Below are 71388 nucleotides of genomic sequence, written 5' to 3'. Positions count from 1 at the left end.
TAGTGCTTTTTAAACATGTTAATGGGGTCCCTTCAATAAAATTTAATATTAAAATGATTTGTGCTCATCGCAGGACAGATCCAGGTGTATAACAAAATTAGTCGTCATTCAACAAAAAGCATATCAAGGATTAAATCGCGCGACTTCAGACTTGCTTTGCTATGCCAGTTAGATAGCCTTTCAAAACTCCAATACGTTTAATAAAAAGAGCTTGTGTTGATTCTGATCGACGAAAAGCCAGTCCGCCTGTGCCCTGAACCGGGCGCATTGTTTTAGGCCTTGAATAACCACCGCAGCCCCCCTCCCCACTACTTGAACAAGGCCAATTAAAAGCACCCAGCGGCGTTTTCAAGTTCACTCAATCGGGTACTCCAAGGTGTCCGAGCCGACCCGAAGCACAAAGTACACACACCGCAACGCGAACGTAGAACCCCGTCTGTAAAACAACTCGGTCATGACTTGGTATCAACAAAATTCGTTTGTTTTCGAAAGAGTTGATTTCACTTAAAAAAGAACTTTCAGCAAAGCCAAGTAAGCTTGAATAGGCGCCAGAAAGTTCAAGAACCGTTTTGTACAGATATCTAAATTTATTTCGGTTTTTGACAGTTGAAAGACAGTAGACTTTTAGTTTGAAAGACAGTAGACTTTTAGGGATTAAACGTTAAGTCATCGCCCTCCGTGGATTTTATTTGAAACTTGTTATTTGTGCTCTAGGTCGTAGAAGCATGAGATATATTTGATTGTTCTCGTTGTACGTACAGTAGATATACTTTACACATCAGCCAATCGGTGTCTGCATAGCTTAAACGATTTCCAAATCACGGGGCTGTGAAAGGACTATACTTTTACTTTGAAGCAGTGTGAAGCCCACGCGAAAATCAATTCTGCTTGTTTGAACTTGATAAACATATCTTTTATTCGTTATCAACATGCTGAAAGGAGAACAGGCGCGTTCATAATCCAAATAAACAAAGGCTATAATCCATTATTTGGCCTCAGTGTTAGATTTTTGAATGTTGTCAGTTCGGCAAACTGTGATGACTATACAGTATAATTTGGTATTAGCGTAATTAAAATGTGCTAGAAATACACTACAGGTTTTAATTTACGGGTAAAACTACAGAATACAATGTACGTAAGCTGTCTTAGTCTTGATGTATTCTGAATCAGGGCAGCAAAGCATCACCAGGTTTCGGGATCCTGTTATAGTTACTTTTCATATTCCCAATGCAGAGTGCAAACAGTGCACGCTTTCTTTAACAATAAAAATCGCCCGGCGCTATGATTGCTTTGCCGATTTACGATCCAATTCGGTCGTAAAAATCCGTCAGAAGTCAAAGTCAAACGCTGCCGCTCACGTTTGTGCACGCCCAGCTCCCTTATACGCCACAGCAATGCCTTTGCGTCGATTGAAAGCCCCGGTCTGACCGTAAATATTTAACAACCGATTCAGCCGATTGATGGATTTGGCCTTTAAAGCGAACGTCGCCGACTGCGAGCTCATTAAAAGCCTTTCGGTTTAAGTGCGGCGCGGAGTTTGAACGATACAGTTCACATCACACGAGCTATTTGCTGGGTGGTCTTATAGCGTAGTGGCAGAGCACTTTTGGCTTATTCGGTTCTCGTTTTTTTTTTTTTTTTAGTAAAGGGGACTAGGGTAATATTTATAGGATGTCGTCATATATTTTTTTAGTCTTTATTAACCATTGTTAGTAATTCTTTAAAGAAGAGGTCAATAGCATAGAAATCGACTGCATATCGATTTATTACTTATTAATATTTATGTATACTACTGTAGCAAGATTAGTACAAGTTTGCTCTGTGTGCACCTTTGTGCTACGTTTTACTAGTTTAGAGTTTTTTAAGGCTGTAGTAGAACTCAAAAGTCATTAAAAGTACATAGCGTTATGCGAAGAAATGACTTGTGGTGTGTTGCTCATTGCTTCTCAAAGCAGGGATTCCAACTTTTTCCAAAATGGGGAATATATTGTGGTAGTATCTTCCCTGAAGAACAGGGATTAATTAAAGTTCATTTTCAAGAGGTAGCATTTATATTTCAATAGACAAACTTGTCGGGAAGATTATTCAGACATTTTCAAACTACGTTTCGGTTTATTGACGCTTGAAAACGATAAGGATCGCTGTATAGCCAATATTGCTCTCGAGAAGCGGGATAACAAATCGCTTACTATTGTTGCGCCTGGCATTGAGGACTTTTATGCCCGAAAAGTTATGTAGAATTGCGTCTGGTGACGATGTATGTTCGCGTCAGACTTAGAGTGCACCAGATAAACAATGCAGGGCGAGAAATATGGTTCTGTTTTTTTCTTGATATATACTTTGTCCACCTGTTTTCAAAGTTGTTTTTGTTTTGTTTAGCCAACTCATCACACTAATAATCTGGAGGATAAATATTTGCAAGTGTAGCCTGCTGTCATCATCTTAAAGGCCATACGAACTTTATAATGCTTAATTTATTTCGCATCTCTTTTCTTCCATACAGCTAAACGCGGATGTTTCCAAAGTGAAAAAAAGTGTCACATTTAATCTTTCATTCAGCCTTCGAGACCCCAACGTGGTTCTTTATCCCTCCCTTTTTACCACACATTGCCCCTGAAATCGCGGCCCAAAAGCCTATTTACCCAGCTTTGCTTCACCATGCTCTTTTAGAGTGTGATCGACAGCGGGCATTGTAACATCGAGCTTGGTGCTTAAGCCGTGTATACTGTAGCGCAGAAACGGCCAATTAACATGGCCTTAACAAAATCGGCCTATTCCGGATATTCTTACGCTGTTACTTCCCCTTTTGAAAGCACAAAAAGTCAACTGAGCCTTATAAAGCGGCCGAGTCGGCCTACTAATCTTTACTAGAAACTACGAAAATTATACCATGGGATTTAAAAAATAACTGTTCAAAAGATTAGAATAAGAACTTTACGGGCTGGCCTTGTTAACTGGTCTTTACACAAGTGTCGGATACTTCAGGAATGACCCAAGGTCCGCGTCGGCCATTGTACAGAGCGCCGGTCGGGGGTCGTCTTGTTTGTTTTGTAAAGCGATGCCCCTTTCTGTTATTGTTACTCGTCGTTTGGCAATCAAACGCTCGCGGTAGTTCGGATGCCGATTTGCGAAATTGTGGATCGTTTTTATCGAGCAGCTGATAATAATGAGTTTTGAACAGTTTCTGCAGACAAAGCCTTGAATAAAAACAAATCGACAGAAAATTGCTTTTGAATTTTTTAAGATGCCAACGTCACAACTTTTATTGAAAATCGCGTTTTGTTCCTATAAACAAAAGGTTAAGAAGCACAGGATAAAATTGTTAATGTAAAATAAGGGTTATAAATGAGGTTGAAAATGACATTTCATAAATAGATGCACAAAACGTAAGGTTTGGTCATTTTTAATTTTGCGTATAGTTTAACCAGATGACTGCAATAGGGCAAGGATTAGTAAACAGACACATTACTTTAAATATATATGCATATTTTAAGATTCGCGGCTATTAACTATGGTTTAAGATAAATCAGGCAGAAAAGAAAGGCCTCCATTGATATCAAATGTTCGGCGTGATATTTGCTTTCGAGGCGGCGCGGTATTTACTTAATCTTGTGTCAGTCACTTTGTATCAGAAAAGTTGTAGCACTAACTGTCGGCGGGTTGTATTGCAGCAAGATAAGGGGCCAATGGCCGGAAGAAGCAAGTGCCCTGACCATTGTCCGCTAATTGTCAGTCACCGTTAATTGGCGGTCAAGCACTATTCCCCATTGCTTGTGGGTTAACATTCCTGTTCGTTTCCTTGGTCAGCTAAGTGTTTGTGGATTTCTTAGTTACTACAAGTGGTCCAAAAGTGTTAATGCTGTTTATTGGTATATCTGGGTCTATCAACGTATTTTGATCGAACGTGATAAACTAGCAAGGTTAGTTTTAAAACTGCGTTAGGTAAAATATTTGTGGATGGTTTTGGATTTAAGGATAAATGTTTGTACATATCTCCAATTTAGCTGACATTTAATTAGATTCGCTGAGTAAGATTTAATAATTGTTCTCAGATTAATTCGCCAAAAGTGGCTTAACTTTAAGAAAATTTAGTTACCTCCAGTTGTTAACTTACTGTTTCAAAAAAGAAACTTTAGAATCCCTACTTTCTGTTTAATGTTTTGTCTGAGTCTATCAGCGTATTTCACACAAACGTTTTTGCAAGGTTATTTTTAAAATTACGTTAGGTAAAATATTTGTGAATTGTTTTGGATTTTAGTAGTGCAATTTTCTAGTTAGTTGAAACGGCGACGAAATGCAAAGCCATGTTGTTACTTGTACTGATTCTGCTCAATCAAATGTCGTTAAGTAGTTGGTTGCAGCTATCATAATATTTACTGTCCCGACCGAGGTATAGAAAATCTGTGGATAAATGTTTATACATATCTCTATTTTAGCTGAATGTTTATATATATATAACTAATTGAATAAATTTAGTTGAAATTTAATTTTCGCGCTTTTCTAAGAGCTAGAGTGCGTTACGCTGTGAATAAATCTTATTACATATCTCTATTTAGCTGACATTTCATTTGATTTGCCGATTTAAAGGGAAAATTCGCGCATCTTTTTTACATAGCAAAGTATAAAGCGGGTTTGAAAATACTTTAAAAGTGAAGCTGATTTATGCTTAAAATATACTTTTAAACCGTAAACTAGGCAAAGGTAATATTGTTATTCGTTGCCCAGTGATCGCCGGTCGCCACTTACAACTTTTAACGCCCAAGCCTTTGAGAAATCCCTCAATATTTTTTAGCCGAGCTTTGGCCTTGATGTGCTTGGAATCGCAGTAACTTATCGTGGGTTGAAGTGCGATTTGCGGTCCTCGAATAAACCACCGAGTGGTCGAAATCCTACGTCTTGCAGACGGTGAATTTCTCGCCCGAAGAAACTGTTAGTTTTCCGCGCAAACGTCCACTTCAGGCCTGTGTCATAGCCCTTGCGCGAAGTAACGGCTCTTTTGCTGTTTAACCCACGATTTTGTGCCTTCATTCAACCCCTACCGTACTTAAAACGAATTAAAATTACTCGGCTTTGAGTTTTCTTGTTTTTGAAAGCAATAAAGGCTACCGATTGGTTTTAACATTCAAAGCAAACTGCCCTTTTCAGTTGACGCTTTTCGGCCAACATCTGCCATTGCCAGGGGATTTGTAGGCTTTTGGGAACACCTTTGAACTATAAAAGAGCAAATATTCTCCGACTGTGCTGGGCTGTACCTTGTGTCACCTGCGTTTGAATAAACACTTGTGTGCGTAAGTAGCCGTAGATTGATTTGTAAAGTTCCCTTGGTCAGCCTATTACGGTAAACGACAAGAGTACTTGTGATATAAAGCAGCTATAAGCAATGCTAAAGAGTTTGAGAAAAATTAAACCACTTGTGACTACCGAATATGCGTGATATACTGATTTGTCGAGGTGCATATATTTAGTTTGACAAGCTAGATATTATCTGCATAATTTACGTCAATCGAGTTATTTTTGCCAGGTTACCGTAATGGGGCTAGAATATGGAACCAGACATGTCATAACTTGATCTAGTTTAACCGTATATCCGAATTAAACGAATTTTCCATGCCGTGTTATGTCGATGCTGAGCTATGTGGATTTTTTTCACTGTTTAGGAAGAATGTTTTTTCCGTTTAAGGGACTATTGTAACTGACCAGTACTTTAGAGTTAAAGTTTTTGGTGAAGTAAAGTTACCAATATTTTGTTGCGATGTGAAGAGACGACACAACATGGATAGAATCTTCCGTTTGCCCTCCGTCCACCATTCCCAGGCAAACCTGCACGAACCTACCGCCTCAAACAACATTGTCGACATTTGCGTGGGTCAGGCAGTCACCAAACCACAGCCCCCGAGACCACTTACCCTAAAGCGGGACAACTTCACGAAAAAGGGTCATGTCGTCAAGAGAAAGTATCCCGAACGCGACCCTTTCAAGCGGCAAAATCTTGCCGAGCGAAATTCTGTTTTCGGTCGAAAGGGTTTCGGAAAACCCGTGTTAAAAGAAAGCGACGACGTTCTTTCCTCTTTAAAACAGCTGAATCTCATCGAACCGTTCTTGGGCAAATATGGCCAATCCAGAGCGGCAAGAACGGCGTTAAGTTTATCCAGGCCTGTGCAGTTTAGCGTTCACGGTACCCGAGAGAATACCATTACGGAAGATGTGACCGACATCACGCCCAACAGCGACAGCGGAATTGGTCTTGAATTTTCACCGACGCTGCGTTTCACCGACGAAAAGCTCCGTGATAAATCTCACGCATCACATGAAAGCTCAAATGTCGCTCAAAACAGTAAAAATCAGCAGCCTCACTCAGTTCGTGACCTGCCTTCACGAAAGCGCGCTCATGATCACGCGCGAAACGTGAGCGATACAACTCACAAGCTCACGTACTCATCTCGTGATGCGGCCAACTCGCAGCGGACTGGCTTTCATATGACAGCACCGCCCACCGCCACCCTGGTCGACATCAGCACCGGTGGAATCGTAGAACTGACGTCGGGCTGTCATGACGATGACGTCATTGTTGGTGACGTAATGTGCCCGGTGGGTGGCGCTGGAGTTCCGCCTTCGTTCTACTTCAGGCGAAACAAGAGAAAGGCTCGTAATCGCGAGGCTCGTGAGCTCAAGAATTTCAGAAGAGGAAGAAGAGACTTTGTCTTAGAAGAAAATTTGTCATCAGAGGACGAGAGCACTTCAAATTTGGCGATAGAAAGAAACAGCCTGCAGACAGTTGATGTGATCGAGGACAAGGTATCGTTCGTTACTCCAACGTTGGAGATTCCACACAAACATGACTCACCTCAGTTGAACGACTTTATTGCAAAGTCGCCTACCTCGTCTTTTTCGCGAGCGACCTCCGCTCTCTCCAGCTACTCCCTGTCCTCCTCCTGCAAGAGCCAGCCTCGCGCTCCCAACCCGACTCCGCATCTGGAGGACAACCGCTTCCAAATCTTCCCAACTTCCGTCTCCAACACCTACCACGTCTTCTCGGGATCCCAGAACCAACCGACTGTGATCACACTGGAGGACACGTCAGAGGAGGCTCTTCTCCGGTCCTCCGACTCTCGTGCTCACACCAAGACCTTCGGGAGCAGAAAAAACGCATCCGGAGGATTTCGCATCCTGGTGACAAGAGACAGGAAACAAAGGAAGCCCGCTGAGCAGATGGACTCGCTCGTTCAGGGATCGTCGTTCAAAGTGACGTCACAAAAGAAGCCTCAGGTAACGTTCAAGATCGATGATGACGTGAATCGTGACGTCACGTCGTCGAGCAACGAAGAAGAGTCTTCCTCCAAAGAGTCATCATCAAAAGAGTCCTCCTCCATAGATTCCAAGGTTGAACCAAGGGTCGAAGCAAAGTCCGACAACGGAAAGTTGACATCGGTTCAGTCGCTCGTCGTGCAATCGATCCGCTCCAGATCGCCAATCGTTGTCGTTTCGAACGAACTTGCGGACGCGTTCGCATCGGAGGCGCTGCCCTGCAGGAAACAGTCCCTTCCGGGATACCTGAGTCCGTTGAAAGGCGTCAGACTTCTACGGCGCAAAATAACCATCAAACAGCACGCGCCCGAGAATTTGCCTCAGACTGTCGACAAGAATCCCGACGCCGAAGACCAGAACGTGATGCTTGTGGTGAAAACTTTCCCGCGAGCCTCGAAATCGGCTGAGAAGCTTCTGCGGAAGATCAACTACGGTTCGGACGCCGAAAACGGGCTAATGCCGCGCAAGGAAAACCAAAGCAGCCTCTTTCGCGCCAGGAACAACCCGCGTTTGCGTCTGGCGACTGCGCAAGGCCTGAAACCAAACGCTCGCGACTCGTCGGGCGCAAGCGATGACGACATCACAGCTGTGACGTCAGCAATCAACGTGGAGCGCCTCTGTTTGGAGGGCGATCCCTGTTTCCTGCTTAAGGAGGGCAACTCCCAGTCGCTCAACTTCATCGACTCGAGACTTCGCGCAAGTGCTATGTCCAAGAGTCGCGCAGCCACTCGGCTACTCGCCAGCCGCGAGGGCAAGCGCGCCACTCGTCGCAAGCAACTCGGCGCCGTCAGTTTGAACTCGCTGGACGACCGAGTTCACGTTAAGATCGCGGCCGGCGGTGGATTCCGATCCAACGTGGCTCACTACAGTCTCCTGCTGCGACAGAGGCAGGGCGGCTTGTCCAAGCAGCTGTCCGCTTTCCCGTCCAGACGTGGCTCGTCAGATGAAGTCACTGACGGTGATGACGTCAAGGTGACGCGCGATGCAGACGAGGGTCGCGCCACTACCTTTGATGATATTCTGCGCCACGGTGACAACGGCATCAGCTCGCCCGGCAAGGAATACGGCGAAAATGTTCTGACTCCTGGGAATACTCTAGAAGCAAGTTGTCTCGAGGAAGCTCAGCTTGGGTCGGTTGCGCTTTGCTAGTGTTTACGTTACGAAGCGATTTGTACCCTAACTTAACAAAGCTGAATTAGTTTTGTACACAAACTTTTAGCAGTACATTGTGGGTCTAACGCGTACATCACGAACTCGCGATAATTGCTGACCGTTATATACGTCTACTTTTATTTGTTAAATTTTACAAATTACAAGTGACATAAACATTACGCAACAAACATAATTTAATTGATGAAATAATAATAATATTATTACTATTTTTGTTAATTTTGGGATCTAAGCCTGCTCCAACATTGCTAGTTGTTGATCTCTTCTCCATATCGTAAGATTCAAGCAAAACCACAAAGGTTGTAAAAGAGATCCAAAAACAACTTTATAAAGTTGTAAAAAAAAAGTTGTTTTTGGATCTCTTTTACAACCTTTGTGGTTTTGCTTGAATCAAACATAATTTAGTTTTCCATGGAGAACAAAGGTGTTCGTTTACCCGAAGGCCATTGTCTGACTATCGCAGCAAAATGACGAATTTACGCCAAAAGTTTTCCGAACACCAATTTGCAACACGCATAACAACATAGCACTGTTGTAATGACCTAAGTTAAAGACTGGACTTGATTAACTTTAATCACAGACTTAACGTATGTCATTTGGGCAAAATGACTCTTGATTTAACTTAAGGCTGTGGGACAAATAATTTGACTTGTACTTGAGTCATTAACGCAAAATACTTGACGTAAAATCAATAAGTGTTACATAATTTTTGGTAAACTTTGGTTAGTTTTTTAGCCTAATTTTTCCTTGTAAAATAGAGCTCGCGAACCTTATGTTTTTCTTGTTAATTTAACATGTAGCATTTTATTTAGATGCATTATACTTGACTTGTCCTTACTGTAACAATGACTTGGATTGGGACTAGACTTAATGAGGGGATAAGTCATTTTACAATTAAATTAATTGGGACCTAAGTAATTTCAAAATGAATTGTTTACAACAGTGCTCCGCAACTGGTGTGCCTGCCGCGAGACCATACCAGGTGTGCCGCGACGTTTCTGGAGGTGTTTCGTATTTTTAAGGGTACTTCGCATTGAGTCATAAATCAATCAATTTTCTCCAGGTAGCATATAGGATATTTTTTTGTTGTCTATCGTCAGAAATCACGTAAGTGTGCCGCCGAATAGATTTTTCTCTGTTGGGGTGCCGCAAGTGAAAAAAGGTTGCCAAGCACTGGTTTACCACACTACAATACTGTTTCACTTCTAATTCTAACCTTGCCTAATTTCAGCGCCGCTTCAATGCTGCCCGACCCAAACTCGTCGTTCCGGATGACTAACGACGTTTCATTCGACGAAGGCAGTCGCTACCATGGCGGGGGAAATCCCTCAATGGAGATTCGTAAAAGCGCAGGTACTTTTAAAGATTTGTTTTCTGTAAGTCAAATCAAACAGAGTGCGATACAAATCGATAAGATATTTGTTCCATTTATTTCTCTAGGATATATATAATCGCCTTTTTGTATTTCAAGTGATCGTCACTGATTCCTAGTGCATTTTTGTATGTGCACTCTCTTTAATCTTTCAAGAAAAGAAATAAATCTTACGTGTATAATTTACACATTTAAGTCATTATATGTAACGCAACGTCCTTTAAAATTAGAAATACATATAGATTAAGTGATTACTGTAATTCTTTGTTTTTGTTAAGATACTTCACAACGACTAAAACACAGCGCTACAAACCCAACCGACTGGTAAGTTAAACGTACGATTTAAAAGTTTTCTTGTATTTTCTGAAGAGAATATAGCAATGTGATGCCAAACCCTTTTTTTGCCATAACAGTTTTTGTTAGAAAAATATGTATTTATAATATAGATACAGTATTAATAATGCATTTTTACTCGTATGACAACCAACAAACAAAAAAAAGTTGTTTTATTGGCATAAATGAATACAAAAGGCTCAATTACGTATTCTTGTTTTCCGTGCAGTTCACCTTACTCCGGTCACGGTCGACTTGACAAGACTGCGGACTCGCCCAGCCGTGACCGACATAATCACGTGACTTCGAGCGGGTATAAGGAGACAATGCCGATGTCACTGGTCCGCATTGAAGAGAGATGTGAGTATATTTTAACCATCTGCTGACAATTCTAAACAATATTTTCGAAAAATACCCTTTGAGGTTAAAATGAAAGCCGTCATACTTAGGCTAACAGACGTGATTTTCATGTTTTTAATGTACAAGTCTCAAGCATACTGGTGGTTAGTTACCTAATGTTTCTTTTGATTAATAGACAGAAACAATTCATGGGAATACTGACAGTATACTCCTCAAAAATCGTTTCGAATATTGTGCTTTGTAAAACAAGCTGCTTTAATCATTGGCTGAGCATCGACGTTGTGCTTTTTTGGTCAACCTAATAAACTTATAAACTGCAGAATGACGATATTTCCTGTTCGTCAGTGCTTTAAATTTTGGGAACATTATTAACATTTTATTCCTGTTTAAAAAACATTGTCCTGGTCATTAACGTTGTGTCTTTTGCAAGGAGACGTACAGATTTGTTAACTGGGGGTCAGCCTTTAAAATTACCTTCTATGGACGTTATAACCGACAGTGCCCAATTTTTGCCGACGGTGTTTGCCTAATTGCCCCACTATGACGTTGGTTCGTAACCTTTAAGTGACGACACCCTATTTACTGCTGTTAAAAAGTTATTTTCTACAATAAACAAAACTAGAATGAAATAAAAAGTTGCATTGATATAAACAATAAAGAAATTAAGCCGCCGGCAAGCGGAAACTATACTTTTATAATTGAGCATTCAAAAGTAGCATATCACATTATTTTTCGTTGAATTCTTAATTTATTTTTTGTTTGAATTCTATTTTTTCTTTTGAATTCTTAATAGATCATTGCCTTATAGTTGGTGTAATCTCAGGCCGTCCGGTTTGCCTTGAATGAATAATTCAAAACAGCGTGTAATAAAATCACGTTCGATTTCAGTGAACTTCGACTCAGCTCTTGGGCGCCACCCACCGAATTACCCGGGTTCGCGGGGCCACTCGGCGCAAGGCCGGAACCACTCGGCGAGCTCCTGCGTCCTGGCCACACCCCCCGCCCCCACCCTAACCACGTTCCGACTGCATAAGGGTCGACAGAACTGGAATTACAAAATGGGAGGCAAGTGTTAAGATTAACAATGAGTTCGCTAAAGCGCATTTTGATGTAAGTGCTTTATGACCTATTTAATTGTGTAAGCATTCTATTACTTGTGGTCAAATGGTTCAAGGTCACTGAGCACATGGTGCCTTGACATTGTAGATGTCCTTACGGCGGTTGGTGTTATACCTTGTCGCGGTAGGAGTTCGCCTTGTTAATTACAAGTGTTTGGCAACAATGTTCAACTTACACTGATGCTGTTTCTGTTTCAATAACATTGTTTTGTAACTCAAACAAATTAAGATATGAATCCACTTGTGTAAGCCTTTATGATAACAATAACATTGATAAAGACTTCAGCATCGGATCTAATCCATTAGTTTTCAGTAAGAATGATCAGCATGTTTATGCTTGCTTTGGACAGACATTGTTCTATGACGTTGTTTAATACCGGTGTAGAACGTTGTTAAATACAGGTGTGGAAATAAACTCGGGTACCGAACTAAAAACACATTTACTATGAACAACTGAACATATTACACCGACAATGCATGTAGCGTAATCTTATAAAAGTTGTTGCTTGTAAAAATTTAGGTTACGTCGGTTGGAATCTTGTGGACCTTCGACTAAACTTTTTATCTTGGTTATTCTACAAAATGTAGCTTTATATAGTTTTACATATATCGATATAGTGACAGACACTTTATATTCATATGAAAGCGTAAAATTCAGTCCGGTTTCATTAATTCATGATACTAGACTCGTGCGTAAGTATGACGCACAATGGTTCGACGAGCACTCGTTACACTGCAATGACGCCATTTGTCAACTTTCATGTTTTAAAATAATAAAAACGAAATTGTTATTATACAATTTGAATGATTATAACACTGACAAACAAACCACCAATACTATAATAGAATCATAAACTTCCTTTGGTCACACCACGTTCACCAATTGACCGAAATTAACCTTTTGGGTTCATCGCAGACCTGTCGGTCAACGGCGGGGGTTACTACGGGTCATCTCCCCTGCAGCCGGGAGCCCGGATCGAATCTTCTGGACTTGGATCGCTCAGCATCAACTCGGCTTCAAACCTTTCGCCCAAACTCGGAAGCCAGGCGAGGGAACGAAACGGAATTACGATAAAGTAAGTTAAGGTTTGCTTTTGACTGAAATGCTGGGTAAACCTCTTGGGAAGTCCGAGTTAGATACATCGATACCGCCCTATAGAATCGAATTATTAATTATAACTTAATATAAGTTCCAACACACGGATTTAATCTCCCCTGGCTAGCATCCCAATTAATACAAATAAAAAAACAAAAACAAATGAGAAAACTGAAATTCAAATTCAGGAAATAATTTAATGTTGATATATCAGACTTTAAATTCCCGTTCGCCAATTCGTTATATGAAAGCGCAATAAAGGCAAACAGAACAGAACGTTTCGTTTTACTTGATTTATCGATGTTATTTAACCCAAATGTTAACCCCCTGTTGTTTTTTTAAGGCTTGGGTTGATTAAAACACAGCTGTTATCATTTGTAATTCTCTGAAAATTACCTTTATCTTAAAGTACAGTTACCCTGGCAATATTAAATACAAAACTCTTTGTCCACCACTTTTTCTCCTTGCGTTTTGCGATAAGCCACAAGAAAGGTCTTTGCCGTTTGTCGTGAATTATTAATGTAAAGTGTGCGGTAACCTCGCGGTTATAAACTGAAAAAAAGAGTAGCGACGGCGTATAAACGTTATTACGCGTCTTGCCGCAGGTCCAGAATGTCGAGTCGCTATGGCTGCAGGATGGACTCGATCGGCCACTCGTACAACTCGTCGAGTGCGATTCGCGAATGCCAGTACTCGGATCCGTGTCAGTCTGCGCCCGCATCATTTCAGCAGCGCCTTATGGAGCTCAGCGTTTTGGAGTCGGAGACCATCAAATATGAGAGAAACCGGAAACTGAAGAGAAAAAAGAACCAAGACAAGGACTCGTGATTTTCCTTCTTCTTTTGTTTTGCGTGTCTTCTCTTCGTTTCTCCCTTTTTTGTTTTCTCCACCATTCTTTTGCAATGCCAGAGTCGACAAAGGGTTTATTTTTTGCAAGTTCTACAACACTGTTGATTGTTTCCGGCTTTTTATTCGTTTTAATGCACGTGCTTACCACAGGACACAAACTTGTTTGCTCAATATACGTCTAGTAATGAAATTAATTGCAACTTACAAACGTTGTTCCCTTGAGTATAAGGGGCATATGACTATTTCATAACAATGGCAACTTTTGCACCCCTTAACACAAAGCTGTTTTCAGTTTATTTAAACTGAGGTTGCATTTAATCAGCTAATTTTTGTTTGACACCTTTAAACTTGTAGTCTTTACTTTGTACTGCTTGCAAATCGTTTAACTGGTAACGTCTCAATGTGAAACTTGTCTGGTGTTGACATTTTTAGCTGCTGTTTGTTTCTGCACACAAGTCTGGAGATTATTCACAACAAATATTTTTTACCTCTTTTTTACTCAAAAAGATCTTCGCTATTCCGATTTCCGTGACGTACATAAACTATATTTTTGATAAGATTTTGGCCTGGTTGGCTCTAACGTAAGCTCTATTTATAACTGTTCTCAAAGTAGGTTTTACACTTTAGTAAAACATCGGCCGCATTCTGACCTCATGGCCCATATAACAATTTTATTTGTGGCGTTAAACGTGGTATGTTTTAGATTTTGACATAAATAACCCGGTATTTAAAGCGAGGTTCGTCTTTCACAATTTTAAACTCACTTTTAATTGTAAATTATACTTTTAGTCAAGGAACATAACGTCAAATATTTGTCCTTACAAAATTTGCATCAGCACTGGTTGTTTTAAAACTCTACTGGCAGCTTTTAAAATGACATTTTTTCTATCTGTGTCAGTGTTTCAATTATATTGTTGTTATCTGCTTACGGGTTTTAATAAAGTTTTGTTTCGTACACGAGTAGCCTATGTATTAGACAGGTTTCTCAAACATAGGCGTAGCCAGGGGGGTCTGAGGGGCCATGCCCCCCCCCCCAAAATTTATAAATATTTTACTCTTAAAAATTTGTTTTGCAGCATTTATGAGCAGTACCACAACATTTGTTCACAGGCATGCCACACCTTCAATTGTCATACACTGTTAAGTCACAAACGATGTAGTTAATATAACATTTACTATACATTAATGTACTTTTACTACTTTCAGACAGATTTTGCTCATTGACTGTTTTTTGAGTATTGCGTTAACACTCAGTCAGTTGCTGCTCGAAACGGTTTGCTAGCATTGTTATTTGTGTTCGTTACGGAAGTTAATGCAATGGTAAAAGCTAAACAAAAAATTCCAACTTTTTGGCCCCCCCCAAAATTTTCGGCTGGCTACGCCACTGTTCTCAAAGTGGGCCACCAATGCCCACCATGCCTATTAGGACAACTCTGTGAAGGCACACGCGTAAAATACTTTTACCAGACTAAAATATACAAAAAGCAAAACTGTCGTTTTCTGCTACTTGCTCTATTGTGTAACAACAAAGTGTATAGTTCTTGTCACGTGAATTCATTAAACAACAGGAGTTTCATCGCTGCTCGACAACTAGTGCATTTTTGTAAGAAAACGCTCTGTTAGTTTTCCAATCATCAACTCTAGGGGTGGTTATGCTTAAGCGACGCAGCAAAATCAACGGAATGATTAAAGTCAAGTTTATTAAATTTACTCAAATGTTTGCCTTGGTACCGATAAGAAAATATTGACTGTGGTAAAATAGGTGCAATTCGGCGTTCAATACAAGTTCAATAATGTTCAAAAACATGGTCAAGCGGACCAAATCGTTAAGATCTAACCAATTACCATGTTGCAACGCCGATTTCACCATTTGAAACAGATCCCAAAGTAAAATATATGACGTATGATTTCATCGACGACTCTTCGTTGTCTAGCTCTCTGACCAGAACGCCACTGATCACCATCTGAAATAAATTGCAATTTTGGAAAGAAATATATTCTGTTTGACTAAAATTGGTGGTATTTTTATTCTTAAAAATAATCCAGTGATTAACTTAAAAAGGAGAATGCAAACCTGTTTCAATGAAGTGCAAGTGCTTGTATTGTTGTGTTGCAATTTCTATGAGTTTCGGTTTGGGCTGTACCTAAATATAGCACAACGTTCTGCGGTGACGTTTTAGTTACGTACACAGATTTACGCGAGTCCAACAACAAATGCAGTAATCATCTAAAAAGTTTATTTGGTGTGATATCTATGTGGCCGTAATCTATAAATAGTACGGCGTTATGCAAATACGTGCTGGAATATTCACGCCCAAACGTCACGCATCAGTTGTGTAAACATTCCCACGCTCGCCGTACTTGGTTCTGATTGGCTATGAGCGCTATATACTTCCTGTACTATAAAGTACCGCGCATATCGATGACACACCCAGTAATAAGTTCTAAGCTGCCGGCGGTAAACGCCTCGCTTAAGGCCCGTATTTAGATAAGAAACATCAGCTGTTTCGACAAAGCCAAGGTTTATTGTCGCCTGTTCATCCCGTGGTTTAAAAGTCGACGAAAACGGGTAGTTTTGTGTACTACTTAAAAGTGACCATCATTCCGAGATATTCAAATTTAAACCGGTTAACGGTAAACGCTTGTACAGGATTTTAAGGACAGTTCTAAATCCAGGTTGTTTTGCTTATAGACAGCGCGCCAGCTTTGCCAATATGCTGTGAATGTGCTGTTGCCATGTCAGGACACTGACACCGTTCTTTGACCGAGCCTATACTTTCACTGCCATTGACCTTTGGTTTTTGCAACGTCATAATGCTTGCGTTTTTCGCAAATGTGACGTCTTTAGTATCGACTTGGTACAGCACAGCGCAGGTTATGCTGGCATACATTTCAGCTTTACGTTTAATATCAGAGTGCAATATCAGACGATACATTACATTGCAGCCTTGTAGCTTAATATACTATTTTGGATATTTTCGAAGACGTTCGCCTTTCATAGAAATCTCAAACAATGAAGTTTTAGACATGTTGAAAAATATTACGAATGTATATTTATTGACTTCTGTTTATTGCCAATTAGGCAGTCAGTGTTAATCTTGCTTAAATTATAAGGATGCTACTCAATGATGCACTGTATGTATGCCACTGTGGAAAGTATGGCAAGTGCACCCGCGAGATTTTTTAACCTTTTAAAAGTGAACCCTGAAAAAATCTGAACTGCACCCCAAATATGTAAAACGCTTGTGCGGAATATGTTTATAAAGCAATGTATACAATACAGATTGCATCGTAAAATCGTAAAGTACAGATGAGGTGCACTCAATACAGATGAGGTGCACTTTTTTGACTTTTGTTGCCACCAGTCACCCGGATTTTTTCGGCCATGCACCCGCCAGACCTGGTCGAGATCTGCCATACTTTCCAGCAGTGTATGTATGCCAAAGTGCACCCGTGTTTTTTCAACAGCCTAAACCTGCACACCCAAAAAATGTATATGCACCCCATTTGTTCCTATGTTTTAGTAGCTAGTACACTTTTGGCCAGTTGTACCCGGTCACCTGATCTAGTTGGCTGTGCACCCACAAAATCTCGTTTAGATCTGCAAAACTTTCTAGATGGGCCAGAGGCGTAGCCAGGCTATTTTGCGTCAGATAGCAAACTAGAAAATTGGCGCCCCCTCATCTATGTTTAATCGCATTAACATAATATGCCTTACTTTATACGGAAAAATTTTTCATCGAATATTGTATTGAAAGAAAATAGCAGCCTCAATTTGGTATTTGTAAGCCTCTTTTTGACGCCCCTGTACCTTGGCGCCCGGGGATATACGCCCCCCCCTAAAGCTACGTCTTTGAGATTGGCCAATAATGGTTATGTGTACACATTTTTTTTCCTTTTCATACCTATAGTTTAGTAGTTATGAATGATTATAAAGTTTGCAGCTATACATTTGATTAAAATGTCCCTGCCAGTTGCTACACTACTCCATTCAAACTTTGAAGTTTTATATTGGCTTTAAATTGGCAGCTAGATGCAGTTTGTAATAAAAAAATGCCTCTTTTGTGAACATTTATGCGGTTCAGACTGAAGAAATATAACTTGGCTTTTGTTCTGTTGAACTGTTTTAAATAGAACAAACAAAATTAAACTGTAACAATGTGATTTATAATAAAATGGGTTGATATAGTTTGCAAATGCAGAATGCTGCAGAGTGTTTTTTTTCTGCTGCGGGTTTGAGGTGCACTACAATGATTGTGCCAATTCTTATGTTTGAGACCAAGTTATAGACTTAACAGCTTTCAATTTGGAATCATTTGGAACATTTAGTTTCACACCCTAATGGCCAGATGTCTAGTTCATTTGCAGTAAGTTAGATGTTCACAGTGTATAAAAACATGCCTGCATTCATTTCCATTAAAGACTACCAAGTTTCATATATTATTTATTTGTATGAGTAGTATACCATACCTATGTTAAATGTTGGTTCAGAAATAATTTTTCTGTTTTATTTTTTTCTGAGTCTACCATCACAATTGAGTTTATTTCGCTTGAGGTTTTTAGTTAATACTGGAAACAGATTATTTTGTAGATAAGTTCAACTGGAACTCTTTTACTGTTCAATCATCACCATTCATTTTCTGTTGCTAGAAGCATGGGTATCGACTCAGTGTTGTAACGTTATATCTATACTGGTGTTTAAGATGCATGATGTGGCTATGAGATGGTTGTTTTGACCAAATATTATGAGATGGACGATGACGGGTCAAAGAGCAAGAGAGTAAGTGAAATTTTGGTCAATAAAAAACATATTTCTAGGCTCAATTGTATGTTAGTTGTAGGCTCATATAGCCCTATTTAAGCATAATGGGTGTTCAAATAAAATCTAGCAAGTATCTTAGTTATGATATTTTTGTCAGTTAGACAGTGTTTCTTAAATAAAAAAACAGTCAATCCAGTTATGTGTAAGTATAAGGGAATAGGTTCCCCGTTAAAAAAAAACAAGTCAGTGAAAAAAAAATATTTATTTACATTTGTTTAAATGGAAGCCACTTAGCTACCACTATCTTTTTTAACAATATCTGCAAACTTTTTAGGGTATAACATATAATATATATTTTTATTTCTGCAAGGCTACATATTGACATTTGTTTACATGTCTTTTTTGTTTGAACTTGGTTACAAGGTACAACCTTACTCATAATATAAAAAAGTTGTAAAAGACATGCAGAATATGCTTCTAAATTGCATTTAAGCAGACAAATTTATACACATTTTGTCGATGTGATTTAAACTCATAACCACTTCAAGCAGAATACAAATCCCTAAACAGTTAACTTCTTACGTAATTTAGAGCTTGTTTCGTCGGATGTTCTGGTCTCCATCGCCCCACACCAGATCCCCGTCCGCCCAATCTCTTGTCTCGCCGCCCAGGGAGCGCCGGCCCCTGCGCTCCGTGCCCAGCAGCGGGCCGGAGTTCAAGGTCGACCCGGACGTCCTGGTCAAGGAATTCGTGGAAAAGGAAGCCAAGGTTTTTAATTTTTTTATGTGCCCGTTCTTTGATTATGATTGAGATTTTTTGGTAAACCGTAATTGGTTATATTTAAAATACTTTTCTGATTTTTTGAGGTGTGTAGATGTTTTATTGTTGGCTTTTCTGTGTATCACCCATGCAATTCTTAAATATGTGATCATGTGTGGGTTTTTAATTTTCCGAAACTGGGGCACAATTAGCAACCTTTTAAATTTCAGAGGCTCTTTGTACTGTTAGTGTGTTTATTTTAATATTAATACCCTCCATGTGTAATGCAGATAATTACTACATTAAAAGTAACTGTTGAAGCACAAGCTTTGTGACTGTGTAACATATTTTTAAGAGACAGGGCATGAGTTGATATAAATGATGTCAAGGGGACGCAGCCAATATAGTTTAAGAACCCTGTTTTAGTAATCTTGCTATTTATGACTTATATTGTAATAGAAATATACATGCTGCTTTTGTGTTTAATCCAGCTATGTATAATCCAAAAAAATTAGTTAATATGTTTGGATTTAAACCTTAGGACAATTTTCAATAGTTGAGGTTGTTTGCATTCTTATTTCAAACCATATTTACCAATACTTCAGATGTAATAACTCTTGGTCTAAATATAGCCATCTCTCGCTCATGCACCTCAAAGGCTTTTTCAGCTCCAGAAATAGCACTAGCCCAGTTGTACAATGTGTAGTATATACACTAAACATACATGTAAATGATTCTTTCTATTGTTTCTCTACAGCTCATGGGCACCATTGTGGACACAAGCGCTGACTTTAACACAAGCAACCGATCCTTAATGCTTTCCTTGATTGATGAAAAACGAGTAAGCCTGCCTCTCTGTCAAATATGTGTTTTAAAATATCTAATTACAAAATTATACCAATAAAATAAGTAGCTGTTTAGCAAAAGTGGGATGTTTTATTTTTAATAATGTCTCCAGTTAAATTGTATACTTATATAAACTGAAACACTGTTGGAAGTAAGGAATCTCGCAATAAAATATAAAAGAAAGATTCTTGCTTTCGTATCAGATAATGTTAAGACTGTTTACAAAAACAGGTATAAAAACAAAAAATCATTTCTTGAAATTTTACCGAAGTATATTTATTTATATTTAGTTATTTCGCCTTATGAATAGGCATCATCAGTTTCACAATACAATATAATTATGATTTTTTTGCTAAAGTTTCTAAAACAGTTTTTAAGAACTTTTAAAATATACAATACAACTAAGCATAGATTACTTGGGCGTGATTAACTCTTCAAACTTCTGTTTAGGTTAATATTTGACTTTTGCCTATAGTCGATTTTTGCTTCCTTTTTTCAGAGAGTTGGTCAGCTGCCATGGCAACTATCCTACAAGAATGACGTCATACTTAGCTTCTCTGTCTACAACATAAAAATTTCATGCCGAGATGGTGGGTATCCAATCCTTGCTTGAAACTTTATTCTCTACAACTGCTACTATTGTTAAGTTCCATTCTGGATAACTTATTTGTTTATTCAATTGACAGATTTTCTGCAATTACAATTTAAAAAATGGTTAAGTAAAAAATTGTTTACCTTTTACCAGTAACTTTTGTTATTCAGGTGAGCAATTGGTTCATCGCATACCAACCCATAAAATTTCTGCCACCGGCTACATTCAAGATGACCGCGAAACCTTAATGTTTATCAAATTTGGTAAGTTTCATGTCTTAAAAGTAATAATATCCGTAGTGTTTATATATACATTGACATTTCTTAGCAAAAATAAGCCACTAGAAGTTGAGCACTTTAAGTGTTAAAATGTGCCAGATTTGGACAAACACATTGACAAATTATTTTATTTGGACAATACAGTGACAAATTGTTTACAGCATGGCATGTGATGCCAGTTAGTCCTTAATAGTTCAATTTGACTGTGAGCATTGCAAAAGGGATTGAGCACTGCTAGGATCCCTTGGGTAATAAGCATATTTTCTGACTACGTCATATTTACCTATTTAGCGTCGGAGCTGGCAACTGAAATGTGCAACATAGTGTTCTTCAACTGTGACAACAAGGTAGGATATCACAAATAATATATACAACATACTTTATTAATAAAAGAAAACACAAGTCAATATTATTTTCGCCAACAACAGAATTTGAAAACTTGCTTTGTTTTAATCACTAGAAATATATAATGCCAATTTATTGATTAACAATTCTGTACTGAGTTTTAGCTATAAATATTCCCAATCAAAAAGTAATATGCTGATTATACCCACATTAGAAGAGCCATAAATAGCTTGTATGTTGTATCGATTAGTTCTGCTTCTTGCCGAAAATGTAAAAATAACTTTTTTGTCACGACCTGGTTTTAAGATTCAATTTAGTCCTATATTTCTGTTTTGGGATTTTTTTTGTGTGACTAGTCTGGTGCCGGTTTGCTCAAGCGCCTTCGTCAAAGTCAACATTTGCCCAGCACGACGAAATGGTCTATAAATAACACTCACTGTCAGTCTATGACGTGGACTGGGGATATGTTGAAATTCATTCTTGTAAATGGGTTTATTTTAGGTGTGATAGCTGGCCAAATGGTGCAATGATAATTTTGCTTAGTACAATTCATTGGCAACTTGTTCTTTACCCACCCTTACTCAGTTTTAAACAGTGAATCACAATATATTTAAAATTTAAAAATCTACCGAATCGTTTTTTAAATGTTTTTTTTAACAGCAAAAATATTTTTTTCTTAAGACATCTGCTCAGGAACTTTGCTGCCTCACCCACCAACTTTTTCAACTTGTTTACACCGAGTCTACAATGGATTTCTTCGATAAATCCATTCAAGACGGGGCTGTCACTCCAAAACACCATTCTTACAGCACTGGTAATTAAGTTAATTAATTCAGCATGATCCGATTCTGAGAATAAAATGAATCACCTATGCCCTTCTTTCAAATTTGTGCCAAATATATTTTGGTTTGTCATGACAATGTGACCTTCAATTCATGTAAGATACAATTATTGACTTAATGACTTGTCAGTGTCAATTAGGGTCCATTAACGGCCTGTTTGTCATTTTTATTCATACCTCTAACTGTAAAATATTTCCTATTCTCTAATAGCTTTAAATATTTTTCCAGATGATTCTGACAAGAAAACCAACACAATTAAAGTTAACAGCTTAACTCAGGGGTGAGTTACTTTTTATTATATATAATTCTAGCCAGTATTTCCTTTTTATGTCAACCCTTAGTTATGTCAAGGCTAAAGCAATATAATAAAATAATTAAAAAAAAAAAAATAAACAAAATGGCATTTAAACTTGTGGTATTTTTCTGTTAAGCAATCGTTTTTTTAGAATTTGTTCACTATTGATTTTAAGTCGCAAATTTTCCCTTTACCTACCACGCCGAATAATCATGTGTCAACCTTAAAAAAATATATTTTTTTTACAGCAGTGGTCAGGCAAACGACTCCGCGCATTTTCACAGAGCACTCATACACAGCGAATCACCGGTAAACGAAACCCTCACGTTCGGAGAATACTCCAAGATATCCAACCCCTCATCCGCCCCTTCCTCAATGTAAGTTTAAAAATATACTTTTTTAAAAGTTACCAAACATATTAGGTGGGTGGTTTTCACAGCTTAAAGCAGAACGCGCCTAGGGATGTTCAAACTAGAATATCTAACCTGATTGGATTCGTATCCAATTCTGTCGTTTATTTCGAGTAATTTGATCTGATCTTTGTTCTACCGCGGATGGATGCGTCTCATTCATTGTACAAACCCGAGCGGCAAGTTAGATAAAGGCCTGTGCTTACTTTAAATGTAGCTATGAAGTGCAGCGTCAGTCACTTTTAATGCAAATTTTATTATGCGACCCACAATGAGATATGACCAAAACAATGATAAACAATGGAACACTATATACGGATCTGTTCATAAGTTTAATGGTGAAAATAACGGCCCAAAAAGACGTTAAAAGCGACATGCTTTATTTTCAAACGTTTCGGCAAATTCTATCACTGATGATGGCATTAGAATTTGCCGAAACGTTTGAAAATAAAGCATGTCGCTTTTAACGTCTATTTGGGCCGTTATTTTCACCATTAAACTAAATGATAAACAAATTGATTAGAAAAAAACAATGCATACACTCGCTATCTACTAATAATGCGATTTGAATATTGTCAGACCAAGTCGAGGCCAGATGGGAGACAAGCTCACACGCAAAGTTTCGTGATAATGCAATAATTTCACGATCTAATAAAAAACTGTAGCACTTAAAAATGGCTTCGCGACCCACCAATGGGTCGCAACCCGCTGGTGACTTGACTTAAGTGCACTTAAGTTACTGTTTTCAAATGACTTGACCTGACAAGTCTTTCGGCCACGACTTGACCTAAGTCTTTTAGACAAATGACTTGGGTTAAAATGAATTGTTTCCTTAAGTATTTTTTTTTATAAAATTGAAATATTTATCCAAATGTTCGCTCATAAAACAAATCTTGCTATATGCTTGCTATGTGTTGCGTTTTTCTTTTTTTTAGTTCAGTTATTGTTCATAATCGTGCGAGTTTAAAAACTCTAATAGTCTAACGTTTTATTTTTATGACAAGGGAGTGACTTGAAGTTGACTCGCTCTAATTATGACTTGACTTGTTATTTATTCAAAGAGACTATACTTGGACTTAAGTTATTTTGCAAATGCCTTGATTCAGACTTAAGTTATTTTGCAAATGACTTTACTCGGACTTAAGTTATTTTGCAAATGCCTTGATTCAGACTTAAGTTATTTTGCAAATGACTTTACTCGGACTTAAGTTATTTTGCAAATGCCTTGATTCAGACTTAAGTTATTTTGCAAATGACTTTACTCGGACTTAAGTTATTTTGCAAATGACTTGTTTACAACACTGACGTTTATAAACAAACTCCTTAATCCTTCGATCACTTCCAGACATCGTCACCACCAGCATCACTATGGCAACGGCAGCAACGGCGTGTCGTCTCCCATGTCCTCAGCATCCACTCCCTCCTCACCAGCGAGCAGCAGGAGGAGGAAGAGGAGGTCGGAGAGCAGCAGCGGATCTTACTCCCAAAGCTCCTCTCACCAGCTCCAACGCAAGGAGTACATCGACGTGGTGAGTGCTCGGTGAAAATAGACGAATCCAATGGGCCGAGGCCCGATAGTAAGGTCTTCATAAGTGTGGTATCGTTTTGGGTGCTTTTTCACCGCAGCAGTCGAAACCGCTTAATATATGTACGAACGTCCAAAACCCCGATAGTCAAGGCCTGGCTGCCGCTTGATTAGGATGACGTTAGCGTAGGTATAAATACGCGATAAGAATTCGCCCCGGCGAGAAAGTCCCAGAAAACACTTTGTTTGCTTTGCCCGAGGCATTAACCGTATGATTTTAGTAGTTACAGGCAGATATTTTTTTTGTTTTTTAGGTTTTGCTTGGGTGACCGCTAAGTAGTTTTAAGAGACCGCAAGTGTTTCATTTAAATACCAAAAAGTTGCTCAAAGTGTTTCATTTAAATACCAAAAAGTCCAAAATTTGGGAAACCGCTGGAGAAATTTGGGGGACCGTTTCCGTCCCCCAAAACACCTTAAAAAAACTCTGGTTACAGGTACTTTCGCTGTCCTAAGTTCAGGACTTTTTAGTATATTTTTTATCTGAAACGAGAAGGAATTCATATGCGTGCGATTTAAGTCTAAACTGTCACGCTTAGCACTATGAATGATTTTTCACTATGTTAAGACCTAAGTTTTGAACATGTTTTTCAGAGGGTTTTTTTATGTCTCGCTTGAAGGCCCATGAATTACTAACTCTGTAGCAAGCTGAAGCCTAGCGAAATAGCTGCATGTAGTATCTTATGATCCCTCAAAAAAAAACTATTACGTTAGGTAAAACAGGGCTTTGGAGTCAGTTTAGTTCCTAGCCAAATTTGGGATCGTCAGATATCGCCGATAACAAATCTGCTCCAAAAAGCTTTTCAGCGCGTTTCGCTTCCTAAATGCACATATACTTGGAATAACCTAACATCTCCGTTTGCCTTTCTTCAGCTGGAAGAGCGACTAACCGCCGAAGAACTGCGTCAGTTCGCCACTGAGCTTCACCACTTTCGAAACCGCGGCCTCACGATCGAGACCTACTGCGACCGACTCATGCTCATCTACAAGGAGCACCGAAAGTCGCTGTTATTAGGTCGGTTGTGCTGGGTTGGCGACGGGTTTTTGGACTCGATATGACTATCGCTGTTTCATGATTCGACCCAGTCGAGCAATTGTGCAATTGCGGTCTATTTACGTTTTCAATCTGCAATGGTAATTGTACTTTGGAGCATGATTGCTGGATGTTGTAGTAACGTTAATTTAGTCAAGTACACCGAAAGCCATCGCAGACTCACCGAATCTGTCGATCAGTGATGCAAGCAGGGCATCATATAGATTAAATGAAATGTAAAGCATGCGAAATGGCAATTTTATTCTCGTCGAAAAGCCGGTTACATGTGCCGCGTAAAAGTTGGAAACATATGATAACTTTTCTATTATTAAAAAAAAGTCACTGTCTGTCTAGTACAGCGTGGTCCAACTGCAGGCCCGCGCGCCAAAGTTGGCCCGCGAGTTCAGCTTTTTTGGCCCGCGAACTGATAGTTAGCTTTGGTTCAATCTGGCAATATCACTTCAATTTTTGTTTTTTTAATTTTTTGCTGTTGAAATTATTTTATAACTACCGTAACTGGACAAAGGTATACATTCCATAAAATTAGTAGATATGCCATAGACTATGTATAATTTTCCAGCAATAAGCCTAAGAGTCGAAATTTAAAAACATTGGCCCGCAAGACAAAATAAACCTTGTTTTTGGCCCGCGATGAAAAGAAGTTGGACCACCCTGGCCCTGGTCTAGTGCAACCACTTTTAATAAAATTAATTGAAGTGCCTTTCAATAGTTAACCGAGTAGTTTGCCCGAATATCAGCGATACTCTTTGCTCCACCGCATCTGATACCCACGGAGTTCCTGAATTTATGGTGGATACGTAGCTTTGGTGACTTACTAACATTAAGGCCTTCGCAGTGTTTAAAGTAAATCTTGAAAAAAACCTTTTAAGCATTTCACCAGCATGGTCTAAGCATATTTGGCATTAAAAGCCCTGGAAGTCTTATAGTTTAAAATTTTCGAAGGACAATGCTAACTTGGTGCATCGGAAAAGAAAACCCAGCCTCAATAAAGACGCGGCTTCCCGCCGACTGTCTTGAGTTCGTTGGAAGCGCATCTGTATCTATAGCGGGCCGGTTCGTTAGAGAGTTAGCTGCTGAATAGCTTTTTGTTTTAAATTAGATCTTAACTCGGCCATCGGTTTTGTACGCTTAAGTAGCCTACGTTATATTTTATCGACATCCTTCATTTTTTAATACAAAAATGTTTTAGATTTAATACAGTTTACGTGAAAGTAAAAATACTATCGATTAGTTTGGTACCCCTAATATGCTTATTGCATAGTTTGCTAAAAGCATTTGTATCGGTGCAAACCTGCAAACAAATTTGACAAAAAGGTATTTGCATGGTGTGCTTACAAAAGTTTTTCCAAACTGAAAAATGTTTTTGTTTAGAAAATAAAAAGTAAAAAAAGATAACTACACTTTTTAACGATACAGAAAATTATGACTTAAAACGTATTTAACATGATTTTTCACACGTTTTAACTATCTTTTTTCTTTAAAATTAGTAAAGTGGGTCGGGCGGCGATACCTACCCCAAAATATCAATTATCGAAACGAAAACCAAGCTTAAACATCCCTAAAAAAGTAACTCGACCTTCTTTAACAGGGCCATGTAAACCGCCCAATAAAATCTGCCAATTTGGCGAAGTTTTGTTACATTTTATTGTTTTTCGATCCAGGCATGCGTCACTTCATCCCCGACCCAAGCGACAGAACGTACTTCGAAAAGTTCCTTTTGCAACATGACGTCACGTCGATACAAAACGAAGAAAAACGGTAGGTGGTTTCCCCAAAGTAGTTTTTCTCAGCCTTTTATGACTAGCCGCACCCCTCAGAAATAATAAATAGATTGCGACACCCCTGCAAGATTTTTCAGTAGGTAATTCACTAGAATGTCGCAATAAACGAAACTAGAACAACGCACGTCAACTCTACACAACGTAGGAAGTTATAATTGGATTTATTCTACTCTAATTTTTACAAAAAAATTTGTTGAGCAAATAGCATATTCCTAAAGATTCTCAAGTATCTCTCGGCACCCTTGAGCATTAGAAATGGCACCCTGGTTGAGAACCACTGCCCTAAAGTAACGCAAGTGCGTTTTTGTTCTGAGATACTGGTCAGTGCCAAGGCGATGTGTAAATATGTTTTGATTTTTAAGTCACATCGTTCTTTTTTCAAATATCATCGTTTCTCTTTTTCAATAGTTTGTTAGTTAAATTTATTCATTCAAACGTCTACGAAGGTTCTTTCCCATTAGAGACTTCTCCTGGCAAAAGTATTTTCTAGAAATCCCATTAAACTATCTTATAATATATACCGTCTTGCTATTGTAAATAAAGAACGACGGGGATACAATAAAAGCCTTGACTATGACTTCGATTTATTCATATGGTAGATGTGTAGTTCCTTTTTTTAGTTTGTTCGCATGATTCATTTTCTGAAGCCTACATCAGTCGAGTGCTCTAGTTTTTTTTTCGTACAGTCGTGGTCTGTAATTATTCAAGTTTTGAGCTATTTTTTAACCAGTGACGTCACGTTTTTCCAGGTGGTGGGATCAACCGCCCGCTCATTCGCGAACCGCTTCGGAAACGGAGGAGAGCAGCGCACACTCGGCCGCGGTACATTCGGAACACTTAGCCGGTAAGTAGTTCCTGGCGCCTCGTCAAACATGCTTTGCAGCATAATGGTTGGAGGTTGTAGTAAGACGTAATGAGAATATCAAAGCCCAAACAGAAGTAGGGATCATTTTGAAAATTTCAAATAACTCTTTATTCATATTCACCAAATAGTTATTCGAAAAGTTCAAAATGCTACCTACTTCTGTATGGGCTTTGATACTCTTGATACGTTTTTCTACAACTTCCAACCATTATGCTCCAATTTTTTTTGTTTTAAAAATTCGGTTGGCGCTTCACACTTTTAAAAAGACTTTTAAAATAGAAGGACTGATTTTTGACGTTAATAATTTCGTGAGTTCGCTCATTTTTAGATTTGGGGTCGATCGGCCTCGATCTAAAATTGAGAAAAAAACTTTGGGAGACCGTTTCTAGATTCAGAGCCAAACTTAGGAGGCGAACGTCGCGCGCCACTTACGTCCCTAGACTGATTACATTGATTAAAAATATGTTTGTAACAATTTGGCTCTAACAGGAAACATTTTTGGCTCTAACAGGCCCTCATAGTTTGCCTCATACGCGATCTAGCTCGTTTCTTTACTTGGTAGCCGAGTAATTCATGGCTTTTTTGTTAATGGAGATAAAAAATTGTCGGTGCCATATAATTGCTGGAATTATAAACTCTGTATAAACGTAAAATATGGGCAAGTTCTACACGCACGATTAGCAATGACATTACTCTATTTTCGCCTCAAAAAACTACAGTGGCTTTGTGTTTCCATATGCATCAAATTATTCAATTCCCAATTGAAATAATGGCCATTCCGTGTATGAAAAGCGGAATCGGCCTAATGGTAACTCATATAATTTAGCGTTTTGTTCAAGCGCTTGTCCAGCGGCACATTCGCACAAATTCCTTGTCGTTTGCTCATAAATTATTCAGCCTAATAAACGAGTCTATCTCTGCGAAAAGCGACATATATTTCGCTACTTTCCCGGGCCTGTGGCGACACCAAGTGCACGCTTGTCCCGTCCGCCATTTTGTTTCCGGATTTAACCCACTTGTAAGCGACAAAGAGACGAACAAACAAGATTTAATTTTGTTTGATTTGGCCTTATGGCGCAATGGATATGGACAAATCGTGAAAGGTTAGCGGCGATATTTCTGGTCCGCCTGGCGCTTAAATGAACCGGATTTCAACTTAGTTAGATATCCGGGTTTAGTTAATGTTTCGCGCGCCCACGTGACAAACCAAACACTGTGTTAAGTCGTTTAGTTATAAAAATCGAAGCAGATGACAAATTCGGAACTTAAAAAACATGAATTTAGTTTGTTTTTAAGAAAACGCTTTATAATATTTTTGGTAAAGTAAAATCAAGAGTATTTTCCCAATTTTACGATATATTAACATCTATATATCGGCCTTTCTCTATAGTACTAAGATTCTTAACGCCTTCGTCTCATTTTTAGAACGTATTTAGACGCCATTTCAGTTTTCACAAAATATTAGGTTTCATATGTATAATATAATGGATCATGAAAATCCGAAAAGGTGCAAAAAAAGCCTGAAAAAAAAGCTTAAAAAATCTTAACTGACAACCCCGGCGTATGCGACTCGGCCAAATGACAAACAGCTTCAACAAAACATAATACGATCGCCATTTTTCCTTTGCCAGACGTTTCGAGCAACTCTGAGCACGCCTCAACTTCCCCAACCTCACACACTGGCAGTCACGACTGGGAGTCGGTAATGAGCGTACAACAGATGCAGCTCAGCGATTCCGAGGCCGATTCTTCGACCTTGAAACCCAACCAGGTGAGATATGTTGTTGTTTTTTTCTGAGCACATTGTGTCTACCGTTGATTCTAGTTTGGAGTTGCTGAGGTAAAAAACAATTTTTATTTTGTCGCCGGGCTAGGATTTAGGTTACAGAATGTTGAAATGAAACACGTTGAAAAAGTTGAGATGCACTGAAAGCATTGAATGAAAAGTTTACTCAAATGCCTACAATTTAGTTTTTGATAAATAACGATACACGCAGCAATGTTCGACCACTAAATTTGTACGTTAAATTAAATAATAATAAAATTCTAGCAGTTTACACTCAAGAACGATTGCTATAGAGTGACGTACTATTATAAATCAGTTTCATTCATAGTTCTGTGCGGTTGTCTCTCTTTCTTCCATTTGCCTAAACCACAATTTATTTCCAAGGTCGAACAGCCTTCTACCTCAGAGCAACCAGAACAATCGCAACAACAACTAGAACATCAACAGAAAGAAGAACAGCAACAAAAGCAACAAGAACAGCAACACCAACCCGACGAGCAAGGCAGACTTGCGACACCTACAAGCTCAACTATTCCTGTGCTGATAATAGGCTCCGAGGGCGGGGATTCCCCGTTGTTACGCTCCGGTGACGACGCATTCAAGCATCACGAGGCGCCCTTGCCCGCCCCCCAGCGCCGGAGCGCCACGTTGGAGCGGCAGAAAGTCTTCAAAAAGAAATCGCGAGGTATAATGTGGGACGTTAGGGTGAAAGCTACACACACTTAGGTGTTTATTAGCAACTGTGATCTAGCCTCTCGGTAACTGCTTTTTGACCAACGATTGCGGCTTCCGTATCATAGTGCACCGAATAGCCATCGCAGACTCACCAAATCTGTCGATCTATGATGCAAGCAGGACAGTAAAAGTTGCTTGTACTAACAGAACGTAACAAGCACTGGCGTCATGTTTGTTTCTCGACTCGATCCTCTCTGAGCTTGTCTAACTCAGTTGGTAAAGTGACGGTCTCGGTATGACCAGAGGTCGTGAGTTCGAACCTCACTGCAGGCTAGTTGGTTTTCTAGCCTGTCCTGCTTGCATCATAGATCGACAGATTCAGTGAGATGGCTTTTCGGTGTGCTGGGAAGTTTTTCTACTCGACCAAGGCAGCTTGGCAAGAAATATCTGGCTACTTAGTAGCATTGTGGTTAGAGGTTGTACGTATAACAATCTTTGGCCAACGTTTACAAAATGCTACTTTCTACTGTATGGGTTATTTTCCTAAAGCATGTTTAAAGGTGAATTTGTCAGAAAATTGGTATGTTAACAATTAAGGTTAAATTCTCATCGCTAAAGCAAAATCTAGTCTAATAACCGAAGAAAAAAAACTTTTAAACGTTGCGATTATCTATTTTGTCTTTTTTGATCAAAATCAGGACGTCGTCACGAAACGTTTCGTCCGAAATATCGGTATTTGAATAAAAGAATTGTTTCGAACATCCTATTCGCATGCCATTGTCATTTTTTGACATTTGCTCTTTTCGTGACGTCAAGGTAAATCCCCCTCAGCCGTTGAGCTCGGCGCGCCCTTCCCCTCTATCGACGTGACGTCACCGGATGATGACGAACCCGTTGATGACGTCAGCGATACGAAAGCGAAGGTAAAAGTTCAGTCCGCCATTTTTTAATATTACTTTGTATTTCTGTCTTTAAACTTGTTTTTTTAAGAGAGTTTTATTGCTGGAAATCGTTGGGAATGGGAGTAACAGTGTTGTAAACAAGTCATTTTAAAATTGCTCGAGTCCCAGTCAAGTCATTTGAAAAATAAATTAAATCCAGGTAAAGTATTTTGCCAAGTCTTATGTTGCCCAATTAAGTCCCGGTCAAATATTAATTAAAGCAAGTCAACTTCAAGTCAAGTCATTGACGTAAAGTATACAATAAACGTTAAACTATTAAAATTGGTAAACTAGGTTGATTATGAGTAATAACTCAACTAAAATTCGAAACTTAGTACACAGCACAGCAAGCTTATTGTTTTACGTTCAAAAATCTAGATAAATAACCCAATTTTATTTAAAAATGATTAATGAAAACCAATTAATTTTAACCAAAGTTATTTCACAAAAAGATTTAAGTCCAAGTCAAGTCATTTGAAAGAGTAATTTTCAATTCCTGAAATAAATAATTTATAAACATTGCAGAAGGAATCAAAGAAAAAGACTAAAGATAAGTCCTCCTCCCTTGAAAAAGATTACAAAAAGAAAAGAAAACCAAAGAAGCTGGACCTGAAGAAATCCAAGCACGAAGTGGTGGGTTGGTTCAATTGTTTGGGTTTGTTTACGTAAAACATAAGTAACTTTTTGCTTTAATGGTCAATAATTGCAATATACGAACTAAAATGGAAAAACAAACGTTTAAATCTAAAACTGCAACAATAAAAAGTCCTGGCTACCTGTTTTGTTTATATTCAACACATTTTATTTAAACTATGTAAGTTAATTTCTCTATTGCAGTGGTACACAACCTTTTAGCTGTTGACGGCCGCATTGACAGCCTAAATTTTTCTTACCGCCGCCAGTAGATTTTTTTTCGGGAATGACTTTAGAAAGTTCAGTCATAGCGTGACGTCATGAAATAATTTTTCCTAAAAAGACATGTGGTTTTCTAACGAACTCGTGCGAAAATGTGCAACTGAAAGCCAGTCTTGTCGCGCGAAGCGTGAAAAAATAGCGTTTGTTGGGTTAAATTGGTAAGGCGTTTAATTCAAACGAAATGGGCTTGGACAAAAACAAAGAATCGCATATTGTTAAAATAGCACATTTCTAATTTAACAGAAATTTAACTTTATAGGTTTTGTTACTAACTCCTCGCAACATGCTATAATATAACATAGCGCCGACTAAAACACAACAAAGATAGATAGAAGTTCGCGCGAAGCTCGAAAGAAATGTGTTGTATTTACATAGTAAAAGTTGTAAAAAATGTTTTTTTTTTTTTTTGGAGAAGCATGTGATCCGCCACTGCTCACAATGCTCTTAGCCAATCTGGTGACTAGCAATTGGAGACTGGTGTATTCCTGGCCTATAACAACAAAACCCTGCGGAATTTTAGACCTGTTTCAAAATTCCAATTTTCACATTAGGTTGACACACGTTTGTATTAACGTACCACTGCCAACACTTGCATTTTCCTAAACATTAACACGGCCGCAAAAGTTATAATTAAGGGTGCGGCCGCAGGTTGTGCACCTCTGCTCTGTATTATTCAGAAATCTGGCCTTCTCTAACTTAACTTGTAATAAAAATTAAAGGCTTGATTGTATCCTCTATTATGGACGAATAATATCATACAGGATTATGTTGTAACAGTATTTACTTTATTTCGTGTCCATCGACCTGTTGAAAAAGCACCTATTTACCCCTTACACTCGTTTGCAGCCAACCACCCCCGTCGATACCCCCCAGACCCCCGACACCGAGCTTTTGTCCCCCGGCGAGGGCGTGACGTCACAGCAGCCAACGTCGCAAGAAAAGGCGCAGCCGCAGCAGAAGTCCGAACACCGTAAAAAGAAGCGACACAAACAGCAAGGCGAAGTTGGTGTGATAACGCATCTTTAAACGCGCGCAGAATTTCACGACTCACAACTACTACTGTGTAAGCTGGTGCCACTTTGAAGCCTCTGCTTTATTTTACAGGCCGAAAATATGATCGCCATTTTTGGTCCTTTATAAAGGCGACTTTCTTAGGTTATTGTTTAGCGATATGCTTTTAGCGATGGCCATCTAGTTTTTAGCAACCGTGTGTTAGGTTTTAGCGATTGGTTATCCTGTTTTACCACAGATAAAGTTTTGTTCTCTGGTGTAAATGAAGCTATTCAGGGGTTTGCAAGTGCCGTACTGCTGATTCCGATTGACTTTTGGTTTTACCTAAGTTCCTTCGGCTGCAACAACTTTCCTTCTGTTTAGCGACCGACATTTCAGTTTTACTGTCGTCTTCTAGTTTTACCAACGGTCCTGTTGTTTAGTTTTTTCTTTACCATTTTGCTGTGGTTTTTACCAAGTTTTACGGCTATGTAAGTTCGTTACCGGCCTCCCGGCTTAAAATCGCTATATACCTGTTGCGGTTTCATCGAAAACCTAATATTCTCCTCGAGATGCGACTACACGACGCCCATTTAGCACACAAGTCGCCATTTCCTATCAAGTTCCATCTGTGGAAATTTTCAATATTTTCTTTCCCTAACCTTCAAACTGGTTCGGTCCCCCGTCAAGGTCAAAACAAAGCGTTTCGGGTAGTTTTTGTTGATATTACATATACACAAACTTTTCTATAACTTCTGATGAACCGTCTGCTTCGGTTGGTGCTGTTTTTTATTTGCCCGATTTTCTTTTTTTCGCCGGTGTCTCGGCAGACGTCAAGTTTGCGATTTACGCGTTTTCTGTTTGTTTAACTTAGTAATTATAAGCAGTCGTCTTTGTTTGCAAATATGCCACAAAAATCGAGAAAATCACGGCCGCTGTTTCGGTGGAAAGTGCAAACCAACCAAGGTGATAAAAAGGCGTAAAAGTAAGTTTGGGGACATTTCGTTTCGCGGTGAAGACATTTTCGTTTCGCGATCTTCTTTGTTATTTTACGAGACGGCAGCACAACGCAAACTAAACACTAGTCGTCGAATTCTTACACCGGGTGTTTTTACGAGCTCCGTTGTGTGGTTTCGCGCCGCCTGTCAATCATACAGTTCAAACCTTGTAACCCACCTTTTTCATATTTTAACCTCGGGTGGCGATATTTATGTTTTAGATGTCGGTTGTTTCTCAAAGGCCGCCGAACCGATTTTTCACGTCTGCTTTTTTATTCACATTTTGCGCACACCGCTTCATATAGAAAAACTATTCTTGTGTGCTCGCCTTTTGCAAACTCCCGCTTTTGTAAAATATCTGACATGAGCGCGTGTACCGTTCCTACGAACTAAAATTTCATTTTTACTCTGAGTTTTTCAGGAATTCCACACAACGCTTTGCAAGGCGACGATCGAACATGCGCGTTTTTTTGCGTCTGTGTTTTAGTTAACAAACGCTCACGGTGCTGGTCATATTCGTGAAGGCGTCGAACCGTTTGTGTCGCTGAGTGATTTACTTACGTTGAAACAACGTTTTATCGTAAAATATTTTTTCAAATTGCTTTTTTCCTTGACTGTAATGCTTTTCGAATTGCGGGGGCCCGCAGTTTTTACGATATGTTCAGTTCACTTCGGCACCTGCACGTTCTTTTCTCGATGTCGATCTTTAGCCAAGCGCGCCGACCGCAAAACCTCGGTACCGCTGCGCTCTTTCTACCGGCTGGTGAAGCTCTTTTTCCCGCAGAATTTCTTCAATTTTCCCGATGTCGAGTTTCGTCGATTGCCGCCATTTCTTATTGCCAATTTTTTTTCGCTCGCCCTCGCTGTTTCGTTTGAACTCTCTTTTTTGTCGCACCGGGATTGGCACAGCGTGGCCGGTGATCGCTTTATTTCATTCTCCGTTCAGTTTTTGTGCAGTCGCAAGCGCCCGGCGTTTAAGAATTTCAGTTACCTTTTTTTTCATGTCTGTATTTGCGCTAACGGCCGCCGCTGGATAGCAGCTTTCGCAGCGTTTTGCCGGCGAAACCGTTGTTAGTGGAACAAGCATCTGTCATTTTAACAAAACTACTCAAGCCATTTCATTCGATAAGAACGATGTTTCAACTTAAATGTGATCCAAAAGATTATCCACCGTTTATTGGTAGCCACCACCGAAACAAAACGAAATGACGTTCTTATCAAGCATCGGTAGTTATTAGAAAATATACGTACGCCTTACTTCAGTGTTTCTCAAACTTACCTGGTAGGTAATTTTTGCTTTCTTAAAAAAAAAAGTACCGTCTAAATTTTTGAAACACAAAAAATTAGTAGATATACGGTACACAATATTGGATCGGTGTTCATGCAAACTAATTAAAGAGGAAAATGAGCTCAGAGTAAATATAATTTATCATGAACATATTCAACAATATTTCGTGGACCCCTTGACAAATTTTCCTACAGGTAGACTCCAGTTTGGAAACCACTGTTCTATACTCGCACACTTATAAACAGCAGCGAATAATTTCCCCTTTCTTCGTTTCATCTGAAACCGGCAAACCGCGTTGTGTTGCGCCTCAGGGTGAAAAAACGTTTTCTGTAAAAACAAAAACTGGAGAGTTTTCTTGTCCATCTAATTAGCAGCCGCAGCAGCGAAAATAATGTGCTGTTTTTGTTACAACCGAACTGAAACAAGAAAATCGCGCCGTACGAATCCCGTATGTGCCGGACACTTATGCGATTTTAAGGATACGGTGCGCATTGTTTTACCTCAGGCGCGCGTTCTAAAGCCGGCAAGCTTTGCAGTTCTTTTCCACGTTAGCTAGTTCGCGCCCTCGTGGTTTTTCGCGTTGTTGCTATTGCCGTTGTTGTTGTTGTTCGTTTTTGTCGTGGTCGCTTTTTACGCGTGTTTCTACCGTTTGCTTTGCAAATACCGGGTAACGCTACTTTTATTAATAAAGTTTCTATATTTATTCGAGCAATGTCTGGTCTGTTTCGATTTTTTCTTAAAAAAAAAAAAAAAAAAAGTAACGTGTGGCAACAATCAAGGCCCGAAGGTTGATGGAATATTGCTTGAGAATGAGGGAAAATGGATTTCGACAAACAAGACAACTGCTATATGATCAATACGTCAAGTCGAATATTATTGCGCATGCATGTATAAGGTGTTTAGCCGACGGCCCGTTCCGTCCGAAATGATGTCGCTGGTTTAAGCGAAAGCGCATTCGCTGCGCGACTGTTTACTCACACTCAGAAATGAACAGCTATCCTATGCTGATTGCTGTTGCAAGCCGTCTCCCGTTCAAGATGCAGGAAGCTTGGAAGCGTCGCGTTGACGAGATTGTCAAGAAAACTGGTCGTGGAACTTTGTTCCAGCATCTTGTCGACTTCGTGGAAACTGAATACCGATTCGTCAACTCACTCTTTAGTCGGATGCTGGACGAGCATCGGAGTGAAGCCAAGAAAGTGAAAGGTAATATGTAATGGCCTCTAAAAAGAGCCGGTACCCAGGTTCGCGCTGGAACTGTCTTCCTAAAATATCTTAAGACGTCCGGGCACTTCAGCCATAAGACCGAAAATAGAACAACATTAACGTCGGAATAAAACACAGTTCGGAATAAGGCCAAAACGGGGTTAATACCTATAATTATAGTTGCAATACCGTTTAAATCGGAATAAGTCCTAAAACCTAAGGCCTATACAACCTTAACTCCCCTAATATTCGAACCTTAACTTAATTTCTAAGCCCACACATTACCCAACACTAACCCCAATCAGCAGGGGCAAACAACCCAATGCCACAAAAGAGTGGCGCCATAACGGCGTCCCAATTAGAGCGCCGAAACGTCGACACCAAAACATCCGATGCCAGATCAATGACCCTCGAACGTCCCATACTCTCTCCCTACAGTTTCAGGTGTTGTTTTGCGCATTTAGGACGTCTTCCGGTGAATTTCATACTTTTATTCCGGCGTTTTTTTTTGTTTTTTTGGGACGATTTTAGATCTTATTCTGTCGCTGATATTACTGCGTAGTTTAGCTTTGTTGTTTCGTTAGTCTTTACACTATATGACACTGTAAATTATTCTGACTTAGATATTGTTGGTTTGTAGGTCCTATTGTGTGTTCCCGGCCAAAGTCCTGTAAATTGCACCACCTCGTAATCCCGGCCAAAGAACACTGAGAGCTTTTACTAGCATATTCAAAAATGACCTGGCAATTGCGCTTTGTACTTTTTGCCTAATTTTTTTTCGGAGCGACAGTCAAGATTAATTTCACCAAACACAAATATCACTAATACATAATCTTCCTTTTCACTTTGGAGTGGAGTTTCAAAATAATTGCTGTATATTTGTACTCCTGACACCTCCGGGAACGTCGCGGCACCCCTGGCATGTTCTCGCGGCCCACCGTTGCGGAGCACTGCTCTATACCAATCGTTCTTCAGTGTAAACTGCTAGAATTTTAATATTAATGTTATAAATTTACAATTTAGTGGCCCAACATTGCTGCGTGTATCGTTATGTATCAAAAACTAAATCGTCATTAAATCGTAGGCATTTGAGAACACTCCTTATTCATGCTTTCATGAAATCTCAATTTTTTTAACGTGTTTGTTTTCACCATTCTTTAACCTTTACAAATCCTTTCATAAAAGCCCGGCGACAAAAATAAATAAATTTATTTTTCACCGCAGTCACCCCAAACCAGAATCAACGGTCGAAACATTGTGCACCAAACTATACACTCACCGAAAAAACAAACATATCTCCACCTGTAGATAGAAATCGCTCTTCTGCTGTAAACAAGTATAAACCGAAGTTTCGACGGCAGATGTCTCATCAGGGTTAATAATTAAAACGAGAATGCGTTAGCCATAGAGCAAGACAACCTCAAGTCAAGTCCTCGTCTTAAAATAAAACATTAACTAATCAACATGTCCAATTGTGAGCAATAACTCAAGTAAAATACATCTTAAACGAAACGTATAGCAAACAAAATGGTTTATATGCCAAAATTAGGATATAACCCAATTTAACAAAGCTATATGAAAAAACTTCATTTTAACGCAAGTAGTTTGTCCGAAAGACTTAAGTCAAGTCATTTGAAAACAGTGACTTGAGGGCACTTTAGTCAAAAATTTGACGAAGGCCTAAGACTAAAGTCATTACAACACTGGAAACAGAAGATGCTGTTGAGTGCCTGTACAGCAGTGTTTACATATATATGGTTTTACCAAACAATAAAAAACAAAGTTGCTTTCCAAAAGAAGTTTGTTGAAAGTTTTAAAAAGTATGGTAAACAATTTTTGAGCATTATTTTGGAAATAAAGTTAAAAAATCGTTGTTAATGCATCAACAATGCTTTGCAAAAAATGTCGCAAAAAGGCATAATTACTTGAAACTGAACTATTGCTAAATAATGTGGATTATTTATCGCATATTTTGCAGGTAGAACAATTTGCTTGCTGTATGTACTTTTTTTTTGTTTTCTAAAAATATTGCTCAGGATTAGACGTGTTTACTACTTTAAATAGGTTAATTTCGATCACTTAAATTTTTATGACGAGGTTTGGACTGGGCCTTAAGTCATTTCAAAATCACTCGTTTAGAACCACAAAGGAGTGTACTGCTATGGAACATCAGTCACGGGTCGGATTAAATTTTTGCAAAATAACAGCAGCGCCCGCAATGAAAAATATATCCCCTTCACTTTTTTCATGTCACACCTTGGCGGAACGAGTGAGACACAATTGTGGCGTCTGAGGTTTAACTGACAGTTCACCTCCATTTGTAAAAAACCCGTAGGCGGTATTACTTCCGTCACGCAAGCTTACATACCAGACTACGGTGAGCAAATACAGGCGTACAAATTGAGGCATAATTACCCAGTCGTTATGGTTGTTTCAAAAAGCAAGAAGCTCCGTTATTTTCAGCTAAGCTCGTACATCGAGTTGCATCACCACGACAATTGGGCAATTAAACAACTGTAGTGGCCATGTAAATTATTCATCTGGTGTGATAAAAAGTTAAAACTGTGACTTAGAGACAGATTAAGATATTTGCAGGTTAGCTGGAAAAGTTGGCCTTATTGCCCTTATGTCTCTAAATCGAGTCACAATACTGTTGTAATATGACATACGCGACAGTAAACTGGAAATTCACGCAATTATTAACAGATACTGTTTGCCCTACCAAATTGAGGAACAATAGCAGGCTCCGGAATGTAGACAATAAACCAGCCCTAGGTTTGTTGGGTTGATTACAGCCACCATAGGCAAGCGATTTGTTTAAATTTTGACTAAAAATTTTAAGGCAGACCATATTATTTCATGGAGTCTACTCTGATCAATTATTCCTTCTGATTTACACTTATGCTGATGCTAAGTTTATGTAGCAGCTGTTTACAAGCAAGTAAAATAAATGGAAGAACAATGGAAGGTAAGTGTACTTTGTGTACAATCTACAAATCAGTCAAGCTATCGTGATTAATAACGTTACATTGTCAAGCCCAATTACCCACTTACTATCAGGATGGATACAGGTTTTCGTTTATGGGGGCCATAAACATATTCAGATATGACGTCACAAAGCTTCATCACCACATTACTTCATTAAACAAGGAACCTAGTAAACTCGTTATTTTCGGGTGACCTTATGTCCGAATGTACTACTGAAAGTCTAAAAACATTCAAATCAGATGGACAAAAATGCGTTTCTTGACTTTAAACATTTATCTATGTTATATATTACAAATAACTTGCGAGAAGCGCGATAAAATTTATCGTTTTGAGAAATTTATATTGAATAATTGTTTAAATTAAAACGCCTTTAAACTTAAATGTTTTCCTCTAAACGAGTTAAAACGTATAGGCTATAAAGGTAAAATAATAAACATAATTGCATTAAACTGGTTCAAATAGGCGCACAATATAGTTTCTTTGGAGGGAAAGGGTTCATGGACCTTCCCTGGTTTCACCCGCTATTTAAATTATTACTATTGCTAAACGTACACTATGTAATGTGAAGTTAACCAGCAAATCTAACAGTTCACTCTGATTAGATCCAACTAAAATCCACACAAAAACACCAAATACTTTTGTATTATATAAGACTGTTTATATAAACAGACAAAACACAAAATCATTTCTTAAAATTTACCGAAATATATATTTCTGTTTTATCTGTTTTTATAAAAAGTCTTAGATCATCTGATACGAAAACAAGAATCTTTCTTTCACATTTTATTGTCTGCGGGAGATTCCTTACCAGTTTTGTAATGACTTGATGACTTGACTTAAGTTCACTTAAGTCACTGTTTTCAAACTACTTGACTTTGACCAGTTCAGTTATTGCTCATAATCATACAAATTAAAAAATTTTAATAGTTTAAAATTTTACTTTTTAACAAGGACATGACTTGAAGTTGACTTGCTCTAATTATGACTTGACTGGGACTTGACTTGCGCAACTGATGACTTGGACTGGGATTTGACTTGTTATTTATTCAAACACACTGGACTTGGACTTAAGTTGTTTTACAAATGACTTGACTGGGACTTAAGTCAATTTAAAATGACTTGTTTACAACACTGTTCCTTACTTCCTAGAGTGTTAAAGATTAAACGAAGTACATAACTTAGTAAACCGAAAATCAGTTTGTTTGTATGTAATAAAAAGATAAATATATTTCGCAATAAAGCATCGTTTGTTTTCACCATTCGGATTCAGGCAGATTTTGTTATTTGAAAGAATACTTTGATAATATATTCCTAGAGTGTTTCAGCTTAAACACTTTTGTATAGTCACACCCTCTTATCCAATTGGGTCAATGTTTCGCAGTTTTCCGAATATCAAGCAAAGAAAATCAAGCGAGTCCCCGGCCAATTGGGGGACCTGGGTTCTGGGGCTTTCGGGACCGTTTTCTTGGCGTTTCTCAAGCATATCGGCTACGTTGCAATCAAGAGTTACACAGTTACCGGTGGATTTCAGGAAAAGCTAATTTTGGAAAAGAAGTAAGTCCATCAAGTTGTGTAGGCATTTGGAAAACATTTGATTTGCAAAAAATATCTTTCGAAGCCTGGCGCTGATCCCGGGTTTTTGTTTTGGAAAGCATGAAAATAATGTTAGTGATGACGTCACAAAAAGTTACGCAAAAATGTGACGTAACAGTGTAACATATAATCGCGACTTGTAAAGAAGTAGCCACAAAGATTGTTCAAAGAGCTGCATGGCGTTTTTAAGCATTAGGTTGTGCAGGTGTTATTTCAATGCAAAAGCTACGTTTTTATTCGAGCAAAAAAACGAAACGCATGTATGTGATTTAAGTAACTAAAACGTAAGATTCGTCCAATTAAATGTAAATTTACGTTCAAATACAATTTGAAAAGTGATGTTGTCTCCTCATAAAGTGCGTTTTCATGTTCTAACAGCATAGAAAAGGAACTGAAAGTCCTTCATCTCTCCAAGCACGAGAACATAGTACACGTCTACGGCTACACAAAGTGGCAGAACCTTATCGGTATCATAACCGATTACATGCCGGCTGGAAATCTCAAGTGTGTTTTGTTGAACGAAGACGTTCCTTTGGCTGTGGAGCTAATTCTTCGCTTTGCAACTAACGTCGCGTCAGGTTTGTTGGTAGCTGGCTCTCTGTGTATGTCATCCTGCTCTTTTTCGAGGGAAGCCAGGGTTTATTTTGGGGAGAAGCATAACTAAAATAAGTGAAATGACCCACTACTTAAACCTACTTACCCACCACAACAAACGACATGTTAAGTTCTGTCTTACTCAGTGTTAACTCCGGCCCAATACTCCCCAGTGGCGACAGGATGCCAAGAGGACTGAGCTCAGACCCCTACCGATTAAGACAGATGTTCAATAATTTAAGCCATTCGTTTTGATTTTGGGACATGAATCAAAAACAAAAAAGATTATCAGAAGCAGAAAACCAAACTTTAGTCACCTTTGCCAAATTAGGCTACGACAAGAAAACTATATAAATACAACTTCAATCCGAACAACAATCAAGAGAAACTTGCAACCAACTTAGATTAATCAAAACTTATTCTGCACAAGTAATGAAAACTACTATTCTTTGTGAGTATTTTTAATTACGCGTTCTTGTGGCTCTTAATGGCCATACGTTATGCTCGGCAGGTAGAACACATCTTCGCAAAAACCGAAAATTATTTTTGAGCTCAAATTAAAACTAAGAATAACAATCTTTACTATTTCGCTTTAACGCATTGATTAGACAGTTAGGAGAAATTAGTTCTGCGAGCGACCTTATATATTTGCAAAGTCATTCCGTTACTTTAGGAGAAAGACTTTATATTGCGTTGGAGATTTCCACACTTTTAGTAATAAAAGACAATTTTACCTCAGGTAGTCTACCGACTAAGGATACTAATATAACGATAACAAAACGATTAATTCAGCATACAATTCTCGATATTTTTTTTTTAATCGCTCTTGTTGTAAATAGATTTTTACCCGCCTTGCTCTTTCACTATCTACTTCGTAATTCTTAAGATATAGAATTTAACAAGTTTCAGTTAGTTTTCGTAGGATCTCAATCGAAATATTTATACTATGCAAAAATTCATACAAAATATCTTGTTGTAGGTCACTTTAATCAATATATTTTCGTTAGTTGGAAAATCGCTACTTAATATCGGTTAATGGCTTTCTTATAAAAAAGAACCGCCTTAAGATATGTGTCTTGTATAGCCAGGTTAGTTTTTTGTACCATATAAACAAAACTAAATTTGCCACCAGGTTTTTAATTGTTTTAGGGACATTTTCAATTGCTTTAAGCTTATGCTAAACGATTTTTTAGGATTGGCTTACATCCACAATCTTGAAGGGGTAGAAAACGTGACCCACGGCGACTTAAAGCCCGACAACATTCTCTTGAACGAGAATCTCATTTGCAAGATCGCCGATTTCGGCAGCGCCAAGCTGACAAAGTACGCAAGCACCACAACTGGGTCAGGCGACCCAGACTATCACAAGTTTACTACAATCTACGCAGCTCCAGAGCGACTGAACTGGGAAAGCTCTGCCATGAAGAAGCATTCCGACACCTACAGCTACGGGATGGTGCTTCACATGATGCTTTCACGATGCATGCCGTTTCCAAACAACATTAACTTGGTCCAAGCCGTGAAAGACGGCCAGCGACCGCCAACCAACCAAATTGACGAGCTCAAATCCCGATCAGGAGAGTCCTGCAAGTCGATGATAACAGTGATGGAAAGCGAAATGCGAAGATGCTGGAAGCAGGATCAGAAGCAGCGTCCGAACATGATAAGCGTGCGCGGAAACCTGCAGGCGGCTTTAAGGGATGTCAAGCAAACGGAGATGCTGAAATTCGTGCAGGACGCCCTGGAGTGCATCATTATTCGAGATTTGCCCAGCGACCTTTTGTCTTTTGACAACTATCCGCTATTGACGAATGATATGCACGGATACGGTATAAACTTGGGCAAATTGTTATTTAAAGTTAACTTTTAATTACTTGGTCCCTAGCAAAATTGAGTAGGCCTATGTGATTTTTGTTCGTCGCGTTTAAGCTATCGAAAATCGTTCTTTGAATTACACCAAAATCGAAAATCGAAAATTGACTTAAAAATTGTTAATCTCCGCAGAGATAATTGGGCAAGAACGAGGAGAGACAGGTCATGCTACACAGCGCGGATCAGACACGCTCCCTCCGAACACAGACGCGAGCGTCATACCCACCGAAACGGATCCTCGACACGAACCAACGGTTACACAGCAAGCCCCTATTCAACAACAGCCAGTTGCACATCAACATCAACCTGTAGTACGAGCTCGAACGATATCACGTGATCATCCACAGTCAAGCATTCCATCGACGTCACGTGATCATCCACAGTCAAGCATTCCATCGACGTCACGTGATCATCCGCAGCCAAGCGTTCCATCGACATCTGGTGATCATCCGCAACCAAGCGTTCCATCGACATTACGTGATCCTACGCAGTCAAGCGTTCCATCGACATCACGTGATCAACAACCCATCGTTGAAATTTATCAAACGGAACCGGGTGCCAGCAGTTCTGAAGTTGCCGGATTACAGAAAAGCGAAGAACGCCAAGTTACAAGCGGCCACACCCAACCAAGGTTAATAAAGTGCTTTGCATGATAGGGTGAATGCAGAAGCTCTTCGTTTGTGATTTTCAAGGACGCCGCACAATGATTCTGTACATCTATAATCTAAACCCAATTGCGATAAAAAAAGTGTGATCATTATTCCCTGACATGTAAATTCGAACTGACTGCTGAAGTACTAGATTATAGGTCTACCCAGACTGCGTGGCCTCTATTGCGTATACGGCATGTTGTGTATATCTCCGGACTATCTAATATAATGCTACAGTTAGTTAGGTGAATCAATAACATGAAAACAAATTTTCGTTGCTGTTTATCACAGGGTTTTGTTAGAACACAAAGCAACGGAGATTGCGCAGACCAGAGAATTGCCATCAATCCCGATAAAACAGGTGAATAACGAAGCCTTGAAACTAAAAAATCTAATTTTGCCATATTGTTTATACAGATTATTCAATGTTTTTTATTAATTGGAAAAAATCTTGCAATAATTTGGTCATTTTTTATTTTTATACATGCAGCCTGATGAACAAGAAACAACGAGTCGGCAGACAGTGGCAAGTGATGTTTGCTACGTTAACGAAGGTAGAAGCCCCCGATATATATGAGATTTACTAGTCTGTGAATATTTAAAAATCCCCAAAAGGATCTTAGTTTATCACAGGGTGGTCCAAGATTGAGAGCATCGCGGGCCAGAATATTTGTTACATATTATTTGGGCGCCACATAAAGCAGGCTATAGGTGCATGCGTGCCAGGGGCGGATCAACGATTTTGGTTAGGTCGGGGCATGAAATGGTTAAATGACGCCACAAACATTGTCAAAAAGTATCGTCAAAATACATATAAGCTCCAAAAAACCTGCTGCTACCGTGGAACTTGTGCGCAAATGAAATCGAGTGTTAATGTGACTGGCAAAACGGTGCGCGCAAGGCGCGACAAAACTGTTTATTTGACAAAACTTTAATTAAGAAGAAGACTGCATTTATAAGCGTAAAATGTTTTTTAACTAGGTCAACTCGGCTGAAATTGCATAATGGAAAGAGTTAGTGCGCAGGCCTTTAATGAGAGTGAAAACCTGTAAAACAATACTTTCAAGAAGAGCGATAAATTTAATCGTTCATTACTCTGAAGTGGCAAAAATAGTAATTTATATAGGGTCGTATTTTTATGTTATGGTCATATTAAAAAGGTGGAAGGCAAAACGCAAATATAACTGATAAGTTAGCAAAACATCAATTTTATAAAGTTCCATAATTGGTACGTATAGTGCGACTTTCAAAACCTATTGCGTTCTTGCAACCCCTGGATCCGAGCTTGATTTGCGATAGTTAACTGGTTTATTTAATGGAGCCACGAAAAATGATGTCGTTTTGTTTTTGATGTAAGTTTGGACCACCCTCGTTAAGCATATGAGTTTTGATTGAATAATCGGGTAATTGGCTTTGTAGAATTACCTTTGAATTGTAACGTGCCTTCTCGTATCAACGTCTTAGTAAAACTAAAAAACGAAAATTTGTCACCACTTGTGGTTTCTTACGTTTACAATTTAAAGTACTGTCTGTTTTAAATGATAAGCAACTTTAAATTGGAGCGAGGGTGTTGAATTAGATTTGCCTAACTTTGCAGAGCAAACCTTACCGCTCCTCGAACATTTTAAATGAATGTAATTTAGACTCTAACGGCCGACATGATGTTTCAGGTTTCAGTCCCACCGTGCAAGGTTCTGGCGTTTTAAGGTAAAGTGTGTTCGCAATTTTTTTAAAACCTGATAGACTAGTTCTACGAGTACGAACTATTTTATAGGCAAAGGGTGCAGATTTATGCACAGATGCAACCGTATCATTTAGTGGTTTATTGAAGTTCAGTGGGGCCTGTAAATCGTAAAGTCGTATTACTTCTAAATTTACCAGAGTATCCCAGAGATTTTCGACGCGCCCAAGAGGTTTTGAATCTCCCGTTTCAGATGAACTCCAGCCACTATCTGTGGCAAAGGTGAATTAGGAGTTATACACGTGATTATTAAAGTGTATATTCCTTTAAAACGCCAATTTTATCACGTTTTTTGCTGTTATTTGGACCACCACCCGAAAATCATTAGCGAAATTGCGCAACAGTTATTTATATGGCAAGGATGAAATAAAGTATTACAATAATGTTAAAGTCATGTATTTAAATAAATATATCCAATTTGATGTTTGTTAACAGGCAGTCTTAGATTATAAAGCGAAAATAAAGAATGAGCTGTCTTTCAAGAAAGGAGATCAAATCGAAATCCTTAATAAAGGTAAGTTCGTTTTTGCAACTAGATTAGCAACGGCGGTAACGTACTTCAATTTTTCGCTGTGCAAATCATTGCCAAATTAAAGTTAATCAGTCGTTAATCATTAAATCAGTCAGTGCCCACGGTAGATTTATGTTTTATGAAAAATGCACTGGGTGCAAATTTTGTCGCTAACAAACTAGATAAAAACAAGTTAAACAAATTCTGGATTAGTCGATCAGTTTCTATGATGTAATTCTTTGATATTTAACATTTCAAAGGTGGAGATGGGCGGTGTACAGGGCAGGCCAATGGAAAGAGCGGAATTGTCCATCTCGCGTTTATCAGGATTCTAGAAAAAACAGGTTCGGCAACTTATATCATTTATATTTAATCGCAGCGTTGGTCGTCAAATCGGACAATGTGAAGGTTTACATTTGAGATAATCAGTATAAGGAAAACAAATCTTTTGCGTATATCTATTAACAGACGGACTCCGTAGTTTTGAAGAATAAAAGTTGTCTAAGTCAGTTAATTTGTACGACAGTACATGTATTGACACAATCAACATAAAGTTTCAATTGGATTTTTTACAAAACTAAGTGATATACACCTTTATATTCAGTATTTAGCGACATCAGTTTTCGGCTCATTGACCCATTACCGGCCCCTAATGGAAAACAAAATCTGTCTTTTATATTTTTTCAGCTGAAGAAGAAGACATGTACGAAGACCCCACGTGAGTATCGTTGCGGAAAAAATAAAGTTTCTTCTTAAATACAGCGTTTTATTGCTTTTTTGCTATTTCTTTTTTGGAACATAAATGCTCTGGGTACTGGGTATAGCCTATGGATAAGTCTTAGAAATCCTTTGTTATAACAGAACTTGTATTGTGATTTCTAAGCTTACTCAACTATTCAAACAGAGTATGGTTAAGCAGAAGTAATTTGGCTTTTTTAAAGACTTTATGCAATGTGTTATGCTAACAAGTATCTTTTTAAAAAAAAAAATTATAAATATTATTTCCGTACAAGGTATTGGAGTGAAGCAAACGACGTTTATTTGTCAGAAGAAATAATCGAAATGAAAGAAACCCCTCAACAACAAAATAAGACTGGTAAGGCGTTAGTTGCGGGAATAGACAGTTTGTTTTAACACAGCCTAATTAAAAAGCAATTTTTTAAGGGATTGGGGGCTACAACATAATTATCCTTGTTCACATAACCGGAATAAAGAAAAAGAATTACTTATGACTACATTTTCGGCCCATTTATTCATTGATGTAAAATAAAAAAAATTTACCTGTTTTCGTAACAAGTTTGCATTGAGTGAAGTTGTTAAGAACAACATAATAGCGATATAAAAATGTACATTCAAAGTCACAGAAGCTCTTTTTAAAACACTTGTGTAACAAAAATTTGCCTGCAACTTAGTATAAACGCCCGGTTCTTCTCTTCTAGAATACTTGTTTTGCACTTCAGATATTTCATGTTTTGCAGTATTAGCCGACGAAAAGGAAATAACGTATACCAGATGCTGTTGCTGTCGAATTCTTCGTTGTTGCAGGATCCAAACAAGCTCAGAAACGTACAAGACAAGCCATTGAAAAGTGTGAGACAAACATTTAAAGTGATTGAGACAAAAATTAAAAACGTTTCTGAACAATCAATTCGGTTCGGTTAAAACAGATGCCGCGTTTCACCACGAAATATTTCTGACTTTACTGTTTTATCTCACGCCACTCTGCCTTTGTAGCGACTAAGAGAAAGCAGCTAAAGAAACCTGGTGAAACAAATGTCTTGTTTAACAAGTTGTTCTATGCAGAACCGCATTTCGGGCTTCACTCGACATTTTATGCAATGTTTTTTCGTGTTGTTTTTAGTTCTTTAAAAAGCGGAATTGTTGCAATAAAACATGAGCGTGATTTGTTCGATATATTGAGTTTTGGGTTTGAACAGTAGTTCGTCATTGCAGCTCGCGGCATAGACAGCAGGCCACTTGTACTTTTCATTGCAATGGACATTAGGCTACTTGCATTTTCATTACAATGTACAGCAGCCAACTTGTATTTTTGAATGACCAGAGAAACGTCGAAAATTTGCAAGTGGTCTGACACATAATTTATGTTAAAAAGTTTAAAAGCGTCGGGCTCAATGTAGTTGTTAGACACGTAATGCACCATGTTGAAGTTTAAAAAGTCCAACTTCCATTTTTTGAAAATATCTTGACGATTAACACTTTTTCTTACAGCGCATTATTTTCTAAGACAGGGGTAGGCAACCTACGGTCCGCGGCCCGCCGATGTAATTCATCCGGCCCGCCGCCTCTTTGACAAATTAGACACGAGTCTATTTCACAAACTTTTTAACTATTTTAACTACGTAATTGCGAAATTGTTTTTGTTTGTTTGTTCGTTCTACGTCCCGTTTGTTTACGCTTTGATGCTGCCTTTTCAACAAGATCAGCGATTCTTTACCGTTGCGCAAGGCTGCCAAGTGCGTCGCGCAAAAACCGAAAACGTATTAAAAATATAGGACATATATTTTTTAACATTTGTTTAGTTTTTATTTTCGGCAATGTAATAAAATCTTGCAAGAAATTAAAAGAAATACCGGTATATACCACCCAAAAAATCGCGAATCAGAAAGGGCAAAACCGGACACTTGTGCGATTTTAAGGATACGGTGCGCATTGTTTTACCTCAGGCGCGCGTTCTAAAGCCGGCAAGCTTTGCAGTTCTTTTCCACGTTCGCTAGTTCGCGCCCTCGTGGTTTTTCGCGTTGTTGCTATTGCCGTTGTTGTTGTTGTTCGTTTTTGTCGTGGTCGCGTTTTACGCGTGTTTCTACCGTTTGCTTTGCAAATACCGGGTAACGCTACTTTTATTAATAAAGTTTCTATATTTATTCGAGCGATGTCTGGTCTGTTTTGAATTTTTCTTCACTTCGATAAGCCAGGTTTGCATTGTCCAAGTTTAATTTGTGCCCGGATTATTTGGATTATTTAATAGAAAACCTGGCCATTCATGCATCCATTGTTTTATATGGTCAAAAAATGAAATTCTTATGGTTTTATTTCTGTATCAGATAACTTAATTGAAATCAAGGATAAACGAGTATCCTTAAAGTAGTATTTTACGCAGAATCCGTTGATATAATCATAGAATGTCTTACCTATATAGTCAGAATATTGGAAAGGAGTTAAATTCTACATTCAGTAAGAAGATAACATAATGGAAAAAAATAAGGTGTGGCAACAATCAAGGCCCGAAGGTTGATTGAATATTGCTTCGGACTGAGGGACAATGCATATCGACAAGCGAGACAACTGCTATATGATCAATACGGCAAGTCGGATATTATTGCGCATGCATGTGTAAGGTGTTTAGCGTACGTCTGAATGATGACAATCGCACAGAGCTATGAATGAAACTGGTTTTCAATTTTAGGGCACTCCATATCAGTGCTCTGCAACCTTTTTTTTATTGTCGGCACACCAACAGAGCTAGAAAAATTACCACATCATTAACATGACTTTTACATTACTAACACTAGCGCTAACTAAATGGTTGCACACATTGCCAGTTCGTGTGTCTTAACTATGTTGTATTTAATATTATTTTTTGTGGGCGTACTTGTTGTTTACCACTAACCGTTCGTATTACGTAACAATGCCCCAAATTTGGCGTAACGTTTACTACGTTAAAGCAGGGCATTCTACATCAGTGGTTCTCAACCGCCGGTTCGCCAAATATATTACAAATTTATATTTCAATTGCAAAAAGCCAGATGTTGAAGGCGGCTTGTCCATCAAATTGAGAACTTAGCCAGTTCCGTAATTTGCAGCATTGTGACGTAACATAGAGTTAACGGTCTACTTTGGACTTCATCTAACGTCACAATGCTGCAAGTGTTGTGCCCAACTATTTTAAAGTAGGCTACAACTCGTTTAAATCCTAAACTTTAAGACCAGTTGTACGTGAAAACCTTCAATAGAACCACGTATAACACGTATGATATCAAAACGACAGCAGCAAATTTCTCATTACAAAGAAGTCTTCGTTATTTGCTTTCAAGTTGCATAATTTTGTCATAATTACATTTTGGATTGATTTTAATTTTTGAAGGTCCACCGGTTCGCAAAAATTGTTTTAAAATTTTACCGGTCCGCAAGCTAAAAAGGTTGAGAACCACTGATCTACATTAAAAGTAAGCACGTGTGTTTTTGTGCAAATAAGAAACCAACAAAAAGCGAAACTGATAGTTAACACTTCTAGCTATCGGCTTGAAAGCACCGAAGTACATTTAAAAAAAAATTTCCATGACCCTAGAGTGGATTGCGGAATATCCACCTTAATTTAGTTACGTAAATTGGTGAAATACAGAGGCGTCCTATACCTTATCCCTACAGTTTCAGGCGTTATTTTGCGCATTTAGGACGTCTTCAGGTGAATTTAATATTTATTCCGGCGTTTTTTTTGTATTTTTGAGACGATTTAGATCTAATTCTGTCGCTGATATTACTGCGTATTTAGTTGTATTGTTTCGTTAGTCGTTATACTATATGACACTGAAGATTATTCTGCTTTATATGTTGTTGCTTTGTAGGTTTTATTTGTGCCAAAATCCTACAAATTGCACCCCCTATACTTGCATATTCAAAAATGACCTGGCAATTGTGCTTTGTACTTTTTGTCTAATTTTTTTTCGGAGCAGCAGTCAAGATTAATTTCACCAAACACAAATATCACTAATACATAATCTTCCTTTCCACTTTGGAGTGGAGTTTCAAAATAATTGCTGTATATTTGTACTCCTGACACCTCCGGGAACGTCGCGGCACACCCGGCATGTGTCGCGGCCCACCGTTGCGGAGAACCGTTCTATACCAATCGTTCTTCAGGGTGAACTGCTAGAATTTTATTATTAATAATATTAACGTACAATTTAGTCGCCCAACATTGCTGCGTGTATCGTTATTTGTTAAAAATTAAATCGTCAATCGTAGGTATTTGAGTAAACTCCTTATTCATGCTTTCATGACATCTCAAATTTTTTAACGTGTTTGTTTTCAACATTCTGTAACCTTTACAAATCCTTTCATAAAAGCCCGGTGACAAAATAAATAAATTTATTTTTTACCGCAGTCACTCCAAACCAGAATCAACGGGCGAAACATTGTGAACCAAACTATACACGCACCGAAAAAAACAAACATATCTCCACCTGTAGATAGAAATCGCTCTTCTGCTGTAAACAAGTATAAACCGAAGTTTCGACGACAGATGCCTCATCAGGGTTAATAATTAAAACGAGAATGCGTTAGTTATAGAGCAAGTCAACCTCAAGTCAAGTCCTCGTCTTAAAATAAAACATTAACTAATCAACTTGTCCGATTGTGAGCAATAACTCAAGTAAAATACATCTTAAACGAAACGTATAGCAAACAAAATGGTTTATATGCCAAAATTAGGATATAACCCAATTTAACAAAGCTATATGAAAAAACTTCATTTTAACGCAAGTAGTTTGTCCGAAAGACTTAAGTCAAGTCATTTGAAAACAGTGACTTGAGGGCACTTTAGTCAAAAATTTGACGAAGGCCTAAGACTAAAGTCATTACAACACTGGAAACAGAAGATGATGTTGAGTGCCTGTACAGCAGTGTTTACATATATATGGTTTTACCAAACAATAAAAAGCAAAGTTGCTTTCCAAAAGAAGTTTGTTGAAAGTTTTAAAAAGTACGGTAAACAATTTTTGAGCATTATTTTGGAAATAAAGTTAAAAAATCGTTGTTAATGCATCAACAATGCTTTGCAAAAAATGTCGAAAAAGGGCATAATTACTTGAAACTGAACTATTGCTAAATAATGTGGATTATTTATCGCATATTTTGCAGGTAGAACAATTTGCTTGCTGTATGTACTTTTTTTTTTGTTTTCTAAAAATATTGCTCAGGATTAGACGTGTTTACTACTTTAAATAGGTTAATTTCGATCACTTAAATTTTTATGACGAGGTTTGGACTGGGCCTTAAGTCATTTCAAAATCACTCGTTTAGAACCGCAAATGAGTGTACTGCTATGGAACATCAGTCGCGGGTCGGATTCAATTTTTGCAACAATAACAGCAGCGCCCGCAATGAAAAATATATCCCCTTCACTTTTTTCATGTCACACCTTGGCGGAACGAGTGAGACACAATTGTGGCGTCTGAGGTTTAACTCACAGTTCACCGCCATTTGTAAAAAACCCGTAGGCGGTATTACTTCCGTCACGCAAGCTTACATACCAGACTACGGTGAGCAAATACAGGCGTACAAATTGAGGCATAATTACCCAGTCGTTATGGTTGTTTCAAAAAGCAAGAAGCTCCGTTATTTTCAGCTAAGCTCGTACATCGAGTTGCATCACCACGACAATTGGGCAATTAAACAACTGTAGTGGCCATGTAAATTATTCATCTGGTGTGATAAAAAGTTAAAACTGTAACTTAGAGACAGATTAAAATATTTGCAGGTTAGCTGGAAAAGTTGGCCTTATTGCCCTTATGTCTCTAAATCGAGTCACAATACTGTTGTAATATGACATGCGCGACAGTAAACTGGAAATTTACGCAATTATTAACAGATACTGTTTGCCCTACCAAATTGAGGAACAATAGCAGGCTCCGGAATGTAGACAATAAACCAGCCCTAGGTTTGTTGGGTTGATTACAGCCACCATAGGCAAGCGATTTGTTTATATTTTGACTAAAAATTTTAAGGCAGACCATATTATTTCATGGAGTCTACTCTGAACAATTATTCCTTCTGATTTACACTTATGCTGATGCTAAGTTTGTGTAGCAGCTGTTTACAAGCAAGTAAAGCATATGGAAGAACAATGGAAGGTAAGTGTACTTTGTGTACAATCTACGAATCAGTCAAGCTATCGTGATTAATAACGTTACATTGTCAAGCCCAATTACCCACTTACTATCAGGATGGATACAGGTTTTCGTTTATGATGGCCATAAGAATTTTCAGATATGACGTCACAAAGTTACGTCAACAAATTACGTAATTTGACAAGTAACCTAGTAAACTCGTTATTTTCGGGTGACCTTATGTCCGAATGTACTACTGAAAGTCTAAAGACATTCAAATCAGGTAGACAAAAATGCGTTTTTTGCTTTAAACATTTATCTATATCCGTGGTCCCCGATTTTTTTATTCCGTTGCCCAATGTTTTTTATAAAACAATTGGTCGCCCACAATATTTTGTCCCTAAGCGATGCATATATAGTGAACACTGATTAATTACAGTTTCCATGATTATAAATATTTTTCTGCCTGATAATCATTTGACACAACATAAAAAGCCTCAGTAAGTTTTCTATCAGTCTGCTTAACGTAAACAACAACAGTTCCGAAAGCTCTATCTCTATCGCCTGTACTATCTTATTCTATATCTATACAGCTGCTAGAATATAAATACCATAGTCACATACAGTAGTTGTTTAGAGAATAACATTTGTTTGGTCAGTCAGGGATAAACAAAGGATAAAGGCGTGTAATAATGTTTGGCAGTTACCTGAAACTTCATACATGCTAAACAATTGTTGTAGTACAGTGCTTTTCAACCTTTAAAATTTCCATCCGCACTTTTTTATTTCGGAAAATTCCCATCCGCACGAAACAAGCACAGTAAGTTTGCAAGTTTTATTGGTGAAACAAAAATGAAAGTATTTGTGTATTAAAATCGTGTGCCTTAACCGATATAAAATAGATAGCTTAATCTGCAATTAACCACTGAGACTCTGAGAGACTATATTACTGTACCTGCAACGCACAATTGGGCGCACCATAAGCTTATTTGTTTGCTGTATTACATATAATAAGAAATAAGAATATGCACCATTTTCATCCACATTACAATTTTTTTCATCCGCACAAGTGTGTATCATCCCACGGGTTGAAAACCACTGTTGTTCTAAAAAAAACATGTATAATTAAAATATCTTCAAATATCTCCACTAAAAACGGGCTAGTTGCCCGCAGTTTTGGAACCATTGATACTTTCTAGACTCTGAATGGGACGTGCCCCTTAAGCTCACAAAAACGATTCGCACCTTGCTTGATGTAATGAAATTTATCAAGATTATTTGGGCAAATACCTTGTCAAGGCTATTGAACAAAAAGATCTGTATTGTTGCACATAAAACATGCAAAAAGGTAATGCGAAGCACAAATGTATGCAGTGCGTTAACTTTGAAAGTTAACTATAGATACAATAGACATATTGCAAATAGGGTATAGAATCGCCCTAATCGTAAGCTGAAATACAAAAACTAGTAACTTGAAATAAAGCTACGATCCGATATTATCGGACATCCCTGAAAAAATTCAGAATACATGAATTTAAACGAAAATTGTTGACATTTTCACAACCACAATCCCAGTAGCTTTTCCTTTTCGGCTTTGTTATCTTAGTCACATTGAGAAATTTTAGTCCCAAGTTCACACAGGAATAGAAACAATTGAAATATTTCTATTTAGTCTTAATGCTCTTCTAATCTCCCAAACTTAAAGGCAATATAAAAAAGGCAAAATAATAAACATAGTTGCATTTACCTGGTTCAAATAGGCGCCGAATATAGTTTCTTTGGAGGGAATAGGTTCATGGACCTTCTCTGGTTTCATAGGCGTAGCCAGGGGGGCCATGCCTTCCCAAAAAATTTATAAATATTTTACTGATATAATTTGTTTTTTGGCATTTATGAGCAGTACCACAACAGTCGATCAGAGGCATGCCATGCCTTCAATAGTCATGCACTGTTACGTCACAAACGATGTAGTTAATATTACGTTTGCTATACATTAATGTTGTTTTACTACTTTTAGTCAGTTTTTGCTCCTTGAATTCTAATCACATCCTCTTACCCAATTGGATCAATGTTTCGCAGTTTTCTGAATATGAAGCGAGGAAAATCAAGCGAGTACCCGGCCAATTGGGGGACCTGGGGTCTGGCGCTTTCGGAACCGTTTTCTTGGCGTTTCTCAAGCATATCGGCTACGTTGCAATCAAGAGTTACACGGTGACCGGTGGATTTCAGGAAAAGCTAATTCTGGAAAAGAAGTAAGTCCATCAAGTTGTGTAGGCATTTGAAAAACATTTGATTTGCAAAAAATATCTTATGAAGCGCGGATTCCGGGTTTTGTTTTGGAAAACATGAAAACAATTTTAGTGATGACGCCATACAAAGTTACGCAACAATGTGACTTAACAGTGTAACATATAATCGCGACGTTGTAAAGAAGGGAAAAAAAGAGCTGCATGGCGTTTTTAAGCTTTAGGTTGTACAGGTGTTATTTCAATACAAAAGCTACGTTTTATATGAGCAAAAAGACAAAACGCATTTATGTGGTTTAGGTAGCTAAAACGTAAGATTTGTCGAATTAAATGTAAATTTACGTTCAAATACCATTTAAAAAGTGATGTCGTCTTGTCATAAAGTGCGTTTCCTGCTTAAACAGCATAGAAAAGGAACTGAAAGTCCTTCACCTCTCCAAGCACGAAAACATCGTACACGTATACGGTTACACAAAGTGGCAGAATCAGATCGGGATCATAACTGATTACATGCCGGCAGGAAATCTCAAGTGTGTTTTGTTGAACGAAGACGTTCCTCTGGCTGTAGAGCTCATTCTTCGCTTTGCAGCTGATGTCGCGTCAGGTTGGTTGGTGGCTGACTCCCTACCCTTTTCCTAAAGAAGCTTGGTAGCATATCTTCGCTAAGACCGAAATATATTTTTGAGCTCAAATTAAAACAGAAAATAAATTAGAATTACATAAGAATAACAATCATTGCTATTTCGCTTTAACGCATTGAATTAGACAGAAATTAGTACTGCGAGCGACCTTATATATTTGCAAAGTCATCCCGTTACTTTAGGAGAAAGACTTTATATTGCGATGGGGGTTTCCACACGTTAAGTAATAAAATACATGTATGGCGAACAGCGAAATTACTTCAGGCAGTTTACCGACTAAGATCACTAATATGAGGATAACAAAACGTTTAACTCGAATACAATTCTCGGTATTTTTTAAATTGCTCTTGTTGTAAATAGATTTTTACCCGCCTTGCTCTTTCACTATCTACTTTGTAATTCTTAAGAGATAGCATTTAATTATAGTTTCAGTTAGTTTTCGTAGGATCTGAATCGAAGTATTTATACCACGCCAAAAACAATACAAAATATCTTGTTGTAGGTCACTATAATCCATTATGTTTTCGTTAGTTAGAAAATCGCTACTTAATAACGGCTTAATGGCTTTCTTATAAAAAGAACCACCTTAAGATATGTGTCTTGTATAGCCAGGATAGTTTTTTGTACCATATAAACAACACAAAATTTGCCACCAGGTTTTAAGTTGTTCTATAGCAGGGGTTCTTAAACTGGGATGCATGTACCCCTTGGGGGTCCGTGAACTAATTTCAGGGGGTCCATGAAGGCCAAATTGAAATATCTGTATATATTTAAGTAATCAATTTTTCAAAGAAAATAGTTAGGGGTTCCCGGTAAAAAAGTTTAAGAACCCCTGTTCTATAGGGACATTTTCAATTACTTTAAGCTTACGCTAAACGATTTTTTAGGATTGGCTTACATCCACAATCTCGAAGGAATGGAAAACGTGACCCACGGCGATTTAAAGCCCGACAACATTCTGTTGAACGAAAATCTCATTTGCAAGATTGCCGACTTCGGCAGCGCCAAGCTGACAAAATACGCAAGCACCACAACTGGGTCAGGTGACCCAGACTATCACCAGTTTACTACAATCTACGCCGCTCCAGAGCGTTTAAATTGGGAAAGCTCTGCCATGAAGAAGCATTCTGACACCTACAGCTACGGGATGGTGCTTCACATGATGCTGTCACGATCCATGCCGTTTCAAAACAATATTAACTTGGTCCAAGCCGTGAAAGACGGCCAGAGACCGCCGACCAACCAAATTGACGAGCTCAAATCCCGATCAGGCGAGTCTTGCAAGTCGATGATCACAGTGATGGAAAGCGAAATGCGAAGATGCTGGAAGCAGGATCAGAAGCAGCGTCCGGACATGATCAGCGTGCGCGGCAACCTACAAACTGCCTTAAGGGATGTCAAACAGGCGGAGATGCTGAAATTCGTGCAGGACGCCCTGAAGTGCATCTTTATTCGAGATTTGCCCAGCGACCTTTTGTCTTTTGACAACTATCCGCTATTGACGGATGATATGCACGGATACGGTATGAACTTAGGCAAATCGTTATTTAAAAGCTAAGTTTGAATTACTTGGTCCCTAGCAAAATTGAGTAGGCCTATGTGATTTTTGTTCGTCGCGTTTAAGCTATCGAAAATCGTTCTTTGAATTACACCAAAATCGAAAATCGAAAATTGACTTAAAAATTGTTAATCTCCGCAGAGACGATTGGGCAAGAACGAGGAGTAACAGGTCATGCCACACAGAGCGGAGCAGACACGCTCCCTCCGAACACAGACGCGAGCGTCATACCCACAGAGACGGATCCTCGACACGAACCAATGGTTACGGAGCAAGAACATCAACCTGTAGTACGAGTTCGAACGATATCACGTGATCATACGCAGTCAAGCGTTCCATCGACATCACGTGATCATCCACAGTCAAGCGTTCCATCGACGTCACGTGATCATCAGCAACCAAGCGTTCTATCGGCATCACGTGATCAACAACCCATCGTTGAAATTTATCAACCGGAACCGGGTGCCAGCAGATCTGAAGTTGCCGGATTACAGAAAAGCGAAGAATGCCAAGTTACAAGTGGCAACACCCAACCAAGGTTAATAAAGTGCTTTGCATGATAGGGTGAATGCAGAAGCTCTTCGTTTGTGATTTTCAAGGGCGCCGCACAATGATTCTGTACAATCTAAACCCAATTGCGATAAAAAAAAGTGTTACAGAGATCATTATTCCCTGACATGTGACTTCGAACTGACTGCGTGGCTGAAGTATTACTGCACCTCTATTGCGTATAAGGCATGTAGTGTACATCTCCGGACTATCTAATATAATGCTACAGATAATGAAAGACACACACAAACATATGTGTCTAATAACATCTGTGATCTAGCCCCTCGGAAGTTGCTTTATGACCAACGATTACGGCTTCCGTATCAATAGTACACCGAAAAGCCATCGCATTAAACACATATGTTTGTGTGTGTCTTTCATTGATTAATACGGACTGATGATCCCCCAGTGTGAAGTTGCTTGTACTAACAAAATGTGCAAGTATTGGCGCATGGTTGTTTCTCGACTCGCTCCTCTCTGAGCCTGCATAGCTCAGTTGGTAGAGCGACGGTCCCGGCTTGACCGGAGGTCGTGAGTTCGAACCTCACTGCAGGCCAGTTGTTTTTCTGGCTTGCTCTGCTTGCATCATAGATCGACAGATTCGGCGAGTCTGCGATGACTTTTCGGTGTACTAATGCTACAGATAGTTAGGTTAATCAATAACATGAAAACAAATTTTCGTTGCTGTTTATCACAGGGTTTTGTTAGAACACGAAGCGCTGGAGATTGCGCAGACCAGAGACTTGCCATCAATCCCGATAAAACAGGTGAATAACGAAGCCTTGAAACTAAAAAATCTAATTTTGCCATATTGTTTATACAGATTATTCAATGTTTTTTATTAATTGGAAAAAATCTTGCAATAATTTGGTTATTTTTTTATTTTTATACATGCAGCCTGATGAAAAAGAAACAACGAGTCGGCAGACAGTGGCAAGTGATGTTTGCTACGTTAACGAAGGTAGAAGCCCCCGATATATATGAGATTTACTAGTCTGTGAATATTTAAAAATCCCCAAAAGGATCTTAGTTTATCACAGGGTGGTCCAAGATTGAGAGCATCGCGGGCCAGAATATTTGTTACATATTATTTGGGGGGCACATAAAGCAGGCTATAGGTACATGCGTGCCAGGGGCGGATCAACGATTTTGGTTAGGTCGGGGCATGAAATGGTTAAATGACGTCACAAACATTGTCAAAAAGTAACGTCGAAATATATATAAGCTCCAAAAAACTTGCTGCTACCGTGGAACTTGTGCGCAAATGAAATGGAGTGTAAATGTGACTGGCAAAACGGTGCGCGCAAGGCGCGACAAAACTGTGTATTTTACAAAACTTTAATTAAGAAGAAGACTGCATTTATAAGTGTAAAATGTTTTTTGACTAGGTCAACTTGGCTGAAATTGCATAATGGAAAGAGTCAGTGCGCAGGCCTTTAATCAGAGTGAAAACCTGTAAAACAATACTTTCAAGAAGCGCGATAAATTTAATCGTTCATTTACTCTGAAGTGGCAAAAATAGTAATTTATACAGGGTCGTATTTTTATGTTATGTTCATATTAAAAAGGTGGAAGACAAAACGCAAATATAACTGATAAGTTAGCAAAACATCAATTTTATAAAGTTCCATAATTGGTACGTAGTGCGACTTTCAAAACATATAGGCGTTCTTGCCACCCCTGCATCCGAGCTTCATTTGCGATAGTAAACTGGTTTATTTAATTGTGTAACCGAAAAAATGTAATGATACCTAAACAAGTGCAGTATGCTTCGTGATGGTTGGTCACTTATATTTTCTGATCAAACTCTTAACTGTACGCATTAACAATAATTCAACAGTGCTTCGCGGGCCACGAAAAAAGATGTCGTTTTATTTTTGATGTAAGTTTGGACCACCCTCGTTAAACATATGAGCTTGGATTGAATAATCACAAGAAAGAGCCGTTTTTTTGGTTATTGGCTTTGTAGAATTACCTTTGAATTGTAACGTGCCTTCTCTTATCAAGGTCTTGGTAAAACTAAAAAACGAAAATTTGTCACCTCTTGTGGTTTCTAACGTTTACAATTTAAAGTACTGTCTGTTTTTAATGATAAGCAACTTTAAATTGGAGAGAGGGTGTTGAATTAGATTTGCCTAACTTTGCAGAGCAAACCTTACCGCTCCTCGAACTTTTTAAATGAATCTGACTCTAATGGCCAATATGATGTTTCAGGTTTCAGTCCCACCGTGCAAGGTTCTGGCGTTTTAAGGTAAAGTGTGTTCGCAATTTTTTTAAAACCTGATAGACTAGTTCTACGAGTACGAACTATTTTAAAGGCAAAGGGTGCAGATTTATGCACAGATGTAACCGTATCATTTAGTGGTTTATTGAAGTTCAGTGGGCCTGTAAATCGTAAAGTCGTATTACTTCTAAATTTAGCAGAGTATCCCAGAGGTTTTCGACGCGCGCAAGAGGGTTTGAATCTCCCGTTTCAGATGAACTCCAGCCACTATCTGTGGCAAAGGTGAATTAGGAGTTATACACGTGATTATTAAAGTGTAAATTCCTTTAAAACGCCAATTCTATCAAGTTTTTTGCTGTTATTTGGACCACCACCCGAAAATCATTAGCGAAATAGCGCAACAGTTATTTATATGGCGAGGATGAAATAAAGTATTACAATAATGTTAAAGTCATGTATTTAAATAAATATATCCAATTTGATGTTTGTTAACAGGCAGTTTTAGATTATAAAGCGAAAAAAAAGAATGAGCTGTCTTTCAAGAAAGGAGATCAAATCGAAATCCTTAATAAAGGTAAGTTCGTTTTTGCAACTAGATTAGCAACGGCGGTAACGTACTTTTTTTTCGCTGTGCAAATCATTGCCAAATTAAAGTTAATCAGTCGTTAATCATTAAATCAGTCAGTGCCCACGGTAGATTTATGTTTTATGAAAAATGCACTGGGTGCAAATTTTGTCGCTAACAAACTAGATAAAAACAAGTTAAACAAATTCTGGATTAGTCGATCAATTTCTATGATGTCATTCTTTGATATTTAACATTTCAAAGGTGGAGATGGGCGGTGTACAGGGCAGGCCAATGGAAAGAGAGGAATTGTCCATCTCGCGTTTATCAGGATTCTAGAAAAAACAGGTTCGGCAACTTATATCATTTATATTTAATCGCAGCGATGGTCGTTAAATACATTTGAGATAATCAGTATAAGGAAAACAAATCTTTTGCTTATATCTTTTAATAGACGGACTCCGTAGTTTTGAAGAAACAAATTTGTTTAAATTAGTTAATTTGTACGACAGTTCATGTATTGACACAATCAACATAAAGTTTCAATTGGAATTTGTACAAAACTAAGTGATATGCACCTTTATATTCAGTATTTAGCAACATCAGTTTTCGGCTCATTAACCCATTACCGGTATCTGGTGAAAAACCAAAATCTGCCTTTTATATTTTTTCAGCTGAAGAAGAAGACATGTACGAATACCTCACGTGAGTATCGTTGCGGAAAAAATAGAGTTTCTTCTTATATACAGCGTTTTATTGCTGCTATTTCTTTTTTGGAACATAAATGCTCTGGGTACTGGGTAGCCTATGGATAAGTCTTAGAAATCCTTTGTTATAACAGAACTTGTATTGTGATTTCTAAGCCTACTCAACTATTCAAACAGAGTATGGTTAAGCAGAAGTAATTTGGCTTTTTTAATGACTTTATGCAATGTGTTATGCTAACAAGTATCTTTTTCAATTATAAAAATAATTATAAATATTATTTCCGTACAAGGGATTGGAGTGAAGCAAACGACGTTTCTTTGTCAGAAGAAATAATCGAAATGAAAGAAACCCCTCAACAACAAAATAAGACTGGTAAGGCGTTAGTTGCGGGAAGAGACAGTTTGTTTTAACACAGCCTAATTAAAAATCAATTTTTTAAGGGATTGGGGGTTACAACATAATTATCCTTGTTCACATAACCGGAATAAAGAAAAAGAGTTACTTATGACTACATTTTCGGCCCATTTATTCATTGATGTAAAATAAAAATAATTTAACTTTTGTCGTAGCAAGTTTGCATTGAGTGAAGTTGTTAAGAACAACATAATAGCGATATAAAAATGTACATTCAAAGTCGCAGAAGCTCTTTTTAAAACACTTGTGTAACAAAAATTTTCCTGCAACTTAGTATAAACGCCCGGTTCTTCTCTTCTAGAATATTTGTATTGCACTTCAGATATTTCAAGTTTTGCAGTATTGTCCGACGAAAAGGAAATAACGTATACCAAATGCTGTTGCTGTCGAATTCTTCGCTGTTGCAGGATCCAAACAAGCTCAGAAACGTACAAGACAAGCCATTGAAAAGTGTGAGACAAACATTTAAAGTGATTGAGACAAAAATTAAAAACGTTTCTGAACAATCAATTCGGTTCGGTTAAAACAGATGCCGCGTTTCACCACGAAATATTTCTGACTTTACTGTTTTATCTCACGCCACTCTGCCTTTGTAGCGACTAAGAGGAAGCAGCTAAAGAAACCTGGTGAAACAAATGTCTTGTTTAACAAGTTGTTCTATGCAGAACCGCATTTCGGGCTTCACACGACATTTTATGCAATGTTTTTTCGTGTTGTTTTTAGTTCTTTAAAAAGCGAAATTGTTGCAATAAAACATGAGCGTGTTTTGTTCGATATATCGAGTTTGGGGCTTGGAACAGTATTTCGTCATTGCAGCTCGCGGCATAGACAGCAGGCCACTTGTACTTTTCATTGCAATGGACATTAGGCTACTTGCATTTTCATTACAATGTACAGCAGCCAACTTGTATTTTTGAATGACCAGAGAAACGTCGAAAATTTGCAAGTGGTCTGACACATAATTTATGTTAAAAAGTTTAAAAGCGTCGGGCTCAATGTAGTTGTTAGACACGTAATGCACCATGTTGAAGTTTAAAAAGTCCATCTTCCATTTTTTGAAAATATCTTGACGATTAACACTTTTTCTTACAGAGCATTATTTTCTAAGACAGGGGTAGGCAACCTACGATCCGCGGCCCGCCGATGTAATTCATCCGGCCCGCCGCCTCTTTGACAAATTAGACACGAGTCTATTTCACAAACTTTTTTACTATTTTAACTACGTAAGTGCGAAATTTTTTTTGTTTGTTTGTTCGTTCTACGTCCCGTTTGTTTACGCTTTGATGCTGCCTTTTCAACAAGATCAGCGATTCTTTACAGTTGCGCGAGGCTGCCAAGTGCGTCGCGCAAAAACAGAAAACGTATTAAAAATATAGGACATATATTTTTTAACATTTGTTTAGTTTTTATTTTCGGCAATGTAATAAAATCTTGCAAGAAATTAAAAGAAATACCGGTATATACCCCCCAAAAAAATCGCGAATCAGAAAGGGCAAAACCGGACACTTGTGCGATTTTAAGGATACGGTGCGATTGTTTTACCTCAGGCGCGCGTTCTAAAGCCGGCAAGCTTTGCAGTTCTTTTCCACGTTCGCTAGTTCGCGCCCTCGTGGTTTATTGCCGTTGTTGTTGTTGTTCGTTTTTGTCGTGGTCGCGTTTTACGCGTGTTTCTACCGTTTGCTTTGCAAATACCGGGTAACGCTACTTTTATTAATAAAGTTTCTATATTTATTCGAGCGATGTCTGGTCTGTTTTGAATTTTTCTTCACTTCGATAAGCCAGGTTTGCATTGTCCAAGTTTAATTTGTGCCCGGATTATTTGGATTATTTAATAGAAAACCTGGCCATTCATGCATCCATTGTTTTATATGGTCAAAAAATGAAATTCTTATGGTTTTATTTCTGTATCAGATAACTTAATTGAAATCAAGGATAAACGAGTATCCTTAAAGTAGTATTTTACGCAGAATCCGTTGATATAATCATAGAATGTCTTACCTATATAGTCAGAATATTGGAAAGGAGTTAAATTCTACATTCAGTAAGATAACATAATGGAAAAAAATAAGGTGTGGCAACAATAAAGACCCGAAGGTTGATTGAATATTGCTTCTGACTGAGGGACAATGCATATCGACAAGCGAGACAACTGCTATATGATCAATACGGCAAGTCGCATATTATTGCGCATGCATGTGTAAGGTGTTTAGCGTACGTCTGAATGATGACAATCGCACAGAGCTATGAATGAAACTGTTTTTCAATTTTAGGGCACTCCATTTCAGTGCTCTGCAACCTTTTTTGTTTGTTGTCGGCACACCAACAGAGCTAGAAAAATTCCGAGCACACCTAGGACATACTTGACGTTTTACATTATTTTATATCAGGGGTCGGCAACCCCTGGCACGCGTGCAACTTGTGGCACGCAAGGTGATTTTGCATGGCACGCCAATTGATTTAACGCGCACGTTATATCACCTTAAGAAAGTGCAACAACCATTACATCACTACTGTTTAAGTGTTGATAAACACGTAACATCAATTTGGGTGTGTTAAGTGTTGATAAACACGTAACAACTACCACATCATTAACATAACTATTACATTACTAACACTAGCGCTAACTAAATGGTTGCACACATTGCCAGTTCGTGTGTCTTAACTATGTTGTATTTAATATTATTTTTTGTGGGCGTACTTGTTGTTTACCACTAACCGTTCGTATTACGTAACAATGCCCCAAATTTGGCGTAACGTTTACTACGTTAAAGCAGGGCATTCTACATCAGTGGTTCTCAACCGCCGGTTCGCCAAATATATTACAAATTTATATTTCAATTGCAAAAAGCCAGATGTTGAAGGCGGCTTGTCCATCAAATTGAGAACTTAGCCAGTTCCGTAATTTGCAGCATTGTGACGTAACATAGAGTTAACGGTCTACTTTGGACTTCATCTTACGTCTCAATGCTGCAAGTGTTGTGCCCAACTATTTTAAAGTATAGGCTACAACTCGTTTAAATCCTAAACTTTAAGACCAGTTGTACGAGAAAACCTTCAATAGAACCACGTATAACACGTATGATATCAAAACGACAGCAGCAAATTTCTCATTACAAAGAAGTCTTCGTTATTTGCTTTCAAGTTGCATAATTTTGCAATAGTCATAATTACATTTTGGATTGATTTTAGTTTTTGAAGGTCCACCGGTTCGCAAAAATTGTTTTAAAATTTTACCGGTCAGCAAGCTAAAAAGGTTGAGAACCACTGTTCTGCATTAAAAGTAAGCACGTGTGTTTTTGTGCGAATAAGAAACCAACAAAAAGCGAAACTGATAGTTAACACTTCTAGGTATCGGCTTAAAAGCACCGAAGTATATTTAAAACAAAATTTTCCATGACCCTAGAGTGGATTGCGGAATATCCACCTTAATTTAGTTACGTAAATTGGTGAAATACAGAGTCTGAGTCGGACTCGGGACGTGATGAAATCTGACCTTTGGCCGGAGTTGGACTCGGGTTGTTTTCAACCAACTCCGCAGCCCTGATTGCCAGTGCGAAACCAAACATAGAAAAATGTGAGTTGTTAATATTTTGACATTATTCATAAACTGGCACACTGCGTACGAAAGGTTGCCGACCCCTGTTTTATATTCTGATTTTGCAGTTTTTAGAACGCCCAAACGTCGACACCAAACATCCGATGCCAGGCCTATCACACTCGAACGTCCTATACCTTATCCCTACAGTTTCAGGCGTTATTTTGCGCGTTTAGGACGTCTTCAGGTGAATTTAATACTAATTCCGGCGTTTTTTTTTGTATTTTTGAGACGATTTAGATCTAATTCTGTCGCTGATATTACTGCGTATTTAGTTGTATTATTTCGTTAGTCGTTATACTATATGACACTGAAGATTATTCTGCTTTAGATGTTGTTGCTTTGTAGGTCTTATTTGTGCCAAAATGCTACAAATTGCGCCCCCTATACTTGCATATTCAAAAATGACCTGGCAATTGTGTTTGTACTTTTTGCCTAATTTTTATTCGGAGCGACAGTCAAGATTAATTTCACTAAACACAAAATGCCATTATACATAATCTTCCTTTCCACTTTGGTGTAGAGTTTTTAAAATAATTGCTGTATATTTGTACTCCTGACACCTCCGGGAACATCAGTGTGTCCTGGCACACCTGACTTGGTCTCGTGGCCCACCGTTGCGGAGCACTGCTCTATAGCAATCGCTCTTCAGTGTAAACTGCGAGCATTTTATTATTAATGATATTAATGTACAATTCAGTGCCCAAACATTGCTACGTGTATCGTTATGTATCAACAACTAAATCGTCATTAAATCGTAGGCATTTGTGTAAATATTCATGCTTTCATGGCATCTCCAATTTTTAAACGTGTTTGTTTTCAACTTTCTGTAACCTTTACAAATCCTTTCATAAAAGCCCGGCGACAAATAAAAAAAAAAATAATAAATTTATTTTTCATCGCAGTCACCCCAAACTAGAATCAACGGTCGAAACATTGCGCACCAAACTATACACGCACCGAAAAAAACAAACATGTCTCCACCTGTGGATAGAAATCGCTCTTCTGCTGTAAACAAGTATAAACCGAAGTTTCGACAGCAGATATCTCATCAGCGTTAATAATTAAAACGAGAATGCGTTAGCCATAGAGCAAGTCAACCTTAAGTCAAGTCCTTGTCTTAAAATAAAACATTTACTGACCAACTGATCCGATTGTGAACAATAGCTCAAGTAAAATACATCTTAAACGAAACGTATAGCAATCAAAACGTTTTATGTGCCAAAATTAGGATATAACCCAATTTAGCAAAGCTATATGAAAAAACTTCATTTTAACCCAAGTACAGTAGTTTGCCAGAAAGACTTAACTCGAGTCATTTGAAAACAGTGATTTAAGGGCACTTAAGTCAAAAATTTGGCTTAAGTCATTACAACACTGGAAACAGAAGATACTGTTGAGTGCCTGTACACTTGTACAGCAGTGTTTACATATATGGTTTTACCAAACAATAAAAAGCAAAGTTGCCCTCCAAAAGAAGTTTGTTGAAAGTTTTAAAAAGTATGATAAACAATTTTTGAGCACTATTTTGGAAATAAGGTTAAAAAAAATCGTTGTTAATGCATCAACAAAGCTTTGCAAACAATGTCGAAAAAAGGCATAATTATACTTGAAACTGAACTATTGCTAAATAGTGTGGATTATTTATCGCATATTTTGCAGGTAGAACAATTTGCTTGCTGTATGTATCGGCTTGTTTTAAGCATATTTTTGGTTTGTGAAAAATATTGCTCAGGATTAGATATGTTTACTCCTTCTAATAGATTTAATTTCAATTACTCGAATTTGTATGAAAAGATTTTGGGCCCTAAGTCATTTCAAAATCACTCTGAGGTTTAACAAAATTAACACACAGTTCACCGCCATTTGTAAAAAAAACCGTAGGCGGTATTATTTCCGTCACGCAAGCTTACATACCAGACTACGGTGAGCAAATACAGGCGTACAAATTGAGGCATAATTACCCAGTCGTTATGGTTGTTTCAAAAAGCAAAAAGCTCCGTTATTTTCAGCTAAGCTCGTACATCGAGTTGCATCACCACGACAATTGGGCAATTAAACAACTGTAGTGGCCATGTAAATTATTCATCTGGTGTGATAAAAAGTTAAAACTGTGACTTAGAGACAGATTAAGATATTTGCAGGTTAGCTGGAAAAGTTGGCCTTATTGCCCTTATGTCTCTAAATCGAGTTACAGTAGGCCTACTGTTGTAATATGACATGCGCGACAGTAAACTGGAAATTTACGCAATTATTAACAGATACTGTTTGCCCTACCAAATTGAGGAACAATAGCAGGCTCCGGAATGTAGACAATAAACCAGCCCTAGGTTTGTTGGGTTGATTACAGCCACCATAGGCAAGCGATTTGTTTAAATTTTGACTAAAAATTTTAAGGCAGACCATATTATTTCATGGAGTCTACTCTGATCAATTATTCCTTCTGATTTACACTTATGCTGATGCTAAGTTTGTGTAGCAGCTGTTTACAAGCAAGTAAAATAAATGGAAGAACAATGGAAGGTAAGTGTACTTTGTGTACAATCTACGAATCAGTCAAGCTATCGTGATTAATAACGTTACATTGTCAAGCCCAATTACCCACTTACTATCAGGATGGATACAGGTTTTCGTTTATGGGGGCCATAAACATATTCAGATATGACGTCACAAAGCTTCATCACCACATTACTTCATTAAACAAGGAACCTAGTAAACTCGTTATTTTCGGGTGACCTTATGTCCGAATGTACTACTGAAAGTCTAAAAACATTCAAATCAGATGGACAAAAATGCGTTTCTTTACTTTAAACATTTATCTATGTTATATTAACAAATAACTTGCGAGAAGCGCGATAAAATTTATCGTTTTGAGAAATTTATATTGAATAATTGTTTAATTTAAAACGCCTTTAAACTTAAATGTTTTCCTCTAAACTAGTTAAAACGTATAGGCTATAAAGGTAAAATAATAAACATAATTGCATTAACCTGGTTCAAATAGGCGCACAATATAGTTTATTTGGAGGGAAAGGGTTCATGGACCTTCCCTGGTTTCACCCGCTATTTAAATTATTACTATTGCTAAACGTACACTATGTAATGTGAAGTTAACCAGCAAATCTAACAGTTCACTCTGATTAGATCCAACTAAAATCCACACAAAAACACCAAATACTTTTGTATTATATAAGACTGTTTATATAAACAGACAAAACGCAAAATCATTTCTTAAAATTTACCGAAATATATATTTCTGTTTTATCTGTTTTTATAAAAAGTCTTAGATCATCTGATACGAAAACAAGAATCTTTCTTTCACATTTTATTGTCTGCGGGAGATTCCTTACCAGTTTTGTAATGACTTAAATCAATGATGACTTGACTTAAGTTCACTTAAGTCACTGTTTTCAAACTACTTGACTTTGACCAGTTCAGTTATTGCTCATAATCATACAAATTAAAAAATTTTAATAGTTTAAAATTTTACTTTTTAACAAGGACATGACTTGAAGTTGACTTGCTCTAATTATGACTTGACTGGGACTTGACTTGCGCAACTGATGACTTGGACTGGGATTTGACTTGTTATTTATTCAAACACACTGGACTTGGACTTAAGTTGTTTTACAAATGACTTGACTGGGACTTAAGTCAATTTAAAATGACTTGTTTACAACACTGTTCCTTACTTCCTAGAGTGTTAAAGATTAAACTAAGTACATAACTTAGTAAACCGAAAATCAGTTTGTTTGTATGTAATAAAAAGATAAATATATTTCGCAATAAAGCATCGTTTGTTTTCACCATTCGGATTCAGGCAGATTTTGTTATTCGAAAGAATACTTTGATAATATATTCCTAGAGTGTTTCAGCTTAAACACTTTTGTATAGTCACACCCTCTTATCCAATTGGGTCAATGTTTCGCAGTTTTCCGAATATCAAGCAAAGCAAATCAAGCGAGTCCCCGGCCAATTGGGGGACCTGGGTTCTGGGGCTTTCGGGACCGTTTTCTTGGCGTTTCTCAAGCATATCGGCTACGTTGCAATCAAGAGTTACACAGTTACCGGTGGATTTCAGGAAAAGCTAATTTTGGAAAAGAAGTAAGTCCATCAAGTTGTGTAGGCATTTGGAAAACATTTGATTTGCAAAAAATATCTTTCGAAGCCTGGCGCTGATCCCGGGTTTTTGTTTTGGAAAGCATGAAAATAATGTTAGTGATGAAGTCACAAAAAGTTACGCAAAAATGTGACGTAACAGTGTAACATATAATCGCGACTTGTAAAGAAGTAGCCACAAAGATTGTTCAAAGAGCTGCATGGCGTTTTTAAGCATTAGGTTGTGCAGGTGTTATTTCAATGCAAAAGCTACGTTTTTATTCGAGCAAAAAAACGAAACGCATGTATGTGATTTAAGTAACTAAAACGTAAGATTCGTCCAATTAAATGTAAATTTACGTTCAAATACAATTTGAAAAGTGATGTTGTCTCCTCATAAAGTGCGTTTTCATGTTCTAACAGCATAGAAAAGGAACTGAAAGTCCTTCATCTCTCCAAGCACGAGAACATAGTACACGTCTACGGCTACACAAAGTGGCAGAACCTTATCGGGATCATAACCGATTACATGCCGGCTGGAAATCTCAAGTGTGTTTTGCTGAACGAAGACGTTCCTTTGGCTGTGGAGCTAATTCTTCGCTTTGCAACTAACGTCGCGTCAGGTTTGTTGGTAGCTGGCTCTCTGTGTATGTCATCCTGCTCTTTTTCGAGGGAAGCCAGGGTTTATTTTGGGGAGAAGCATAACTAAAATAAGTGAAATGACCCACTACTTAAACCTACTTACCCACCACAACAAACGACATGTTAAGTTCTGTCTTACTCAGTGTTAACTCCGGCCCAATACTCCCCAGTGGCGACAGGATGCCAAGAGGACTGAGCTCAGACCCCTACCGATTAAGACAGATGTTCAATAATTTAAGTCATTTGTTTTGATTTTGGGACATGAATCAAAAACAAAAAAGATTATCAGAAGCAGAAAACCAAACTTTAGTCACCTTTGCCAAATTAGGCTACGACAAGAAAACTATATAAATACAACTTCAATCCGAACAACAATCAAGAGAAACTTGCAACCAACTTAGATTAATCAAAACTTATTCTGCACAAGTAATGAAAACTACTATTCTTTGTGAGTATTTTTAATTACGCGTTCTTGTGGCTCTTAATGGCCATACGTTATGCTCGGCAGGTAGAACATATCTTCGCAAAAACCGAAAATTATTTT

At 38.2% G+C, this 71388-nt stretch overlaps 5 protein-coding genes and 1 non-coding gene across 6 annotated transcripts in view; all 6 read left to right on the top strand.

The window, feature by feature from the left end:
• Positions 1 to 5661: 5661 nt before the first annotated feature.
• LOC146157377 (uncharacterized) lies at positions 5662 to 13900 on the top strand. Its single transcript, XM_083388194.1, has 7 exons — positions 5662 to 8435; positions 9707 to 9828; positions 10126 to 10171; positions 10410 to 10540; positions 11429 to 11605; positions 12575 to 12734; positions 13360 to 13900. The coding sequence occupies exons 1-7, from the start codon at positions 5773 to 5775 to the stop codon at positions 13580 to 13582; spliced, it is 3522 nt and encodes a 1173-aa protein (XP_083244320.1). The 5' UTR covers positions 5662 to 5772; the 3' UTR covers positions 13583 to 13900.
• A 4352-nt stretch (positions 13901 to 18252) lies between these two features.
• On the top strand, positions 18253 to 35426 carry LOC146157376 (uncharacterized). The gene is made up of 19 exons (XM_083387478.1): positions 18253 to 18383; positions 18957 to 19133; positions 19882 to 19965; positions 20470 to 20560; positions 20733 to 20825; positions 21132 to 21187; positions 21867 to 21999; positions 22256 to 22307; positions 22571 to 22699; positions 24078 to 24261; positions 25188 to 25329; positions 27030 to 27126; positions 27899 to 27993; positions 29646 to 29785; positions 30185 to 30222; positions 30325 to 30485; positions 31292 to 31398; positions 31942 to 32049; positions 33178 to 35426. The coding sequence occupies exons 1-19, from the start codon at positions 18327 to 18329 to the stop codon at positions 33355 to 33357; spliced, it is 2124 nt and encodes a 707-aa protein (XP_083243604.1). The 5' UTR covers positions 18253 to 18326; the 3' UTR covers positions 33358 to 35426.
• Positions 35427 to 39599: 4173 nt separating this feature from the next.
• Positions 39600 to 48662, top strand: LOC146157375 (uncharacterized). The gene is made up of 11 exons (XM_083388193.1): positions 39600 to 39778; positions 41180 to 41352; positions 41770 to 41969; positions 43179 to 43814; positions 43990 to 44488; positions 46389 to 46470; positions 46684 to 46762; positions 47020 to 47103; positions 47447 to 47477; positions 47773 to 47855; positions 48238 to 48662. Exons 1-11 carry the CDS (start codon positions 39761 to 39763, stop codon positions 48342 to 48344), a joined length of 1992 nt encoding a protein of 663 aa, XP_083244319.1. The 5' UTR covers positions 39600 to 39760; the 3' UTR covers positions 48345 to 48662.
• Positions 48663 to 53621: 4959 nt separating this feature from the next.
• LOC146157373 (uncharacterized) lies at positions 53622 to 62096 on the top strand. The gene is made up of 13 exons (XM_083388192.1): positions 53622 to 53628; positions 54804 to 54859; positions 55684 to 55856; positions 56255 to 56454; positions 57379 to 58014; positions 58191 to 58587; positions 59296 to 59365; positions 59496 to 59559; positions 60813 to 60849; positions 61020 to 61104; positions 61318 to 61396; positions 61652 to 61735; positions 62062 to 62096. The coding sequence occupies exons 1-13, from the start codon at positions 53622 to 53624 to the stop codon at positions 62094 to 62096; spliced, it is 1923 nt and encodes a 640-aa protein (XP_083244318.1).
• Trnaa-ggc (transfer RNA alanine (anticodon GGC)) lies at positions 59080 to 59154 on the top strand. The gene has a single exon. It is a non-coding gene; the product is annotated as a tRNA-Ala (tRNA).
• A 6489-nt stretch (positions 62097 to 68585) lies between the features above and the next one.
• LOC146157372 (uncharacterized) overlaps positions 68586 to 71388 on the top strand; it is a 7848-nt gene continuing 5045 nt past the window's right edge. Inside the window, exons 1-3 of the mRNA XM_083388191.1 lie at positions 68586 to 68627; positions 70036 to 70208; positions 70626 to 70825. Coding sequence (XP_083244317.1) covers positions 68610 to 68627; positions 70036 to 70208; positions 70626 to 70825 — 391 coding nt within the window. The 5' untranslated portion in view covers positions 68586 to 68609. The remainder of the gene's footprint in view (positions 68628 to 70035; positions 70209 to 70625; positions 70826 to 71388) is intronic.

This window comes from Ascidiella aspersa, chromosome 4, assembly GCF_963924565.1.
Source record: "Ascidiella aspersa chromosome 4, kaAscAspe10.2, whole genome shotgun sequence".
Taxonomy (NCBI): Eukaryota; Metazoa; Chordata; class Ascidiacea; order Phlebobranchia; family Ascidiidae; genus Ascidiella; species Ascidiella aspersa.
This window is presented reverse-complemented; position numbering and strand designations above follow the sequence as displayed.

Bases quoted from the DNA above. Each gene is read 5' to 3' on its own strand.
- LOC146157376 (XM_083387478.1), top strand. From the start codon at position 18,327: ATGGTTGTTTTGACCAAATATTATGAGATGGACGATGACGGGTCAAAG. The intron at 20,561-20,732 runs GTGGGTATCCAA...TTTGTTATTCAG, and splicing joins AAAAATTTCATGCCGAGATG to GTGAGCAATTGGTTCATCGC. The intron at 20,826-21,131 runs GTAAGTTTCATG...TTACCTATTTAG, and splicing joins CTTAATGTTTATCAAATTTG to CGTCGGAGCTGGCAACTGAA.
- LOC146157373 (XM_083388192.1), top strand. The intron at 58,015-58,190 runs GTATGAACTTAG...TAATCTCCGCAG, and splicing joins GGATGATATGCACGGATACG to AGACGATTGGGCAAGAACGA. The intron at 61,105-61,317 runs GTGAATTAGGAG...GTTTGTTAACAG, and splicing joins AGCCACTATCTGTGGCAAAG to GCAGTTTTAGATTATAAAGC.
- LOC146157377 (XM_083388194.1), top strand. From the start codon at position 5,773: ATGGATAGAATCTTCCGTTTGCCCTCCGTCCACCATTCCCAGGCAAAC. The intron at 10,541-11,428 runs GTGAGTATATTT...GTTCGATTTCAG, and splicing joins GGTCCGCATTGAAGAGAGAT to TGAACTTCGACTCAGCTCTT. The intron at 12,735-13,359 runs GTAAGTTAAGGT...GTCTTGCCGCAG, and splicing joins CGAAACGGAATTACGATAAA to GTCCAGAATGTCGAGTCGCT.
- LOC146157375 (XM_083388193.1), top strand. The intron at 41,970-43,178 runs GTTTGTTGGTAG...ACGATTTTTTAG, and splicing joins TGCAACTAACGTCGCGTCAG to GATTGGCTTACATCCACAAT. The intron at 47,104-47,446 runs GTTCGGCAACTT...ATATTTTTTCAG, and splicing joins CAGGATTCTAGAAAAAACAG to CTGAAGAAGAAGACATGTAC.